Source organism: Marmota monax, unplaced genomic scaffold (genome assembly GCF_021218885.2).
Source record: "Marmota monax isolate L192 unplaced genomic scaffold, Marmota_monax_Labrador192_F-V1.1 WCK01_AAM20220418_F8-fsc00293, whole genome shotgun sequence".
Classification (NCBI taxonomy): Eukaryota; Metazoa; Chordata; class Mammalia; order Rodentia; family Sciuridae; genus Marmota; species Marmota monax.
Window position 1 is genome coordinate 487,659 of NW_026694586.1, and position 72,089 is coordinate 559,747.

Here is a 72,089-nt window from a genome sequence, read left to right on the forward strand (position 1 = left end):
AGAAGCAAAGTAGTGCAGACACATTCCTGGGTCCTTGGGGAGCCAGGGACTTTGGAAGATCAGGTTGGTGCCCAGCCCAGCACTGAGAGCAACCACAACCCAGGGCTCAGCGAGGTCAGCTGTGTGCTCCCAGGACTGGAGCCATGCCCAGACCAACAAGGTGCAAATCAGAAGGGGTAAGACCAGTGTGTGGGGCCTGGGGGTCAGAACTGGAAGACTGGTTCCCTTATAGTGCAGATCACTTAAAGGAGCCTTTACCTGCGGGGGGTGGGGGGGCGGGTACAGGAAGTCTGGTAGTATCTTTAGAAGGGGACAGCAAGAATCTGGAGGACAAGGTGGGGAAGACAGAAAAGAGACAGGAAAAGACAGACATGACACAGAAAGAGAAAAAGAGTCTCATTAACGAGGCAAGCACAGGAAAGCAGGAAGAGAAAGGTGAGGGCATATGATGTCCCTTCCTCCCAGCACCCTGGTTTCAAGGCTCATTTCCAGCCAATCTGCACTCCTTGTATGACTTGGTAAGGAACTACTACCAGGACCCCAAGGACTAATGCAGGTCACACCTGGAAATGACCTGTGCCAACACTGCAGCTAGTTTCCTTGTGGACCCAGTCATTAACTATCATGACTAGCTGATCCCTGGCCTGAATATCTTCACCAATTGCTTCAAGAGACTCCTACTCATCAGTAAAAGCACCCCCATACCTGCTGGACACAGGGGGTGCATTGAAACTCTCGGAGTGCCAGACTGGACCTGGCTGGGGGCCTTGTAAGGCACGTGGCCCACTTAATAGCAGCGGGCATGGAGGAAGGATGAGTGTAGTGGGCCCCCATAACGGAGCATAGGCCCAGCCCTTCCAGGGCAAGGTTCTTGTGGCCACTGTGCTTGTGGTGATACTTGTGGGTAATAAGGGTGGATAGGGACATCCATAGCAGAGGGTTCTGGTGCACCTCTGGACCCTCAGCAGCCTCCAGGGGCAGGCCACAGGGCTTGGTATGGGTGGCATGGGTGTGGGGGTTCTTGCTGCCAAGGAGGGGGCTGCTGCTGTCAGCTGCATACATAGGTGGTGGGCCAGGGAGCAAGTTCAAGAGTCTAATAGACCACCACACCATAATCATGGGAGACTTCAACACACCTCTCTCGCCACTGGACAGATCTTCCAAACAAAAGTTGAATAAGGAAACTATAGAACTCAATAACACTATTAATAACCTAGACCTAATTGACATATATAGAGCATACCACCCAACATCAAGCAGTTACACTTTTTTCTCAGCAGCACATGGATCCTTCTCAAAAATAGATCATATATTATGTCACAGGGCAACTCTTAGACAATATAAAGGAGTAGAGATATTACCAGGCATCTTATCTGATCATAATGGAATGAAACTGAAAATCAACGATAAAAGAAGGAAGGAAAAAGCATACATCAATTGGAGAATGAACAATAGGTTACTGAATGATCAATGGGTTATAGAAGACATCAAGGAGGAAATTAAAAAATTCTTAGAGATAAATGAAAACACAGACACAACATATCGGAATCTATGGGACACATTGAAAGCAGTTCTAAGAGGAAAATTCATTGCTTGGAGTTCATTCCTTAAAAAAAGAAAAAACCAACAAATAAATGATCTCATACTTCATCTCAAAATCCTTGAAAAAGAAGAGCAAAACAACAGCAAAAGAAGTAGAAGGCAAGAAATAATTAAAATCAGAGCTGAAATTAATGAAATCAAAACAAAAGAAACAATTGAAAAAATTGACAAAACTAAAAGTTGGTTCTTTGAAAAAATAAACAAAATCGACAGACCCTTAGCGATGCTAGTGAAGAGAAGAAGAGAGAGAACTCAAATTACTAGCACACGGGATGAAAAAGGCAATATCACAACAGACACTTCAGAAATACAGAAGATAATCAAAAACTATTTTGAATCCTTATACTCCAATAAATTAGAAGATAGTGAAGGCATAGATAAATTTCTTAAGTCATATGATCTGCCCAGATTGAGTCAGGAGGATATAGAAAACCTAAACAGACCAATATCAATTGAGGAGATAGAAGAAACCATCAAAAGACTACCAACTAAGAAAAGCCCAGGTCCCGATGGGTATACAGCAGAATTTTACAAAACCTTTAAAGAAGAACTAATACCAATACTTTTCAAGCTACTTCAGGAAATAGAAAAGGAGGGAGAACTTCCAAATTCATTCTATGAGGCCAACATCACCCTGATACCTAAACCAGACAAAGACACTTCAAAGAAAGAAAACTACAGACCAATATCTCTAATGAACCTAGATGCAAAAATCCTCAATAAAATTCTGGCGAATCGGATACAAAAACATATAAAAAAAATTGTACACCATGATCAAGTAGGATTCATCCCTGGGATGCAAGGCTGGTTCAATATACGGAAATCAATAAATGTTATTCACCACATCAATAGACTTAAAAATAAGAACCATATGATCATCTCGATAGATGCGGAAAAAGCATTTGACAAAGTACAGCATCCCTTTATGTTCAAAACTCTAGAAAAACTAGGGATAACAGGAACATACCTCAATATTGTAAAAGCAATCTATGCTAAGCCTCAGGCTAGCATTATTCTGAATGGAGAAAAACTGAAGGCATTCCCTCTAAAATCTGGAACAAGACAGGGATGCCCTCTCTCTCCACTTCTCTTCAACATAGTTCTCGAAACACTGGCCAGAGCAATTAGACAGACGAAAGAAATTAAAGGCATAAAAATAGGAAAAGAAGAAATTAAATTATCACTATTTGCAGATGATATGATTCTATATCTAGCAGACCCAAAAGGCTCTACAAAGAAACTATTAGAGCTAATAAATGAATTCAGCAAAGTGGCAGGATTTAAAATCAACACGCATAAATCAAAGGCATTCCTGTATATCAGCGACAAATCCTCTGAAATGGAAATGAGGACAACCACTCCATTCAAAATATCTTCAAAAAAAATAAAATACTTGGGAATCAACCTAACAAAAGAGGTGAAAGACTTATACAATGAAAACTACAGAACACTAAAGAGAGAAATAGAAGAAGATCTTAGAAGATGGAAAAATATACCCTGTTCATGGATAGGCAGAACTAACATCATCAAAATGGCGATATTACCAAAAGTTCTCTATAGGTTTAATGCAATGCCAATCAAAATCCCAATGGCATTTCTTGTAGAAATAGAGAAAGCAATCATGAAATTCATACGGAAAAATAAAAGACCCAGAATAGCAAAAACAATGCTAAGCAAGAAGTGTGAATCAGGCGGTATAGCGATACCAGACTTCAAACTATACTACAGAGCAATAGTAACAAAAACAGCATGGTACTGGTACCAAAACAGGCGTGTGGACCAATGGTACAGAATAGAGGACACAGAAACCAATCCACAAAACTACAACTATCTTATATTTGATAAAGGGGCTAAAAGCATGCAATGGAGGAAGGATAGCATCTTCAACAAATGGTGCTGGGAAAACTGGAAATCCATATGCAACAAAATGAAACTGAATCCCTTTCTCTCACCATGCACAAAAGTGAATTCAAAATGGATCAAGGAACTTGATATCAAATCAGAGACGCGCCGTCTGATAGAAGAAAAAGTTGGCTACGATCTACAGTCGGTGGGGTCGGGCTCCAAATTCCTCAATAGGACACCCATAGCACAAAAGTTAATAACTAGAATCAATAAATGGGACTTACTCAAACTAAGAAGTTTTTTCTCAGCAAAAGAAACAATAAGAGAGGTAAATAGGGAGCCTACATCCTGGGAACAAATCTTTACTCCTCACACTTCAGATAGAGCCCTAATATCCAGAGTATACAAAGAACTCAAAAAATTAGACAATAAGAGAACAAACAACCCAATCAACAAATGGGCCAAGGACCTGAACAGACACTTCACAGAGGAGGACATACAGTCAATCAACAAGTACATGAAAAAATGCTCAACATCTCTAGCTGTCAGAGAAATGCAAATCAAAACCACCCTAAGATACCATCTCACTCCAGTAAGATTGGCAGCCATTAGGAAGTCAAACAACAACAAGTGCTGGCGAGGATGTGGGGAAAAGGGTACACTTGTACATTGCTGGTGGGACTGCAGATTGGTGCAGCCAATTTGGAAAGCAGTATGGAGATTTCTTGGAAAGCTGGGAATGGAGCCACCATTTGACCCAGCTATTCCCCTTCTTGGTCTATTCCCTAAAGACCTAAAAAGAGCATGCTACAGGGACACTGCTACATCGATGTTCATAGCAGCACAGTTCACAATAGCAAGACTGTGGAACCAACCTAGATGCCCTTCAATAGACGAATGGATAAAAAAAATGTGGCATTTATACACAATGGAGTATTACTCTGCATTAAAAAATGACAAAATCATAGAATTTACAGGGAAATGGATGGCATTAGAGCAGATTATGCTAAGTGAAGCTAGCCAATCCCTAAAAAACAAATGCCAAATGTCTTCTTTGATATAAGGAAAGTAACTAAGAACAGAGTAGGGACGAAGAACAGGAGAAGAAGATTAACATTTAACAGGGATGAGAGGTGGGAGGGAAAGGGAGAGAGAAGGTAAATTGCACGGTAATGGAAGGAGACCCTCAGGGTTATACAGTGGAGGGGGTAGAGAGAGAGGAGGGGAGGGGAGGGGAGGGGAGAGGTGGGGAGGGGGGAGGGTGGATGATGGGAAAGGCAGCGGAGCACAACAGACACTAGTATGGCAATTTGTAAATCAATGGATGTGTAACTGATGTGAATCTGCAATCTGTGTATGGGGTGAAGGTGGGAGTTCATAACCCACTAGAATCAAAGTGTGGAATATGATATGTCAAGAAATTTGTAATGTTTTGAACAACCCACCGGGCGGGAGAGTGGTCCTGGGACCTCAGCTGCAGGTAGCAGCTACCCCCAGCCTGACCAGGCGGGCAAGCCCCGGTCAAAGGAATAGTCCAAGAGGAAGTCCCCACATACAGGTGGGAGGGGGGCTTCCACGGGAAGCAGGAGCAGCTGAGCTAGGCCTGGCGGCCTGGGGAGGGTCTGAGGGCCCCGCTGTGCGAGAGGAGAAGGCAGGGGTGGTTGGGGGCGCTCACACAGCACCTCATTGCTCTGTCAGACGGGTTTGTTTGACGAACATAGCTGCACCATTGTTTGGGGCATAAATATTTATGATTGTTATGTCTTGTTGGTGTATGGTTCCCTTAAGCAGTATGTAGTGTCCCTCTTTATCTCTTTTGATTAACTTTGGCTTGAAATCTATTTTATTTGATATGAGTATGGACACGCCTGCTTGTTTCCGAAGTCCATATGAGTGATATGATTTTTCCCAACCTTTCACCTTCAGCCTATGTATGTCTTTTCCTATCAAATGCGTCTCCTGTAGGCAGCATATTGTTGGGTCTTGTTTTGTGATCCATTCTACTAGCCTGTGTCTCTTAATTGGTGAGTTTAAGCCATTAACATTTAGGGTTATTATTGAGATATGGGTTGTTCTTCCAGCCATATTTGTTTATTTCTGTTACTAAACATTGTTTGTTTTCCTCTTTGATTATTTCCCCCCCCCCCTTTACTGTCCTACCTCCCACTGTTGGTTTTCATTGTTATTTTCCATTTCCTCTTCCTGTAATGCTTTGGCGAGGATGTTTTGAAGAGATGGTTTTCTAGCTGCGAATGGAGCCCATCTGCGAGTCCTGGCTGCTAGACCGCTGTTGAGAATGGAGGCCTTCGGGCTTGCAGAGCTGAGGGCCAGCGCCGCGAGTGGAAGGCACTCTTCGCCCCTCAAAACTTTGGAGGCTCTCCTGGGCAGGGAGCGTGTGGGGCTGATGGGGCTGGTCATAGAGTTCCTCCTGCTCTTCAGATCCCCATAAAGATCTAACGGAGGTGGTTTCCACGGGGTTCGCCGCTCAAGGCTCCCCCCAGATACTGCTTGCAGCTGGTCCCAAGCCTTTGGTGGCGAGGGGCGTTTTGCCAGAGAGAAGCAGCCCGGGGTTCCTCATTGTCATGGCTGGCCCCAGACTCTCAGAGGGAGCTGCTCTCAGAGTGCAGAACTTCATCTTCTTGGCTGAGCTGAGCTAGGCGTGTGCCCAGACAGACTCCCTGGGTGCTCTTGCAGACAGCGGCAGTGGCTGCGGAGGGAGAACTGGGAGGCCAAGGCGGGCCCGGACGCCCCCCAGCTGGTCCTCCAACACATGCAGCCTCCTCAGTGCATCCGCCTATAATTGGAGCCAGCGTGGCAGCTGTTCACCACATAGCTCAGGGGCTGGGGCCAAGCACAGGGCAGCGGCTGCGGATCTGCTGTAGCACCTACACCTCGATTCCAGCTCCTCAACAGGGCTCAGGAGTGGTGCGCTGGGTTGGGATGCAGTGGAGGGTAGGCACCGGCTGCCCGGCGGTCCGCGCACCAACTGGGGCCGTTCACCAAGTTTCAGTGGGCACTAAGGGGGCAGCTGGCCAGTAAGCTCCGCCTCCTGGAGACACACTTGTCGGAGATCCTGAAGTTTCAGGCTCAGGGCCTCTTGCAGGGCCCGCTGCTGGTCAAGCAGCGCCTCCACCTCCCGGTCAGACACTCTGAATTCACCTGGGGGGCAGCCTCCCCAAAAGGGCTGCTGGAGCAGTGAAGGTAGGAGAGCTGATCAGCTGACCTTTGACTTCCATCCTGGTGCTGTCAGGAGGCCTTGGCTGATGGTGGACAAGGCATTGGTTCTCTTCCCATTGAGTGGGAACACAGCAAGTGGGAAGCTGGGCAGACTTACAGGTGTAAGTCTGTAAGTCTACTTACTCAGAGGCCCATGGGCCACAGCCAGGAGTCTTACCTAGGGTCCTTGCACCGTGGCGTAGGCGGGGTCCGTGTAGGCCAGCAGGAATAATAGGCGCGCCCCTCCCTCGCTGAGCCCTGCTAGTCCCTAGACACCCGCCCACACCCCTTCCGCGCTCTTCTGGTGGGCCGCATTCGGCCCCGCGACTGTTAGCCGTGGAGGCAAGATGGGGGGCGTGCTGAGGATGGGAGAGGTGTACTGTCCCCTCCACGGGCTGCAGACCCCCGACCCCCACCTTTAACTCAGTGCATCCGCTCTCAGCGGCACCACCACCCCTGCCGCTGAGCACGCGACCTTTTTTAAATTTTTAATATCCCAGAACTAGTGAAGAGTGGATAGAGCTAGTTTAGTTGTTTATCAAATACTTTTCTGATAAATATAATGTTCTGCAAAAAAGTTCAATCCGTGGACATCTAATTAATTTGTTCTTGAATTATAATCCTAGAAATAATGAATATTTGATAGTCAAGATGACTTTTAGGAGCCAGATAAAATTCCAATTTATAGTATTGCACTAACACTCAAAATTAAATAGACATAACAGTGAAAGGAAGTATTCTCTTAAAAGCAATGACATGCTTAAGTCAATGTCTTCGTAAATTTTAGAATTTCAGTTATGGAAGATTCTTTACTTAAATTTTCAGCACTAAAATATTTATAAGCAAAATCAGAAAAAAATGGGAAATTAATTTTTGTATTTAGGATGTTGCAGTATTCTCTGGAAATGTTATTCTGCATTTACCAAGTTTCTTTCAATATGTGACATTTCTAGGTTAATAACATGACAGGAAAACTGACAGAAATTAACACATAAAAATGGACATTCACTTAAATGTCATTCTTGAAGACAGATCCTGAGGGATGAGTTTGTAGAAAATGATTAATAAATGTTCAACAAAATTATAGTAAATCATTAAGATGCTGCAATTAAGGGTCACACATTAGGGGCACCAAATGGTCCATCAGGTGATAGATGCATACTGCTCATCCGGGCTCAAGCCACAGTCCATATGTACCCAAACAGAAATTTACCAATGGAAATCTGTGGTAAAAACAAAGAATTAGAGCTCATGTTCCCATGCAGTGATCAACAACTGGGAAAGATAACTTTAAGAGGATTTTTTTTAAGTTATTACAAGCAACAAACACTTTCAAGGTATTAAAAAGCATTTGAGAGAAAATTATGAGATCCCACATAAAAAGCAATATTTGAGCTCAAAATACAAATCTGGAGTCCAGAAAACCTAGGACTGTGGGAGCAGCACATCTGTAAGTGAGGCAGAGAGTAAATGAAGTAGTGTGAAGCAGTACAAGTGGGTGGAAATCAAGTTAAAAGGCCTGTCATTACCGGTTAGCACATGTGTGTTAGAAAACTACCCAAGGTCAGAAAAGAACCATCTGACATGGTGAAGTGATCCCTGACCCTGACACAGGGGCAAGAACAATGTCCATTTCTTAAATCAAGAATGGAAAACAGATGGACCATGATATATAGATGGCAAAGAATCATGCTTAAAACTGAGCAGTGGGGAAAAAATTAACAGAGGATAAAATGATTTTCAAGTAATTATTGTGTCTCAATCCAAAGTTCAATATTTGCTTATTTATAGGAATACCACATTATCCAACACACACACACAAAAAAAAAAAAAGAAAAAGAAAAAAGAAAAACTAAAACTGTCAAAAAAATCATCAGGTATGCAAACAAGGAAAATAGAAACAAGAAAATAGAAGGATAATCAGTAGAAAATACAATCAGTTAAAAGTGACAAAAATTAGAAGATTATAGCATTATTGAAGAAGGCCATAAAAAAGTTACGATCAAGTCAAAGAAGATATCAAAAAATACAAGGTGAAATTTCATAGATAAAAACTAAAATAATATAAAATAATAAAAGTATATTGTGTAGGACTAAGAGCAGAATTTAAAAATTAGCAGGAATGAAATAAACATCAAAAGAATGAATGTGAAGTCACAGTGGTAAATAATATTTGTGCAAGACAAATGTGATAATAGAAGCTTACCCAAAATATGCAAAGAACTGTTCAAGCTCAACACAAACTTATACCCACAATGACAACAACCACCACCTGATTAAGTAATGAGCAAAACCATCTGAACAGACATTGTATCAGAGAAGATATATAGATGGCAAAGTAACATATGATAAGACATTCAACATTATTCATCAATGGGGAATTGCAAATTAAAATAAAATGAGGTACCACTATGCATTTATTGGAATGGCAAAAAATCCAAAACACAGATAAGATAAAATTCTGGGAGAATGTAGAGCAACAGGTACTCTCGTTCTTTACTGGTGGGATTGCAAAGTGGTACAGTCATTCATCAGTTTGTCAGTTTATTACAAAACTAAACTCCACCCATATAAATGTGACATTTTAGAGAAAATGCATAAATTTCATGAAAAATAGAAACTATTACAACTCCCCAAAAAAGGAAATAGGTAATTTTGAATGGTCCTACATCTATTGAGGAAATTTAATTCAGAATATTAAAAACATCTGAAAGAGAACATTTAGCACCAAATAGTTGCACTGAAAAATTTTACCTAATGTTTAAAGAAATAACAACAGTCTACATAGTCTCTTTAGAAAATAAGTAGGAAAGAAAACTTCTGAATTAATTTCATAAAACTAGTATTTCCATGATGTCAAAAAGAGTATCCAAAGAAATCGATAGTCCAATAACTCTCATGGACGTAGATGTAGTAATTGTTGACAAACACTGGCACTCAGAATTCAAAAAAATAATAAAAAAACTATATACCGTGTCCAAATGGGGTTTTTCTAGTAATTTCACTCCTGGGCATTAATCTCAGTGATACTAAAATTCAATCCATGCAACAATTTGCACATAGTTGTTCACAGCAATTTTATTTGTAATAGCCTCAAAAAGGCAATAACCAAAATGTTTCTGAATAAGTGAATATATAAACTAAGGTACATCAATACCATAGAATACTACTCAGTCTTAAAAAGGGATGAATTATTGATACGTGTAAATATTTTAATGGACCTCAAAGAAATTATGCTGAGTAACAACAACCTCAAAGTTGTCACAAACTATACCTTTACACGATCACGTGCCACAGGACAACTTTTTAGTCAATAATAGACTGCATATATGATGGTGGCCACCTTCTAAAACCCACCATCCATTTGGGCTAAGGAAGTGGGACAGGTTTCCAAGTGTTCAAAGAAGAAACCCCGAGGTGGGAAATGAAATATAAGGTTTGTTGAGAGATGCTTATAGGGAAGCTCCAGGGGTAACATCTGACCCTTGAGATGCTTTGCCAACTAACACCTCAGATCCTCCCTATGTAATTCCAGAAAAAAAGCACCTCTGTCCCTCTTGAGGCTTTGTTCAATGGCAGCCAGCTGACCTAGTGGACTTGCCTCTCCACAGAGCCCTCAGTTCTGCATCACTTACCACATGGAGAGGGGTTTTGTAAACCAGGCTACAGAAGCAATGAGAGTACTAGTTTGTCTTATGCAGTTGGGACAGGCATCACAAAGAGCATGGCATATACACAAGAAAGCAGCTTTCCACAGGTAACACTAAAGTGAGCACATTCTTTGGAAACCCAAGTAAAAATAAGCATCCTTTAATATAATATGTACCCATGCTCATTCCCATTGTTCCCTTAACTTGGCCAAGATTTGGGAAATAGAGAAGGGTACTTCAGGAAATTGATGTTCTACCATCCTCCTTCTCTTCAAGAATAATACAAGTTGATGAAGGACACATAAAGTTGGACACCGAAGAATTAGCAGGAAGCAAGTTAATTGGCTGCAGCTGGTCCAGAGTGGGACTTTCACATAAATCAATTCATCCCTCTGAACCCTGAGTCCAGAAATATTTAGAACTTTATACCCAGTGTGTAGGGGAATGGGGGTTCAGAGGCTCACAATTTGCAGAAGTCTACATAAAAGTAGTTTTTTGTTTATTTGTTTGTTTGTTTGTTTTCTTTTACAGTAGTGGATAACAAACCCAGTCCTCAATATAAAAATAAACCAAGGACATTCTCTGAGAAAATTAGTGCTTGGGAAAGGGAGAGTCCTGGGTTCCCCCAGCCCTGGTTTTCAAGGAACCTAATTATCACCATTCACTCTTAACTTTTGGATTGTAAAGGACTTTCCCCAGGATCTAGATCCTGGGGAAACACCCCTGTTGAGGCTTGGCCCAAGGCTAGAAGCCAATATCCCGTATCACACTCTGCTTTTGTAAACACACCTTCAGCCTGAAAACTCACACAAACAATCACATATCATTTTAGACTATAAACTTATGACATGGTATAGCCTATAAATACTTTAAAAAACTAGAAAGGGGTGCTCAGAATCTGGAGTGCTGGTCTCCTCCAGACCCACCGCCAAATTTAGTTATTGCAAGAGAGCAATAGGAAATAGGAAGCCTAACCACATTTGAATTCTTTTGCAGAAATCCTTGCTGATAGTCCAAGAACAATTATGCTGAAAGTCTCTGGAGTATCTTAATTAAGATTGTGAAGAGGAGGGGGTGCCACTACATAGCCTAACTGTGGAGTTGTCTATAGCAGGTAGGTTTGTATTCACCCTGTGATGTTTCGGCAACAAATTTACCTAACAAAGCATTTCTCAGAATGACCCATTTTATTAGGAAATACATGGCTATATTACATTCTATTAATTAATTAATTGATTAATTAAAATTCTGATTTTTATATATGATAGCAGAATGCATTACAATTCATATTACACATATAAAGCACAATTTTTCATATCTCTGGTTGTATCAAAGTATACGAAGTGAACAAATCCTAATAATATTAATGCTAATATTGCTGAGTAAATAATGAGCCAGATGACATTCATTATTACAACTTTCATAGAATCAAGAATAAACTAAATAAAATAATAAATTATATACACATATTTTTATGCATAAAAATACATTGGTTTTAATTCATGAATTCTAGGGTAACTTAACAGCATTTCATTAATTATGTTACTTTGTATTATAATATTCGTTTAATATCTGTATTTTAAATATGATAATAAAATGTTAATATTTTTGTTATAGTACTATTTGTATTATAATACTTTAGATTTTTGTAGTGCTGGGTATAAAACTCAGGTTCTCCCTCATGCCAGATAAGGGCTTTCCTACACCCCCCAATTATATATATATATATATATATATATATATATATATATATATAATTTTTTTCAAATGCCAGATTTATTTATTCTTAAAATGTGCACATTATAATTTCACTTAAATACAAAATGTCCACTTCTCTTGCAGGTAAGAAATTTCATTGATATTTCCATGTCAACTGGCTTCTTTTTGAATCAAAATCCTTCCATTAAAAATAAACAAACATTTAAATTACTGAACTGTTATATTCATTAGTCTCAATACATCTTACAATATTTAGAACTTTATAAAACCATCTCACAACTGAGCTGGCCCCTCAGGGGTGAGGCTGCTAATGACAATAGACAGCATGGGAAAGGGTAAAAGGAGGGTACTTTAAACTGCAGACCTCCTCTTTGCTCTTCTTAGCTGGCCTGCTTTCAACTGTGCCTGTGACACAAAGAATGAGAAGAATGAGTTGTTTTATCCATTTGCTGTTTCATTTTTACAGCAAACAAGACAACTGGGAATGTTTCACTGAAAAAATATTAGAAGAGCTAAATTTCCTTTGGGAATTTAAACTCAGGAAAAAAGTAGTGCTTATCAACTTGATAGGTAACAAACAGACTTGAGAGGTGGGTACACAAGGTTAAAGGGATAATTCTATAAGCAGGACCTCCTGTGTTAAACCCCACATGGTTTTTTGCAGATAAAAAGCAATTTACCTGCAGTTCTGTCTGGTTTAAGTAAATAGGACATGTTACAGTCTGGGGCAAACAACCGGTTACCTACTGGAGAAATGTAGGCCCAAAGAGAATCTTCTCCTTGCCAAAAAGGTGAACACAAGTTACCCTGGGATGGGACGGATATGAACTTCACACACACCAGATTCCACAGTTCAGGAAAATATGATAATTAGAACCAGTCAGGGTAGGTCAGAATGACCCAGATTTGCCTTGAATTGATTAGGATGTTAAATCTCCCTTCCATGCACAGGTAAAACTATGTACAGCAAGGACTTGAAAGTCTGATGTCATCCTGCGTCATTCAAAAGTTAAGAGGTAGACCTGGCAGAACTCTCTGAAAAATTCCCTGGGAACTCCAATGATACAGGAAGGTAGGAGGTACATACTGTCTGTCTCTTGTCTGAGAGGACCCACTCTCTCCTTTGAGAGTGCTGCCTTCTTTCCTTTTTCTTAGCTCTTCTAATAAACTCATGTCTGCTACTCTGACATTTCTGAAACCTTTTTGGTATGATCACAAGAACCAGTAAACTAGGACAGCCTTGGCTGCCCTGTCTCCACAGTGGGCCCTTGGTCTATAACAACCTAATATTTTTACATTTTTGAAAATTTCCATAATACTGGTATATCTAACTCAGTGCCTTCTGCAGGCTGAGAAGGCTTTCTACCCCTGAGGCACATCATGACCCTACATTTTTTTGTTGTTGTTGTTATGGTAACAAATTTATTTTCTTTTTTTTTTTTTTCAAACAATAACTTTTTATTTTATACTTCTCTATACTTTGTAGCAAATCTTTTTTTGCTGAATTTAATTTATAATAAACTTTTTAAAATTACATCTCTCTCTTTTTTTTAAAATCAAGGCTCTTTTATGTCAAAATCTTTTTTTTAACTATATTTTAGATTAACATTTAACATCCCCCCCGCCCTTGTGATCTATACCACTGGATATTCAGGTATTACTGTATGTGTAACAGCTGAAACGAGAGAGGAGGGAAAATAAAGGCAGTGGATTTGAAAGATGCATCAACAACAGCAGGTAAAACTAACCCCTCAGTGACCTTAGCAGCATTGCTTCTGAGACCTTTTACCATGATGCCAGAGTTGCCAAACCCCTTCCTCTCTCCCTCCTACCCATAAAAACCTAAAGCCAATAATCTGTCATTTTGCTTTCTGGAGGAGAAATGTGCAGTGGAAATGATCAAAACAAGATATTGTGGAAGAAAGACGTGAGCGTGAATTATTCACCATATGCTTCCCACGTGGACATCTCTCTTGAATTCATTCCCCTGGCCTTCTCCTCTCCTCGCTTTCCTATTAGGAGGAGCCCATCATTTTTCATGTGATTAACATGATTAATATAGTAGGTGGCCCAGGGCCGTTCCTGAGATTCTTTTGCCAAAAAAATTAAAAATTAAAAAAAAATGGGGGTGAGTTGCCGTTTTCATATTTTTTGTGTGAAGACGGACTAAAGCTGAGGTCCGATTTTGGCTGTGCTTGCTCGCTCACTGATTGGTAACATTTGGCAAATTAAAATGTTAAATCAACATTGCATCAGTATGTAAAACTTTTGTATTTCATATGTTGTTGAATTTTCTTTGTCAAGTTTTGCTTAGAATTTGTGCATCCAAGATCAGGGTGCACTGCTGGGGGTAGGGGGGTCATTAGGGAATTAGTGATCTTAGTTTGTACTATTCTCTTACAATGCTCTTTCCTGTTTTTTTTTTTAATTTTTTTTTAATAAGAATAATATTGGACTTATTAAATGAGTTGAAAAGCACTCCCTCTTCATCTTTCTTTATAGTTTTGTGTAAAATTGTATTACTTCTTTTATAATTGAAATTCAATATTGTTGCTGCTTGAGATTGGATTCTTATTGGTAGACGGGTTTTTAACTAAAATTTCAATTTCTTTTATAGATACAAGACTATTGCCCAAATCTATTTCTTCTTGAGTTAAGTTTTGGTTTATTCATAACTTTGAAAGAATTTATTCATTTTATCATAGTTGTCAAATTTATTGGCACAAAGTAATTCATAATATTTTCTGAGTTTTTTTTTTACTTTACTTTTTCTTTTTCTTTTCTTTTCTTTTCTTTTTTTTTTTTTTTTGAGGGGCACGGGGTTGGATGCTTGGCATTGAACCCAGAGGTGCTTAACCACTGATCCACATCCCTAGCTCTTTTCATTTTTTATTTTGAAACAGAGTCTCACTAAGTTGCTTAGGGCTTTATTAAGTTGTTGAGGCTGGCCTCAAACTTTCGATTCCCCTGTCTCAGTCTCCTGAGCCACTGGGATCACAAGAATGTGCCACCAGGACCAGTTGACTTTTCTTTTAATATTCATAGAATATTTAGTGATATGTCTTTCATTCCTAATATTGGTAACTTGTATCTATTCTTAAATTTCCTTGTCAAGCCTTCTAGAGATTTATCAAGGTTATTTTGTTTCTTCTAGGGCCAGCTTTTATTTTTATAGATTACCCCCATTTTTAGAAGTGTTTTATTTAATTGATTTCTATGTCAATACTTCTTTTTTCTCCAACTTCATTCATTTCTTGTTTGTTTTTATTTTTGCTGTGTTAAGGTGAATGTCTTATCAATACAAACTAATTGGGCAGATAATACATGCAGTGACATGTATCCACACCATACCCACCCTTCTACCTCACATACTTGCCCCTAATTTCAATTTTTTTTATAGATTCAAGACTGTTGCATTAGTGTGGTACATTTGCTGCAATTAATGACCCCAAATTGGTCCTACATTATTAGATGTACTCCATAACTTATATCATTTCACTCTGAGTTACACAGTTATGTGGGTTTTGACAAATGGTATAATGATATATATCTACCATTACAGTTTTCAGTAGAATGGATTCACCACCCTAAAAGCCCCTGTGCTTCACCTATTCATCCTTCTTCTCTTTCCTCCTAAATTCCTGGTAAACATTAGTTTTTCTAACTAACTGTACAGATTTACCTTTTCCAAAATGTCATATAGTTGGAACTTTCAAGTATATAGCCTTTTCAGACTGCCATTCATTTACCAGTATACACTTATAATCCCTTCATATCTTTTTATGGATTGATACCTCATTAAATTTTATTGCTGAATAATATTCTGTTGTATGGATGAATTACCTTGAGTTCATCTATTAACCAGGACAAAGACATCTAGATTGCTTCCCATTTTGTGTGATTATGAACAAACCTTCCAGGCTTTTGTGTGAACATAAATTTTTGACTCATTAAGACAAATACTTAGGCATAAAATTGCTGGATTGTAAAGTAAAACTATGTTTGTCTTTTCAAGAAACTTCCAAAGTGAATGTACCATTTTTCATTCTGACCAAACACACATGAAAGTTCCTTTTACTTCATATTCTCAGTTGTATTTGATATTGTCATTTAAAAAAGAATAGCCATTTTAATTGTGGCATAGTGGTATCATGTTGAAAATCCCTAATGACACATGGTATTATGCAGTTTTTCATAAGCTTTTGTTCCATGTGTAGATTTCCTTTGGTAAAATTGGTTTTCAGATTTTTTAAAGTCCATTTACTAATTGTGTTTTTTTCTTATTATTGTATTTTTGGAGTTACTTTTACATTTTGGATGCAGGTTTTAATAAGATATTTCTTGTGAAAATATATTTTCCCAGTCTATGATTTGTTTCTTTATTCTTTCAACATTTTGTTTTCAGAGAATTAGTTATTGATTGATTGATTAATTGATTGATTAATGCATTATTTGTGATGGTATCTCACTATGTTGCCCAGGCTTATCTTGAATTACTGGACTCATGCACTCCTACCACCTCAGCCTCCCAGGTTCTTAAAGTTTTTCATTTTATCAAAGTTCCAGTTTACCAGTATTTTCTTTCATGGATTATATTTTGCTATTAAATTTTAAAAACCACTGTCAAATTCAAGGTCACCTAGACACTTTCTGATGTTATTTTATAAATGTCTTATGTTTAAATTTAGGTCTTCAAGTTTAACTCATAGAAGTAGTGAGTAAACTGATTGTTACCAGATACTGGCATCAAAACAGACAAGCCCTCCAGTGAGATACCATAGAAGACACAGAGATAAATCCCCATATGTACAGTCATCTGATTCTTGACAAGATATCAGAAACATACATTGGAGAAAAGACAGCCTTTTTAACAAGTGGTTTTGAAAAAACTGGATAACATATGTAGAAGAATGAAATGAGAACCTCATTTTATATTTCAAAATAACTAAAAGTAAGTTTAAAATGTTTTACCACAAAAATATCAGATCAGTCAGTGACTAGATAGATATGTTAATAAGCTTGACCTTTTAATAATTCCATATTGTACACATATATGAAAAAATCATGTTACCCCATAAATATATATAATTATGAGTTTCCAATTTAAAACAATATTAATAATGATAATAAAATTAGATCTAATGTGCAGGTTGAGTAAATATTTATTGAAAGGAGCAAGGATTGTTTTAGTGTTATGGTTTGGATCTGAAATGTCCCTCAAAGGGCTCATGTGCTGAAAGCTTGGCCCCCAGTGCATCAAGTTGCACAGGTGGGGTTTTTAGGCAATGATTGGATCCTGAGTTCTCTGACCTCATCAGAGGATTAATCCATTGATAGCTGAATAGACTTCTGGGAGATGGGACATAGTTGGAGCTAGTAGGTCACTTGTGACCTAACTTGGAGATTATCTTCTCCATTGCCTGTTTCTCTGCCTCTCTTTCTCTGCTTCCTGGCTGCCCTGAACTGAACAGCTTTTCTTCATTAAATGCTTCTACCAAGATATTCTGCCTCACCTCAAGTTCAAGAAATGAAACCAGCCAACTAAAGACTTCAACTTCTGAAACTGTGAGCCAATGAGCCAAAATTAAATCTTTCCTTTTCTGATTTGTGTCAGGTAACAGCAATGAAAAACTGAATAACACAGATCATATCTAGATTCTTTCTTTCTTTCTTTATTTATGTATGCTGCTGATGCTGGTTCTTCTTCTCTCCTCTTCCTCTTCCTCCATTTTCAACCCATAAATATACAATGATTTTACTTGATTTGGAAAGAGTATCTTTCCTGCATTGAATTGCCTTTGGTTTTTTGTAAAAGAACAGTAACTGTGTTTATGTGCTTTCATTTCTGGATTCTCTATTTTGTTCCATGGATCCATTTGCAAATCCTATACATGTTTTCTTATTCTCTAATGTTGTTGACTATATGGGTCCTTAGCCTTTGTATACAAACTTTAGAATAAGTTTGTCAACTTCCACAAAATAAGTTTTTGGTGTCTTCACTGAATCGTATTGAATGTATAGATCATTTTAAAAAGAAGTGACCTCTTGGCAACATTGATTTTTCTGATCTATGAGCATGGAACATCTCTTCATTTATTTAAATCTTCTTTGATTTTTTTTCAATAGAGGTTTTAAATTTCCCTCATATAGACTCTGACTATATTTTAACAGATTATGTCAAAATATTCATTTTCTTGATACTAATGCAAATAGTATTTGCTAAAAGTCATAGCCAAGTAGTATGATGCATGGCATTTTTGGTTGAAAGGTGACACCAGCAAGCCATTGAGATGATATGATTATGTTAAGATCTGCATTCATATGGATATTAGACACCTGCTGTCCACCTCGGCCTGCTAAGGGACTCCTGGAGAGTTCCCATTGGTTGGGGAAGTGCCATAGGAGGGAATTCCGGAGGAGGGATTTCCTGTTGGAGTGGGTGCCTGGGAGAACGCTGCATGTGTGGGTCAGCATATTTCCTGAGAGCATACAGGGCGTTGGCAGGAGTTTCAAAATAAAGTTTGTTCCTGTTTGAGTGGCTGGTGATTTTGTGCTCAGCCAGACTGCGGCAAGTATTGTGTTTTTAATTTCATATTCCCATTGTTCTTTGAGGGTATATAGGAAAGTAGTTGACTTTGTATAGTAACTTTATATCATGCAACATTGTATAATCACTTCTTAATTATAGAAGTTTTCCGGTTGAATCTTTGAGATTTCCTACATAAAAAAAATCAAGTCATCTGTGAATAAAAGCATTTAATTTCTTTATTCCAAATTTGTATACCTTTTATTTATTTATTTTTTAATTTTGTTGTTTTACTGCATTAGATAAGAATCCAGGAACAGTAAGATGGGGCATTCATGCCATCTTCCTGATAATAGGAGCAATCATTCAGTTGTTCACATTATGTATAACATTACTGTTGGGTTCCTTGTTTTGTTTTTGATAGATTTTTAAATCAGGTTGAGGAATTTCCATGGTATTCCTAGTTTCCTGAAAGTTTTAGTCATGAATGAGCATTGAAGTCTGTCAGATGCATTTTCTGGACCTGTTTATATGATCAAATGATTTTTCTTCTTTAGTTTGATTGATGAGTTACTTACTTTAACTGTATTTTGAATGTTGAGCTAGCCTTGCACACCTGGAGCAAATATCACTTGGTCTTAGTGTAGAATTGTTATTATGTATTGCTAGATTCTGTTTGCTAATACTTTTGTTGAGAATTTTTAAAAATCGTATGTTCCTGAAAGATATTGGTCAGCACATAGTTTTTCTATTTATGACTTTATCTTGTTTTGGCATACAGCCCCATGAAATGATTTGGGAAATGTTCTATGTTCTTCTGTTTCTGAGAGAGAATATAAATCATTGTCTTCATTTTTTCCTTGAATTCTTGGTATAATTCATCAGTGAAATTTTCTGCACCTGGTGTTTTCTTTATTAGAAGGCTGTTGATTATTCACTTTTTTTTTCTTTTTAGATATAAAACAAACCTACTTAACATTATCTATTTCTGCTTTTGTGAATGCTGTAGACTGAGTTAGTATCTCTTTAAAATGTATTAGTTGAATCATTGTCTCTTATGTGATGGTATTAGGAGGTAGGACCTTTGAGAGGCAGTTAATTTCTGAAGGTAGACTCTCATGAATGGGATTAGTGCTTTAGTAAAAGAGGCCACAGGAGTCCTCACCCCTTCTGCCATGTGAGAACACATTCGTCCATATTCCAGGAGGTGGATCCTTATCAGACACTGAAACTGCTGATGGTTTGCATTGATTTTTGAACCTACTCATCCTCCAGTAAGATGAGAAATAAGTTTCTGGTCAATTCAAAATAATATCAATCTACCCAGTTTGTGCTTTTCCATTATATAACATAATGAATATATAAAGACACTGAGTTTTGATATTTTGTGTCTTTCAAGGAATCGGTGCATTTTAAAATTTATAAGCATACATAATTTTCATAATATTCTTGTTAACCTTTTAATGTCTATTACATCAGTGGTAATGAAATTCTTTTATTTCTGACATTAGTAGTTTTAAAAATCTTTTATGTCTGTTTTTTCTCCTCTTATCCTTCCTCCTCCTCTACCCCCCTTTTCTTCTCTCTTTGCTGTTTCCCTTTCTCTTTCAGTTACTTTGGCTTGAGTTTTATCAATTTTATTGATCTTTTCAAAAATTAGCTTTGAATTTTGTTGACCTTTTGATATTGTTTTTCTTTTAAAAAACTTCATTGATTCTTGTTCTATTTTTTTTCCTGCTTTATTTAGGCTCTTTTTCTATTTTTCTAAGGTGGAGGTTTAAATTATTAATGGTATATTTTTCCAGTGCTAAACTCTTACTTCTAAGTACTGTTTTCTCTACATCCCTCAAATTTTAACCAAATGTTTTAATTTTCAAAATGCTTTCTAATTTCTCTTGAGACTTTGGCTCATGTGCTATTTAGAAGTATATTGTTTGATCTTCAATATTTTAGGAATTTTGGTGTATTAATCTGTTATAGTTTTTTACTTTACTCTGTTGTTGTCCAAGGACACGTTCTGTGTGATCATTATTCTTTTAATTTGTTTAGTTATGTTTTATATCCTAGCATGTTATCTATCTTGGTTGGAGTTCTATGTGAGCTTGAAAAGAATGTGAATTGTGCTGTTGTTGGATGAAGTAGTCTTTAGATGTCAGTTATTTCCAGTTAGTGAACAAGCATCACTCATCATACTTGACCTCTTTAGACTGAAATATGTGGAAATGTTATTCTCTTGAGAGTGGGAAACATAGGATAAACTAGCCAGGAAAGTGGGTGTGTAGCTCTCCCTCCCCAGCATTGCCAGTAGCTAGCCAGGTTTAAGATTTACTGTCCCTGCCTGCACTTCCCTGTATTACCACCAGAGCAGCCTGGACCTAGGGGCTCTGCAGGTGTGTGGGGCAAGGAGTGCAAAATGGCAGATGAGTGGTTGTGTCTGCAGGTTCCACCTTCACCCCACATCAGAGGGGAGAGAAAAGGCAGGGAGGATGTGTGCCAAGAGACCTCTGCATCGAGTGAGATATTGGATGTGGGGTGGAGGAGCCTCCAAGAATGTGGACCTGAACCCTGTCCCTGGAACCTTGCTCTTCTAGGATGCTCGCTCTTTTGAATTCTCAGACCTGCAGCATAGGAGTGGCTGGAGTACTTGTGAGTACAGCAGATCTTTTTAAACTTATATTGAAAACTTAGAAATTGTGTTATTATTGTTAATAAATATTGAAAAATGTAATCGCTGGTTTGTTTCTGAAAATGAAGCTTTAAAAGTATCTCCAAATCCCACCACTAAAATAGGGTGGATTAAAATTGTTTTTCCTTTTGTCGAATCTAAAACATAAAAAGCATGTTTTGACTTTTGTGAACCTAGATGTAGGCTGCTGTTTTGCATATTCTTTGAGTAAGTGCAAATTGTAGTGAAACCTAAAATTAGCACTAGAATATTGACAGGTGAGATGAGGTGAGTGAACATAATAGGAGCTTGCAAGTGCCTTCACTTAAGGCCATTTCATTACAAATGCATTTCATAGGAACTATGTAAGGAAAAGTAATAGCCATCAAACTGGCTCTGTCCTGCATAGTGTAGATCCTTGCAGTTGGTACTCTGCAAAGTGAGGTGGACCAGAGAACTCTGGCACTGCACTGGCAGGCACAGAAGCAGGGTACAGGAATAAACCTGGATTTTTCTGGCATATTCTGGGAGACTTCCAGCTCCTCTCTTGAGAGGGCTTTTGCTTAGTAGAAAAATGGGTTGTCATTCAGGTTGTTTTAAATGTTCAGATGCTTGTGTTTTGTGATTTGTTCTGCTTCTGATTTTTGTGGGTTCAGGGTAGTCACGTTGATTGCTCTGCTCTGGATTAACGCTATGATATGCTAGCCAAATGGTTTCAGCAGTCCTCAAGGTATTTTATTCTGACAATTAAAAAAAAGTTTAAAAATCTTGATCACAGGGCTTTTCTTTTTCTTGAGGAATTTTTAAAACATCTCTCATGTCCTTCACTCCCTCCCTCCATCCCTCATTATTTATTTACTTCTTTTAATTAGTTGTGACTGGGCATGGTTGTGCACTCCTGTAATCCCAGTGGCTCAGGAGGCTGAGTCAGGAGGATCATGAATTCAAAGCCAGCTTCAGCAACAGTGAGTAAAGTGCTTAGCAACTCAGACGCTGTCTCTAAATAAAATACAAAATAGGGTTGGGGATGTGGCTCAATGGTTGAGTGTCCCTAAATTTAATCCCCAGTATCATTTCCTACCCTGCCCCCCCCCCCAAAAAAAAAGAAGGCAAGTTGTGGGCAGGAGGACAAATTAATGTGACTTTCAAGAAGTTCACTTTACTGCCATGTATCCAGATTAAGCTTTGTCGTCATGGGAAAGTTTAACCTGAAGGGAAAAGCACTGCAAAGTTACTCTTCCACCATTGATCCCTCTGTGCCAACTGCCTTAATGATTTCATTTCACTCATTTAAGGCCATAGTGTATGTGAGTCCCTGAAACAAATGAACATGCAAATACCAACCTGCATTTCAGACACAATTTTAACTTAGCTTTGTGTAACCACCTCCATGAATTAATTAAAATGAGGCGTTTACATGAAACCCAGTCATTAAGTCCTGCAAGAAAGCACTATCATTTTTCTAAGAGATTTAAAAATAACCAGACTAATTAATTTGCTTGTAGAAATGAATTTCCAGATAATTCCACACACAGTAACTGAAGTACAATTAAAAAATAAGTCACTGGAGGTCACTATGACTTGGAGGAAATGTGGCTTCAGAAACCTTTGCCATGAGAAGAGCAGAGGGCTTTGCTGCCTCTCCTGTTTCCTTAGTTTTAATTTCATGATTTTGATGTTGTAAGCAGTTTTACTCTTTGTTTTTCATTGGTATTGCATTCCCTGGAACCCAAGAGAGTGCCCCCCTCTGACACTGAGCATTTTTGCTAAGGAGTCACAGTGCAGGTGCTCTTGGGGAGGGGCAGTACACCTGCCTGCAGTGAATGTGTTTCTAAGCTCAGCTCCCTGTGGCTCTCTGGCTGACTCTGTAAATATCAACACTAGCTTTCATGTATTGCCCTTTTTATTTTGTTGTATTTAGTACTCAAATTAATGTTAAAAATAAATTTACATTGCCACAACCTTTTTAGATAATAAGGTCAATCTCCACAGGGAAGAGATGGCTATGATGGTTCTTCAAATGTCAAGATTATATTTAAATGGCTTGTGGCTTTAAAGGTTCACAGAGACTAGAAAAAATACATTTGATAATTCCTTAGGGCTCCCATTCTGATAGTATGACTTGTGGGAGTAGAAATAATGGGGAATAAATGTTATTAATCTCATTAGGAAAGATAGATAAGTTAATAGATAAGCTAATATTTCTTTGTTTTCTGTGTATTTGGGAAGTATTTGTATGTATGTGTGTACAAGTAAGGTACTTAAAATTTGTATTTGAAATGTGTTATTACCAAGTCATAAAGAGTTTATTCTCATGTCTGTGCTATCCTGTGAGAAATTAAATTAGTTAATTAATTAATTAATTTTGCTGTACTTGGATTGAACCATAGGGCACTTTACCACTGAGCTATATCCCCCGCCCTTTTATTTATTTATTTCTTAGATGGGGTCTCCCTAAGTTGATTAGTGCCTTGCTGATTTGCTGAGGTTGGCTTCAAATTTGCCATCCTCCTGCCTCAGCCTCCTGTTTGTGAGAAATTTTAAAGAGAAGTTTGCTGGCAGGGTAGAAAATTAGGTTCCAATACAAAGCCATGGACCTCAGTGTTGCTCAATGCTTTTACTGGCTAACCTTCATTTCCTTAAGAAGTGCTTTAAGAACTTAAATAGTCCTTTCCTGTAGACTTTATGACTAAACTGAAATGTTCTTGAGCACCATCATGAAAGTAATGAGAAGTACAAAGATATCTAAAAAATGCATAGATCTTCTTCCCATACAGACTGAATGCTGGTTCTCAGAAGGAAACCATTCTTCCTTATGGGTCAGCTTGCATGAGGTTTGGTCATTAGAGCAGCTCTTCCAGAACAGGACTTGCTGGAAGTTGCACTCTCAGAGATCATGCACATTTTGACATGATCTTTTCAATCAGCAGGAGATTTTGAGTCAGGAGAATTTTGCACAGAGGGTAAAATGTTTCTAGATAGCCTGTACCATTGGCTTGTGCTTTACTTTTTCCTCCTCCTTTCCTCTTCACTCCTCCCCCTTTCTCTCTCTTTTCTTTTTCTCTATACTCTCTCTGTCCCTGAGGATAAACCAAGTTGCGTGGACTGCAACTATATATAGTCTATTGACACAGGATCTATTATTTTTAAAATATGAGCAACTGCCTGGGCTACCTTCTAAAACTCTTTTAGTCAAGATGAGAGTGTTTTATGTGGGAAATTCTTGAAGGAACTCTAGGGGAAATTTGAACACAGATTCTGAGTTAGAGTTCTGTTTTCTGTATAAGCAGTTGTCATTTCCTTTACTTCCTTCTGGGAGGCACAAGTGGAGGAAGAAGGTAGCTTTCTGTTTTATCATTTTCCCTGTGAATCTGCCATTTATTAATTTCTGGGTATTTGGAGGAAAACGAGGGAGAATAATAAAATGTCCATGTTTTGATTGTTTGTCCAGTGCTTTAAATCTGTCTCATGGATTGTCACTCTGAAGTTTAGGGTTCACTCTTCTCCCATGTAGCAACTACACAGTTGGAATCTAACAGCTGCATCATTCGCTCCATGTAGGTAAAGCACAAACTCTACCTGACAGCTTCTGTGCCCCCACTACTCTAAGGAGGATTGAAGTACATATTAGCAATTTCATTCTGCCGCAGTCTGGCTGGGCACAATCAGGAGCCACTTGTCAAAAGAAACTAACTTTATTTTTAGAACCACACACGCCAAACAAAACAGCCTCTCAGGAAAAACCCTCAGAGCCTCAACTGCCACCACCGGCTTTCCACAAGCCTCTCTCTCCCCCACAAGCTTCTCCCCACCTCCCACAATCCTCCTGCTCTTGAGGCCGATTGGCTGGGTCACGTGGGCAGAGCCAAAAAAGTCCCCCAATGAGCAGCTCCGTGGTCTGAAAGGGCAGGGAAACAGCCCAATGAGCATCACCGCAGAGGAGCCAATCAGCTAGATGTTGCTGGGGCCGCTGTGAGCCAATCATCAGCCGGCAGCTGGAAGTTTGCTGGCAGCTGGAAGTTTGCTGGGGCCCCTTCGGGGCTGTGGCTCTCAACATCTCCCCCTCTCTGTTTAAACAACAAGCATGTGGCTTAGGGACCGTGCCTGCCGTAGGTTGTCCAATAGTACATATGGTCCTTAGGTTGGTACCATTGCAATTGGATCTTACCCGTCACTGACTACCGGTCCAGTATACAGCCACACCTGTGGAGAGGTCTTTGTACCAGCGGGGGGTGAGGTTCTTTGCCTCACCTCTGTTGGCCCCCAAATTTTAGCTGGACGATCATGACAAGCAGAAGGGAGGAAGATACACCAAGCCAATTGACGGCTCCTTTTGGAAAAATTGTACCACCAATGACATCATCAGCAAAAATACCCCAACACTACCACAAGTCGCTGCACCAACAGATAGTTCACAATGCATACAGGTGAGCTCACAATGCGTCCAGGCAAGTTCTGCAAGCAGTTCAGTGATGGCTATTGTAGAAGCTGTAGATTGGTTTTATCTTTGACTTCACCAGCACTGGGATGAAGATAGGAATTCTGGCAATAATGGCTAAAGAAAAAATTATGTAACATTACAGAAGGTACTAAAAGAAAACAATTTTCTTAACAATTTACATTGTCTTTAAGAGAATTATTAAATATAATGAAAAGGAAAGGTGAAAGTAAACAAACAGATCTGTTAACCTTCTTTTTTGTTTACATATTAAAACAATCCTCAACAGTTGTTTACCCAATTTAAATTAAACCATATAAATCACGTGAAAAAAAAAATATTTGGATCCATTTTATCATGAGTGCTCATCATATATGATATATGGACATACATACATTCAAACATATAACACAAAACACAAGTGTGCACACATAATATAATACATACAACACATAACATTATAGTAAAGGCCTTATAACTTTTTACAGGTGAAATCTCCATTGCAATGTTTAAAAACTCTATAGTCAAAAAATAGAACTGATCAGCAAAACATTAACCTAGGTCTGTATGAGCTCAAAAAACAAAATAGAACTTCATGATATGGCAAAGGGCAATAATAAAATAGATATTGAAAAAAGCATCCTGGTTCTGTTGCAGATGTAAGAATAGCCAAACTGGAGTTTTGGATATCAGTTGTTATGGATTTGAGCCAAATCATCTTCTTTTTGGTCTGTAGAAATCGCTTTAGTTAATCTTTCTGGAATCCAAATAGGCTGCTGTTCTCCCTGTGGAAACATATAAACAGACCCCCGACTCCAGACAATCACTGGGTCAGGACCTTGGTTAATCTCTCTGGAATCCAAATCGGCTGCTGTTCTCCCTGTGGAAACACACAAACAGACCCCCGACTCCAGACAATTACTGGGTCAGGACCTTTCCATTGTCCTGTTAGAATATCCTTCCAAAGTACCTTGGGCTTATGTACATTTTTTGGACACATATGCCTTTCCGCAGCACTAAGTCCTGATGAATCCAAATTTAAAAAGTTTAGAGTAAAAAGGGTTATTTTAAGTTTATCTTTGGGGAATATATACCCCTTCCCAATTCCTTCTTTTTGCTTTAATAAGTACATTTTAATAGTTTGATGAGCTCTTTCAACTATGCCTTGTCCCTGTGGATTGTATGGGATTCCTGTTATATGAGTAATGCCAAATGTTGAGCAAAATTGTTTAAAAGAGGTAGAAGTATAACCAGGGGCATTATCTGTTTTTAACTGTTTTGGAACACCCACAGTGGCAAAATATTGTAAGCAATGAGCTATAACATCTTTAGTTTTTTCTCCGGCATGAAGGGAGCCCATCAAAAATCCAGAAGAAGTATCAACTGTAACATGCAAATATTTTAATTTTCCAAATTCTGGCAAGTGTGTGACGTCCATCTGCCAAATATGGTTAGGTATCAATCCTCTAGGATTGACTCCAAGATTAACGTGTGGTAAAAAGGTCATACAATTTTGACATTGTTTTATTATTTGTCTAGCTTGTTCCTTAGTTATTTTAAAACACTTTTGTAAAGTGTTAGCATTGACATGGAACTTTTTATGAAAATTTATAGCTTCTTCTAGTGTAGAGAAAATATGTATGTCATGTGTACTTTTATCTGCTAAATCATTGCCCAAACTAAGGGCTCCAGGCAATCCTGTATGTGCCCTGATATGTCCTATAAAGAATGGATCTTTTCTGTCCCAGATTAGACTTTGTATAGTGGAAAGCAAAGAGAAAACAGTAGAAGAAGGGGAAATCCTACCAGCATCTTCAAGAGATACTATAGCATTAACTACATACTGACTATCAGAAAATAAATTAAATACAGAATCTTTAAACATCACAAAAGCTTGTAAAACTGCGTTAAGCTCTACCTTTTGAGCTGATTGTTTGGGTACTAAAAATGTAAAAGTTTGATCAGGGGTAACTACTGCTGCTGTACCATTATTTGACCCATCAGTGAATATATTTGGAGCATTCATGATAGGAGTTTTTCTTGTCATTTTTGGAAAAATTACAGGATGCAATGACCAAAAAGACAATAAAGGATTAGATGGTAAGTGATTATCAAATGAAACATTAGATTTACACATGATTATTGCCCAAGTATTTAACTCATTAGCTAACTCATCAATTTGATTCATAGTATATGGAGTAATAATTTTATTGGGAGAAATTCCAAACACTCCCTTTGCTGCTTTTATTCCTTTGAGTATTAATTGTCCTACAGCCTCAGGATACCTAGTAAGAATAGTGTTAGGAGAATAAGATAAATGTATCCATAATAATGGACCTTCTTGCCAAAATACTCCTGTAGGAATATTTTTTGTTGGTAGTACAATAAATAATAAAGGCAAACTTATATCAATTCTATCCAAATGCATATTTTCCATATATGTTTCAATGATTTTTAATGCCTTTCTTGCTTCAGGCGTTAACATTCGGGGTGAATTTGGATCTGATGGACCTTTTAGGATATCAAATAAAGGTCCCAACTCTCCTGTTGGTATACCTAAATAAGGCCTTATCCAATTTATGTCTCCTAATAACTCTTGAAAGTCATTAAGTGATTTGAGTTGATCTACTCGTATTTGAATTTTTGGTGGACGGATCATGGTTGAGGATAATAGAACTCCTAAATAATTAATTGGAAAATTTAATTGTACTTTATCTATTGCTATCTCTAGATTATAATTTTTTAATAAGTTTGTAAGTGTGGCATAACATTCTAGCAATGTGTTTTTATCTTTGTGTGCTAATAATACATCATCCATATAGTGAAATATTTGTAGTTCAGGATTTTGATTTCTAAGTGGCTGGATTACTTTGTTAACATAAATTTGACACATAGTTGGGCTTTTAGCCATCCCTTGAGGGAGTACTTTCCATTCATATCTCTGATCAGGACCTTCATGATTCAGTGCAGGGATAGTAAATGCAAAACGTGGACTATCCTCAGGATGAATTGGAATTGAAAAAAAACAATCTTTAATATCTATAACTAAAACATACCAGGTTTTTGGCAAAGCAGACAACTGAGGAATCCCTGATTGAGCAGGTCCCATAATAACCATCTCATTATTAATGGCTCTTAAATCTTGCAATAATCTCCATTTACCAGATTTCTTTTTGATGACAAAAATGGGATTATTATGGGGAGATACAGAAGGTTGTATATGTCCTTCTGCTAATTGTTGTTTGACCAGGTCATGGGCTGCTTGTATCTTTTCTTTAGTCAGGGGCCACTGAGGAACCCATACTGGTCTTTCTGATTTCCAAGTAATTTTTATTGTCTCAGTGGCCCTTTCTGAAAATCCAACCCATGTCTGTCTGTTCCTTGATCTATTTGTATTGGTGCTGCTATACCTTGTTCTTGTTTTTCTAATCTTTTTCCTTTCCTAAAACCTTGTCTAGTCATAATAGTGGGTGCATTTTGGTTGATGTTATTTGTTAATGTCAAACCTAATTGATCTAGGACATCTCGTCCCCATAAATTTACGGGAAGATGATCCAATACATATGGCTGTATAGTTCCTTCACATCCTTCAGGATCCTTCCAATCTAATACCATTGCACTTCTATGGGGATTAGTCGCCACTCCTAGGCCTCGAAGCGTTTGAGTGGCTTGTTGTAATGGCCAATGTTTTGGCCATTCTTGACGAGAGATGATGCTAAGGTCTGCACCTGTATCCAGTAGCCCATTAAATTCATGTCCTTGAATATTTAGTTTTAGCATGGGGCGAGAATCTAAATTTAAAGACAGCATAGCCCAATCTACACCTGTGGAGCCTAATCCCTTGGAACCTCTTTCTACAGTACGACTGGAAAATTTATCATGTAGGCTGGGTATTATTAGTAACTGTGCTATTCTATCTCCTGGTGAAATTACTGATATACCCTTTGGAGAACTGGCTATAATTTTTATTTCACCTTCATAATCGGGATCAATTACCCCAGGACTTATCATAAGTCCTTTTAGAGTAGAAGAGCTGCGTCCCAATAATAAGCCTACTGTTCCTTTGGGAAGAGGTCCTTTCACCCCTGTGGGAATGATTTGAACTCCCATCTCTGGAGTTAGTACTGCTCTGGCGGAGGCACAGATGTCCAACCCTGCGCTCCCTCTGGTTTGTCTGATGAGGGATCTGATGGACAATGTGTCCTGGGCACTACCCTGGTGGGGTTGCTTGGTTCCTCCAGTGCTCTGTATATTTGTGGTTTTGGGCCCCAGAGCATTGGGCCCCCTTGTCCATTTTTTGGCAATGGAGCCCGATGCCTTTCTCCAAGATATCATGGATAAACACCTGGTCCTTGTTCGTTTTTTGATAATGGAGTACCCTCTATGGTGGTTTGAGAACGACATTCATTAGCCCAATGTCTCCCTCTATGGCATCGTGGGCAAATACCTGGTATTCTACTCCTTTGATACCTAGTTTTGTTAAACCCTCTTCCAATGGGGCAATTCCTTTTAAAATGTCCTGTTTGTTCACAATTGTACCATGTTCTTGGCCTGGCATCTAAAGCCTGTTTTACTGCAGCTGCCACAATTTGCCCTTGTTCATTAATGTCTCTGGCATCTAAAGCCTGTTTTACTGCAGCTGCCATGACTTGCTCTTGTTCATTAATGTCTCTACATAATTTAATATATGTGTTTAAATCTTCATGTTTCCATGGTCTAATGATATCTCTGCACCAACGATTCGCTTGCTCATAAGCCAGGTGTTTTAGTAATGGCATTGCTTGTTCTGTATTCCCAAAAACTCTGGTAGCTGTTTGAATAAGCCTATCTACAAATTCAGCATAAGGTTCATTAGCTCCTTGTATTACCTTAGATAATTGACCTTGTAAACCTCCATGTCCTTGTAAAGTCTTCCATGCCTTAATTGCATCTACAGCAATTTGTGCATATACACCAGGATCATATGCAATTTGTTGCTGCTGATCCTCATAAGGTCCCTTTCCTAACAACATATCTAGATTTCTCTGAGGATAACCAGCTGCTGCATTTCGCCTAGCCGTCTCCTTGCAAAATTCATCATTGGCAACCTTCCATAACAGGTATTGTCCTCCATTTAGCACAGCTTTACACATATTAGCCCAATCTGCTGGCGTCATGTTCAAGTTGTTAATGGATGCGACCATTCTTACAGTGAAGGGTGCTTGAGGACCATAGGTTGTTACAGCCTCTTTTAGCTGCTTCACTGTTTTGAAGTTTAAAACTTGGTAAAATCGCTGCCCTCCTGCCTCAAATACAGGGCATGTTAATATTTGAGATCTTGTCTCAGGATCCCAACTATCAACTGCGCGGGTTGGGGACCTCCCAGCATATGGAGGTGGCCTTGTTAGTTGGACACTTACGTCCTCTGGTCATAGAAAGGTGTTAGTAGCCATCTCCTGTAGAGGTGGTGCTGTTGGTTGGACACTTACACCCTCTGGTGATAGAAAGGTGTTAGTAGCAGTCTCCTGTTGTAACTTTCCCCCTGATGGCTTTTTCTGTTTTACACTTTCTTTCTCTGTCTGACTAACTTGAGAGGCCTTCTCTTCTACTTGAATCTTTTCCTCTGTCTGACTAACTTGAGAGACCTTCTCTTTTACTTGAATCATTATATCTTCTCCTTCCTCTACCATTGTCTGAACTGAAGGCTTTGGACTAAGCAAACAAGATATGAACATCCACAATGGCAATGTGCCAACTGGCAGAGTCCCTGGGCTTTTCTTTTCTATTCTTTTTAAATCTTCACCATGATGGTTCCATTGTGATATATTTAACAACTCCTCCTTAAAAAGCCATGGGCTACATTTTTGTATTGTATCAACGTATGCCCTGACTGCTCTTGATTTTACTGAGATGCCTCCTTCCTCTAACAATTTACTTAACACTCTTTCAGTTTGTTTTTTACTAATTTCTGATCCCATATTTCTACTATAATACAACCCAACAAGATGACGCCAAACAAAGCCGAGACAGAATGAAATAAAAAGGGAACAACAAAAAGTCATTATAGCCTTTCTATCCTCCTGACATGGGCATCCGTCCTTTCTCCCTATCTGTGCCTTAGACATAAATAGTTTTTCCTCAGTTGTGAGCGGTTTTTCTTCTGTCTCACTCATCTCCAGGGACAGGCAACTTAAAACAAAAGTGAAGCAAAATAAAAGAGGAATCTTAAAATGGCTACCCATCCTCTCGCCCTGCCCTCAGGGGCGAGCAGTTTACCTTATCACTTACCCTCAGTCGCTCCCCATGCGAGCCACCAAATGCCGCAGTCTGGCTGGGCACAATCAGGAGCCACTTGTCAAAAGAAACTAACTTTATTTTTAGAACCACACACACCAAACAAAAACAGCCTCTCAGGAAAAACCCTCAGAGCCTCAACTGCCACCACAGGCTTTCCACAAGCCTCTCTCTCCCCCACAAGCTTCTCCCCACCTCCCACAATCCTCCTGCTCTTGAGGCCGATTGGCTGCGTCATGTGGGTGGAGCCAAAAAAGTTCCCCAATGAGCAGCTCCGTGGTCTGAAAGGGCAGGGAAACAGCCCAATGAGCATCACCGCAGAGGAGCCAATCAGCTAGATGTTGTTGGGGCCGCTGTGAGCCAATCATCAGCCGGCAGCTGGAAGTTTGCTGGCAGCTGGAAGTTTGCTGGGGCCCCTTCAGCTGTGGCTCTCAATATCATTCCTTCATGGTGATATCTGAGGAGTGACCACACTTATAGATCCAGGGACTCAATTCAGCAAGTAGGTCTGACTTGGAATCTCCGCACCTGTAATTTTTCTCCAGAATCTTCCTTTTGCTTTATTCCCCAGTCAAAATTGCCCTTCATATTCCAAGAAAAAAAAATTCTGGGTCACTATAGGTAGGACATACACTTTGAATCACTCTTCTAAGAGTGATAATGTTTATTTTCATTCATTGATGTCTTCCTTCCTCTCCATTAAGTTCAAAAAATCACTCATGGAAATTCCCCTGCCCATGACTGGAGGTGCAGACCAAGTCTATTTTTTTGGCCTACATGGGAAGCAAACCCATGATGTTCAAGTAATATGCTTGACCTGAGGAATCTCCATATTGATACCTTGATTTGAAGATTTGTACACTGTCTTCATTGAAGCCTCGTGGAAAGCATTACTTTATATCATATTTGGTGATAGTGTATTAATCCTGCAAGTTCCTGCAAGGTATTACCAGTTTCAAGTATAAATATCCACAGTGTCATCTAATAGCAACACAACTGTAGTGTATAAGTTATGCTTATCTGAGAACACTGATCAACCTTAAATACTTGGTATAAATCACGGGCATGTAGAATGGAGGCTCTGAACAGTCTCCCATATAACATCATGAGCATTTATTAAAAAATTGTTCAGTTGTGTCTTTGTCAAACTCTCTTAAGAGTTTTCTTTCAATAGTCAAGTCATTTAGTGGACATGGATTGTTTGTCCTTATTTGATAAATGCTGTCTATACTCTTTATTGCTAAAGGAACATGTTCAATCTCAAGTAGCGCTATGAGTGCTAAGAGGATCAATATAGTCTATAAAGCCTTGGATAAGAGGGACTAAACTCCTGCTGATATTTTAACTAAGTCAGGCTCTTCCTTCCTCAGTAACATGTTTGTGTTTGCCTGTAGTGAGTCGGATCTGCATCAACCTGGTATGTGTAGGAAGGCACCCTGTGAATGGGAAACCATGCTGCAGTCTGGCTGGGCACAAAATAACTGAGCCGCCACACAGCCTTGTAGGTCAAAACAAGAACTCCTTTATTCTCTGCACTCCCGTGAACACCACACACGCGGCCTTCTCTCGGGACACACCACACACCAACCGGAAATCCCTCCTCCGGTACTTCCTCAACCAATGGGAACTCTCCGGGAATCCCCCGCGAGAACTCTAAAGTAGTGTGAGAACTCCAAAGTAGCAGGCCAAGGTGGACAGCAGGGGTCTAATATACACAGCTTAACATAACCATTATCATCTCAATGGCTTGCTGGGGTCACCTCTCAACCACTCCGTTCTGGCAAAAATGCCATTCGTAATTCGTACTCAGCTATGGCTCTCAGCAAAACCATGCATTGATGTAGGCATCGGGGAAATAGCCTTGGAAATAGGAATCGGTATCTTTATGGGCATTTGAACTTGGAGTTTTTTAAAAAGAACTTTTGACAAACTAGTAAGAAGACCGGTATTCAAGTATGTGAACACATTTCCCAGAAACATGAAGACTAGGATGTGTTTGCATACTTACAGAAAACAATAGTATTTTCTTTCATAAAAGTTCATGTGACTGCTAAGCCCAGAGTGCCAAGTGAGGAGAGATCCAGGTTTGGTGGGGTCTGTAGCTTGTGGAATGGTAGGAGATTCTTTAAGCAAAAGCAAACTAAATGACCATAAGGACCCATTCTCAATGCCCCTGCCAGGCCTGTTAGGGTATTATGAGGAGAACTCAGGCCTCATGGGTCTCAAGGAAAATCTTCTTCTCTGTGTGAGTTGTTTGACAGAGGGGTGGGAGGGAAGGGGGGGTAGCAAGGATGGTGTAATGTGATGGGCATCATTATCAAAAGTACATGTATGAAGACACAAATTGGGTGTCAACCTACTTTATATACAGAGATATGAAAAATTGTGGTATATATGTGTAATAAAAATTGTAATGCATTCTGCTGCCGTGTATTTAAAAAAATAAAATCAATAAAAGATAAGTAAATGTTATGGTGAATTTTCCCTTTAAATCAAAAAGGGAATATAAACTATAACATTCCTAGGTAATTGTGACTCGAAGTGTATGTCCTACCTATAGTGATTCAGAATTTTTTTTCTTGAAATATGAAGGGCACTTTTGACTGGGGAAGAAAGCAATATAATATATACACTTTTGAATATAAAAGTGTAAAATAGCTTAAATGATTTGAAAGTATTGATCTAGGGTTTAGCTGTAGCCTCAGGTTTCTAAATAACAACGATGAATTGAACTTTAGGATATTTCCCTCACTTATTCTTTTTAGAACTTTTGAAGGGTTATTTCAACACACAAAGTTCTTTAGTGTGTCTTGTAAATTTTATACGTTTCTACCTGCCTCTGGGACCCACTGATAATCCAGTTGCCTTAGGCCTGTGCTGTTAGTATTGAATAGCTTCTTAAAAACTGCATTATACATTTCTGTATATTTCTGAAAGGCATAAAACCAAATATAAAATGTTTCTCCAAAATATAGATATGTGTTTTTTCTAGTTTCAATTCTAAAGCATAAAATTATGTGCTTTGAATGTTTTTTCAAATCACTACTTAAGAAAATTCTGTACCACTTTTAAATACTGCCAAAGAGTGTGATAGTGTGACCTCTCAGTCTTCTACAAAGGCATTGTTTAACAGGTGTTACCGCTATTTACCGCTTGCTTCCCCGAATGCTGAGGTATAACACCAGAGAAGCATGCCGAGGCAAGTGTAGAGTGGAAAGTAGAAGCTTTATTAAAGGACAGCAGAAAAGACTTCTCCCTGGAGGAAGAAGGGGACCCAAGAGGTGGAATCCATGGAAGGTGCTTTTTTATATAGTGCTAAGGTCTTCTTTCAGCTTTCCCACATTCATGTCTTTTGTTTCCCTTTATCTTTCAGTGATAGAATGCAGGTGGGAAGGCCCAAAAGGTGGGGGATAGGTGGGCTGGAGGAGTAATCTGGGCAGGAAGGGCCTGGGGCAGCTTTTGATTAGGATTTCCCTGTTTGCTGGGAGCTGTTTCATTAACTGTTCCTTAGAATGGGTTCCCGGCCTTGGGGACATTAACATTTCAATTTCCCCAAGTGTTGCTCTGGTTTCCTGGACTGCATTCTCAATAATGGCCTCCGTTTTATTTATCTTACTCGATATTAGATCCAATTCACCTAACTACACTAACAGGTAAATCTGTAAATCTGGCTTCACTGGTACCCATTATTTCTTAATTATCTAGGATAATACTCCCATAGCTCTCTTACTAGTTTACTATTTCATTATAATTGAAACACTGAAATGTTATCTGCTAAATTGATGAGTGCAGTTTTTCAGATAGGAAAGATAAAGATGTTAGTGTCCTCTAGGACATTAATTAGTTTTTATGTAATCTAGCCATCTCTTTCTCATGTCCTCTCAAAAATGCCTGTAAATTTCTACTTCCTCAAAAATGTACTTTCCCTGGATCATTTGTTGATGAGCTTACAAAACTTTCTGTATTTGCTTAAGAGTCAAACACTTTAATTCTTTTTAAGTGTTTGAAAATGGTGCTATGACATAGGCATTGAACATATCATTGTGTGATCATAAGGCTGCTTAGTTCAGTTGTCCCTTTATACTGTCTGTATATCCTTTCTTGTCCATTAGAAACTTTAATCTTCAATAATGGAATAGGGAGCTAGCTTGGAAAAGAGGTAAAAATATCATTAGATTCAAAATATTGGGTATTTTCAATATATTATAGTGAAAACTAATAGAAGCATAAAACATTTGACTTTCAAAAATTGTTATTATTTGTATTAGTGTATTATAATTATAATAGTGGAATTTATTATGCCATATTCATATATGCATATATCATAATTTGATTAGTCTCATTCATTCCCCAATACCTTTCCTTCTATTCCTTCCCTTCCTCTCCCATCCACATACTCTATTCTACTGATCTCTCTTCTATTATTATTATTTTTTGTTAGTGCATTATAATTGTACATGTCAGTGAGATTCACTTTGATTTATTTATGGAGGGACATAACTAATTTGATAGATTTCATTACCCATGACTTCCCCATGCCCTTGTCTCCTCTCTTCCTGTCTATCCCTTTCTTCTACTCTATTGGTTCCTGTCTGTTTTCATGAGATTTCTTTTTTATTCTTTTTTTCCCCCTCTCTTGCTTCACATAGGAGAGAGAACATTTTACCCTTGGACTGTGTGAATCTGGCTTCACATATTTTATTTAGCATGGTGTGAAAGACCTAAGCAATTTCATTCTGCTTGGGATCTTATTTTGCTCTGAAACTTAACCTCTGACTTATTGTAATCCTAAAGTCAAGAAAAAATCTACAGAAAAGCTCTGTGGAAACAGTTCAGTTCTCGGAAAAGCCGGAAAAGCCGAAGATAGGCCAAGATAACCACATATCTGAAATTCCAGATGGCTTCCACCTAGGTGTGGTGACCAGTATCTAAACTAGAAACCCTACAGTTTGGCACATACTCCCCTTGCGACATCCTCACGGTTTAAACCAATCAGTTTAAATGAATCCCCCTCTTGTAGTGACCAATCCCTCCTACCCAACTTGTTCCCGCCAGTGAATGTGCTAATCATGTTTTAGAATTGTTATTTGATTTTCCCCGAGGTGTGTGATGATTTGCTAGGAGATGCTATGATGTATGTGGGGGTCCCTGCCTTCTCCAAAGAATGTATAAAACTGCTGCAAAACCTGGGCTCGGGACCTCTTAGCATCACCTGTTGCTGTGCGTGCGCGCGGAGGACCGAGCTAGCTTGCAATAAACACATCTTTGCTGCTTATATCGATCTTGGGTCTCTGGTGGTCTTTTGGGGGTCCCGAATTCGAGCATAACAGGTGTTCTTTAGTTCCATCCATTTAACTAACAAATGACATGATTTCATTCTTCTTTATGGCTGAGTAAAAGTCCGTTGTATTCATTTATTCATCAGTTAAGCACTTGGGCTGATTCCACAACTTGAACTAAATCAGTATACTATAGTGATACATGAATACCAATGATTATAGCAGTGCAATTCACAAAACACTTAGCATTTTAATTAGATTAAAATTAGAAATTGCATTCTTATTATATGCTCATTAATATCACAGCAATAAAAAATTTCTTCCAAGATTATAAATCGCAAAGTGGGGGAAAATATATACTATTTCTTATCTGTGCTGTAGCATTCATTAAATTTTTCCTGTATACACTTTAGGATAAGGTATACTTGCACATGTAAGATGTGCATGGAGGCAGGGTCAATTATATCTAACCCATGAAAAAAAAACTTGGATAAAGTTTGGTTTTTGACTAACAAACATAACATTTTTTTTATTTCCTTGGGAGGTTATTATGAATGTGTCTGATATTTAAAATTATGAAACTTTCTAAATATTTTTAGGATGTGGCTTTCAGAAACTGTATTGCTGATTTAGTGGTTTTATTCTCTGGAGAAGGAATTGTAATGCCTCGTGATTTTTGGGACTGGTGGACATTGGACTTTGTTTCCATAGCCCTGGGTGGTTCCCGGAACTTTGGCTGAAGCTTCAGTCTTCTTTGTAATGTCCTATTATTTGGGATATTCAAGACCCAGCAGAAAATTTCTCTAATATGTGAGCAAGCAGTGGAACCACTGATTGGAGTCCTGCAGGTTCAATTTCTTGCCAGAAGACTTAGAGCAGGTGCTGCCTGAAGGACTCAGACTCTGTAAGTCCTTCATTATGTTACCATCTAAATCCTTGGTTTGCCTGAGTGGTTGGTAAAGTTAAATTGAATACAGTGTTTCTAGGATTAGTGAACTGTTGGGCAAAGTGGTGAAATTATCACTGCTGTCAACAGAAATTCAGTAAGGGAGAATTCAAGATAAAAAGGAAGGCTCATAGCTTATTGGTTAGTCCAAGCAGCAAAAACAAAACACCCATGTCAGAGAGAGGGAGGAGCAGAGATTTATTCAGGAAAGCAAGGAATCCATATTCAGGAAGAATGAGGCTGTCAAGGGAGTGAGATGCACCTTTTGGGAACTCAGGCTCTTAGAAAAAAAGCTGGCTTGGGAAGTGACAGCCATTGGAGAAAAACTGACCAGAGAGTGAAGGTATGAGGAAATTTATCACAAGGCTTTGAGTTTAAAGTAGTCTCCCTTTTCTTCCTTTGTCTCCTTTCTACCTATCTTTTATTTATTCTATCTCAATATTATATTATTCAGAGATGCTACCTACTCACTAATCTATAAACTTAATGGAAAAGAAAAGGAAGGATGTACTTCACAAAGAAGAGAGAATGAATCCAAAGAAAATGAAGTGAAAAAAAAAAAAAAACTCTTATCAATAGTATGCAAAACAAATTAATAAAACAGTAAAATTTGATAAGATCTAAATTAGTAGATATTGAACAGCTATCTGAAAATTTCAATTGTTATAAAAATAGGGACTGAGATCACCAGGTGGGGAAGATAAGGAAGGAGAATGTTCTTATTTATGTTCTTCAGGAACACAGTGGATTTTAACCTTAAACATTTATTTAAAAAAAATTGAGATTTGGTTTTGTGTCAAAGAGAAGAATGCTCAGTAGAAAATAAATTGTGCATGCTGTCAATTGTGAGACTTGTTTCCTACTTAGGAAAAAAAGTCATGTTTTGTTTCAATGAGTGCTTGTTAGTTCATTCACTGTTTTATATAAGAATATCTTCCCCTAAACCTGGAAATTGTGTTCATGGTGTAGAATGGGTGGATGAGATCATTCAAGCATGTGATTTTCCTCAGTCTACTTTTTTCCTTTCATTTCTTAGTTGGGTGTGGGTAACTACAGATTGAACCCAGGGATGCTTAACCACTGAGGGATATCCCCAGCCATTTTTATTTTTATTTTTTAGTTTTGAGGCAGAGTTGTTGAGGCCCAGCCTCCCAGAGCTGCTGGGATTACAGCCCTGCACCACCATGCCTGGCCCATAATCCACTTTCTATGGGGCCTGCTGTAGCCAAGGAGGCTCACCTGTGGTGGCTAGGTGACCCCTGAATGTATCCATGGGGTGTATTTAATTCATGCTTCTACAGTCCTACCAGTGTATTTAAGAAGTTTTTACAATCACTATTGCTGGTAAATTATAGAACACACACTCACTTTTTTCTGTGAGCAATTTAAATACTTAGTTAATTCTTATATTTTAAGTTTTCTTGCTTTAGTAATGCTTATAGGGTGTAGATTTAGATTTGGATTTATAAAAGAAAAGTCACTATCCACACATGGTGTTGCTCAGACAAAGGGACATTTCTGTTGGGCCCTCTCAAGGTTCACTGGTACACCCTGATGGAGATTAAATTGGAGACGAGCTATACAAATTTATTAAGGTGGAAAAAGGGAAAACCCAGCAGGGGTGGGGGTGGGGAGAGATCATAGGAGGATTGGATATGCACAGCCAGCAAGGGTGTCTTGTGATGCAGAAGGGGTCTTCCAGGCAACAACCACCTGTGGCCAACTATCTGGGTCAGGTGTTAGAATTCCAATCTCTATTTGCTGTGTTTACAGCCCTCCTAGGCAGAAAAGAGGTGGGGGATATAAAATGGACCCCCCACCCCAATGCACAGCTGCTATTTACTAATGTAGATAGATAATTTTCTTTTGGAAAAGAACCACCTTTCAGAACCACTCCTGTGTTCACAGAGCCTGAAGTTTCTCTGAATTGTCCAATTTAAAATATGACAAAGAAATGTGTCTGGGGTAGGATATTTTACTCTCCTACAGGGTCACTAAATAAAGTTTCTCTAAATTCTTCTCAACTGCGAATGTTCAAATTATCAGATTGTGTGTGTGTGTGTGTGTGTTTTCTAAGACAGTGAAAAAAATTCTCCTGCAGCCTAAGTCTTATCCTGAAAACCCAACACGTTATTATATTTATGGATCCAATGTGACAGTACACTTGTTAAATTTTTGTAAGTTTTTAAAGTCTGTGGTATTTTCAGAAGAAACATTTCTCTAAGTAGAAATGACCATATGAACTTTTTCATATTATTTCTAGGGCTTAAAAAATTGTGCAGCAATTTTCAATTATTCCACAACAATATAACCCCACACCCACCTGGAAAATTTAGACACTCTGGTTCTTATTATGATTTTTTTTTCTTTTTGTTACCAGAGATTGAATCCATAAGAATGAGTGTGTCTTAAGTTTTAAAATCAGAAGCTGAAATATTATTTTATTATTTCAGTCTAAGGTTGTTATTATGGCATGACAAACAACAGGCTATTGATTAAAATGGCTTTTCAATATGGTTTAAATGTTTTATAAATATGAATTTGTTGCATCAGACAGCCTAGGAGGATAGCCCTAGCAATCTGACCTGAATCAGTGTCAATTGTGTATATTTGTGATGTGTTTAGTTTTTCTATAAAACATATCACAACTAAAAATTTTTATTTTGTGGTGCTAGAGATGGAATTCATCCATCACCTTGCTCAGGCTGGATAAGCACTCTACCACTGACCTATGCCCCCAGCCCAATTCTAAAGCTTCTTTTAGACACAACCTTGATTATGTTCATACCTATGAACGAATAAGTGCATTCAAAAGTTGAGATAATTTTGCAGAATCATCCTCATGTATATGAGTGGCTATTATACAGAAAAATAAATTTGCTTTGGCCTAACTACAGTATTTCCTTTTCTCTTATGTTCATTCTTATAAGCTTATTCAAAGAAATTTTTTTAACAGGTGAGATGATAAAGCAATTGTAAAGAACTATAACTTAGGAGAAAAGAAAGCTGAGTACAAATAATAAGCTTTGAAGCATTTCAAGATTTATCTATTTCTTATGGACATTATTTATCAGATTATTTATAAGAATAATATTCAGTTAAGGAAACAGCATATTTTATAATGATGTCATAGAATAAAAATGACATCTGATCCTACCAACTTTTGCTCCAGGCATCATAGTATAAAAGAAAGAACAGTTCATATTGAAAACATCAAGGAGTGAAGATTTCTGAGGGTACCTGAGACTTCACCTTGTGTGTATGTCAATTAGCTGGAAGATACAGAAGTGCAGTACACAGGTAGAGAGATCCTCCTGTGCCAGGGCCTCACAGGAGGTGGGCACTGTGGAAGGTCACTCTGAATGATTCGTGTTCTGAGTCCCTGAGCGGAGAGGCTTTGACCATCACTACATCTCATAGTGACCTGGACGTTGTCCCATCCTGGAAGTTGAGGACTTGTCTTCAGACATAGGTGTGTCACCCTGCAGCCCCTTGGGTCGAATTACACTCACCTGTCCTTTGTAACCCTGCCCCTCTGACCTTTTTTTGGATGGAACTTTCTAAGAATGAAGGTCCCCCCAATAAAAGCCCACTTCCAAACGTGCTCCCTCTCTCTGGCCAGCCTCTCCTGACTTTTCCTCACTCTCCCATTTGGGGAGCTTGAGGCTGAGAGTGGTGGAGCCATCCTGTAGCTTGTTTAAAGGTAAAGTGTATGTCTGTGTTTTATTTGGTGTCCCTGGAAATTCACATGAGCGACCTGAAGTTCAGCTGCCCGCATGGGTCAGGGCAGCAGGGCACTTTGTTTTGATCATATGATTTCACAGGTGACCTCAGGAATCAATTGGAATAGCTGATTCTAAGGCCTTCCAGTTAGGGTTATAAAGAAAATCATTTTTTTAAAAAGTATAGAATTGTTTTTCCCAAGGAAAGATTATACTATAAAAGTTGTTTCTTTTTAAAAATATTATTGTTATTATTATTATTGGTACCATGGATTGAACCCAGGGGCACTTAACCACTGAACCACATCCCCAGCCCTTTTTAAATTTTTTTATTTAGAGACAGGGTTTTCCTTAGTTGCTTAAGGGCTTGTTAAGTTGCTGAAGCTGGCTTTGAACTCATGATCCTCCTGCCTCAGCCTGCTGAGCTGCTGGCATGCACTACTGTGACCAGTCTTTTTTTTTTTCTTTTTCTTTTTAATACTAAGCTTTGGGGAATGAATGAATGTGTTGTTTGGCACTGTGAATGCCTCCCCCTACACTTGTATTTTAAACTGGATGTGGAGGTTACAACTGTCCTCCACAGGATTATTTGTAGGGTCTTAATGTGTGATAACTGACCTCACAGGATTATTTGTAGGGTCTTAATATGTGATAACTCATTTCACTGTAAAGAAAATAATGCAAATGCTTTTCATCCTAACAGCAACCCTGTTGGTTGTGTGATCTCCATTGTATAGATGAGAAGTCTGAGGCTGAGGAACATCCCAAGATTAGTCAACTGGTTCATTCTCCCTGACTTATACCCTGCATACTCTGCTTCTCAAATCTGTGCTTAGTTCTCACCAAACTAAGAGGTGTGGGTGGGTGTGTTTGGGGGCGGGGGAGACACCATAGTGGTGAGAAAAAAAAATATGAGCAGAAGTGACTACAGGGGAGCCATGGGCCATGACTGTCAATGGACATTCATAAAGGAAGGCCTGCTGGGGCTCAGGCTGGGAAGGGGAGCAGGCCCTCATGTTAAACAGTTCATGGGTTAATTCTCACTTGCCCCCACCAATGGGGGAACCCCTTTGCCTACAATACGAATGACTCTGACTGGAGTTTTGTTGCATTGGAGAAATTGCCATGGTAACACTCCAGGTAACAAAGTCTGAACAGAATTCATTGAAATGCCCATAATGCCCCAGTAACATAATGTTCCAGTAACATCCCAACCACTTTGGGGCTTCTTAACCATTTGTGTGTGTGTATGTGTGTGTGTGTGTGTGTGCACGCGCCAAGAACAAATCCATTCTGCAGTTTGCTGAAGCCAATGAGCACCTTCTCAGAGTAATGCTAGTAGATGCAGAACATTTGCAACTGGAATTACAGAGAAAAGCAATTATTAAAGAGCAGTAATGAGGGTACTAGAAATGTTAATATGATAGGCATCCTTGGCTATTAATTAGCATGTAAAAGAACAAAATCTGGCGATGAACTTAATAACTACTGTTATTTTGAAGAAATGAGAGACACAAACAGTATTTCTAACCATGCAGTGATTGCTATAAAAATATCTAATTTATATTGGTTAACCAAATGCACAGGGCATGCTGAACCTGTGTGGCCTGTCATGTTGAGTTTAGTTAGAGGTTAGTGAAAATAAAGATGTAATTGTCTTCTACTCAGGTTTACATAGCCCCTTCCCTTCATTCCCCTGGATTAAGAACCCTGAGCCATGTGAGGCACTCCTTCAAGTCTTATGAACAACCTCCTGGGCTTTCTTTATTTCTTTCTTTTTGAGAGAATTTTTTTAATATTTATTTTTTATTTTATTTTATTTTTTTTTTTTTTAGTTTTCGGTGGACACAACATCTTTTATTTTATTTTTATGTGGTGCTGAGGATCAAACCCAGCACCCCGCTCATGCCAGGCAAGTGTGCTACCACTTGAGCCACATCCCCAGCCCCACCTCCTGGTCTTTCAATTGGGCTTTTAGTGAACCTTTAGCTCAAGTTAGGGAAAATGATACCTTAAAAATATGGAGTCTTCCTGCTTGTAGTTCTTGCAGACTGCATTTAGGTAGTCCCCCTCTTCCCATTTCCCAACAGTTTTTATAATGATCCCCATAAACACTTGCATCATTTTGTAGGATGCATTCTTAGGAGCCAGTATATTTTGTTACCATTTGATATTCTCTCCTACTTTGTATGTATAGCTAGTGTTCCAATATAGCATTAGTTTTTGAATATTGAGCTAATAGCTAAGCGATCATTTAAAAAAAAAAATTCTATCTATACAGTCACATCATCTGCAAGTTCTAACAGTTGCTTTTTCTTCTTTCCAGTTTATATGCTCTTCATTTTAAATTTTCTTGTGTTTACTGATAGGACTTTTGGTACAATGATAAAAGAAGCAGTCGTCTTCCTGATTTTAAAGAAAATCCTTCTAATATGTCCCCATTGAGTCATGTGCTAATACCAATTTTCAGCTGCTATCAAGAGACAACCATGAACTTTTCATGAATTTTACAAGTCAGTGTCAAAATATAGCCATTATTTAAAATTAAATTATGACTCCAACATTTGTAGGCTGATGAGCGAGCAGGGTCTGCACGGTGTTTGCCTCAAGCGGACTTACCCCTGGAGCGCAAGCTCTGACTTATCTGGCTGGGGACCTGAGGTCCTGAGTTGGTGCTTCAGAGCGCCCCGTGGGAACCAAGCGCCCAGACCTTCGCTGCAGGGCTTGTAGCCACGGGAATCCACGCATCCCCCACCTAACCTCCGTTGGGCAGCATCTTTAAAGTTCCGCACTGCTGCTGTCCCACACTGGAGTCCCTTAATACTAGCCGCCACCCTACTTTCCACCCCCCTACCAGCATCTGGTTTACACTCAGTCGGGGGATCCCTATTTGCATGTGAGCGAAGCCTATGCTGCGGCCATCAATCCCCTGCACCAGCCTGTGGCTGCCAGCAATCAGTAGCAGTCCTGGCCTGGCCGCCAGAGCCAGGAGGGGGCCAGCCTGCGTTTGCACCTAGGGTGCCTGGCGGGCCTGCTCCCCCATCTCTCCGGGCTGGAGGGAGGCGCCATGGGCTATAGCCGCTTAGACCTGCTGTTCCCCAGTGCGCACGCCCTGGATGCCACCGGCCTGGCAGAGAACCTGAGGCTCCAGGACATGGCTCACCAGATGGAAAAGGGCAGAACGTCAACTCACACCAGCTTGGGCCTGATCAGACTGTAATCCGCAAAGGTCCCATTTTTCCATGATTAAGAACCCCCTAGGTCTCCCCTGTCAGAAGGAGCTGGTGGGAGCCATGCAGAATCCCATGAAGTCTTCTGCTTGTCTCTCCTCAGCTCCACATCCAAATATAAAGTGACTGTGGCTGAAGTGCAGAGGCGATTGTCACCGCCTGAATGCTTAAATGCCTCTTGCTGGGAGGTGTTTTCAGAAAAGCCAAGTCCAAAAATGGAGGCCAATCGTTGTGGAGAAAAGTTGGACAAGACTGGGCTGAATCTTCTGGCTGGGAGACTTGGAAAGCTGCTCTTGAGACAATCCTGACATCCTTGGAGGAAGGAAAAGCTGTTCACTTGGCTTGGGACTTTGTCTATGTCTGTGAAGTATAGTTTCCTAGTAAGCCAGTGGCCGAATATTTAACCAGGCCTCACCCAGGAGGGTAAACCGAGATTGCAAGGAAGAAGAATAAATACACTGGGGGCAGCTCAGCAAGTGTGGAAAGAATTAATGGACCTCCTCAATCAAGACGGAACACCCAACTGCAGCAACAGGCCCTCCCTGATCTTGGAAAGGTACCTACAGAACCGCCTGTCTCGTTTCAGCCTGATTATCCACCCATGGGTTTGGCAGCCAGGCCATCTGCACTGCTGAGTCTGTGGTGCAGAAGTAGGTCAAAAAAGCCCTGATTGTCATAGACAAATCCTATATGAACCCCGGAGACCAGAGTCCAGCAGATTCTAATAAGACCCTGGAGAAAATGGAGAAGCACAAGAAGTAAAATGGGGGTGAGCAGAGGGCAGGAAGGGAAAAGACTGAGGAATCCGTCTCCACTGGGACAGACTGGGACATGCTCTTGCTAGGGAAGGAGCTTCCAACCTCCCTACCCACCTATCCAAAGGCCTCTGTCACTTCAGGCTTGCAGGATCTTGACCTGCCCTCATGGATCCCTGTGGCTTCTCTAGCTCTGCAGTATCTGTCCTTGAACACAGGATCCAAGGTGACAAGTACTGGTTTTTGTTTTGTTTTTACTTGCTCAGTGTTATTTTTTGGAACCCCATCCCTCCTTCCTCTGACTTCCGGGGCTGACAAGAAGCCATGCTGTTGAAACTTCAGATTGATGATATTTAGGTTAACGATAATTTATTTCCTTCGGTGTTAAGATATGGCTGGTTTTTATGTTCACTAAATTTTTTTTTCAAAAATTAGTCTTTATCTACCTACTTTAGCAATGGTTCCCTCCAGGAGGAGGCAAAGGTACCACGTGCTCTGCAGCCAGGGAGCAGGTGCTGCGTGGGTGCAAACCCCATGCTCAGAGGGGCCTTCTGGTTGTAGGAAACTTGTAGAAACAATGTCTGCTGACGTTTCATTTTTCTTCTCTCTCTCTCTCTCTCTCTCTCTCTCTCTCTCTCTCTCTCTCTCTCTTTTAACTTTGAAAGTTAACTCTTTAAGTGGGTGACTCCTTGGAACGACAGGTTCCTGTAAGGAACTGAAGTTTTATTTGCATATTTATTTCAGATCTTGATTTTTCGAGTAAACTTGAAAAGGGTGACACTAAGCTCTCCTGCTGCCTGTCACCCCCAAGCCCCTGTGGAGGCTCTGTATTTTGAGAAACAGTGTGTTGAGTGTACAGAATATATTTATGCATAATTTAATGGGATCTGTAAATACTGATGCACTTCTTAAAAGTTTTTGAGAAATATGATTTGATTTTAATGTTAAGTTTTAATGGTGGTGGGGTAATTTATAACATGTCTTTAGATTTTATTCATCTGTACACAGGGTATGAAGAATTAAGAGGATACGGGGCTTTGTTCTTGGTTTCGAAGATTCTATTTAATCGGAGCTCTCTGTTCAGAAAGCAATAACTTGGTATCTCATTCCTGTGAGGCTCATTCACTGTAAGGTAAATGTGCGTTACAGTTTGTGTGGGTGAAATGGAGGTTTAGAATTGAACTCTGCCTGTAAATGTTCCCCAATGTGCATGGTACTTGTATAATAAAAGTATTCTGGATAGAATCTGTGGAAAAATAAAAAAGTAAAATTAAATTAGGTAAATGAAACTAAGCCAATCATATTGAAAATATAGGTATCAATTAACAAAACTCACCTCTTTTGCTTCTTTTGTGGTGTCTTGCTATGACCCCTGCTCTTCAGGCTGTTTATGTGTCTTCTATGTGTGTGCGAGATGGAAGTGCTCCATGGTGTGTGATTGCGTGCCTTCCAGTCGTGTCACACTGAGGGCTTTGACTTGGCCATGAGGGGAATAGTTACAATAGGATAATGACAAAGACTGGAAACTAGGGCTTTTATTTTCCTTATTAGCCTGTTGTTAGGCATAGACTAATATGCTTATGACCAAGATGGTGCAAATTCTAACCTCTTAACTAAAAAAGAAAGGAGAGAAGGAAGGAAGAGGAGAAAGGAGAGATTCTCCCAGTGTGCTTACCTGAACGTGTTGCTTTTCTCTGCAGACATTTGTGATGCTCTGCTGGCCTCTGCCTTGCCCCAGGTGTCCTTCAGCAGCTCCTCAGAGCTGTCCAGTAGCCATGGCCTTGGCTTTGCAAGTCCTGATCAGAGAGATGTTGAGTCAGCTGTTGTTAAGAGCCACAAGTCAGAATGATGCCTGGCATATTGCCAGAGGGAATGGTTGAAAGGTGACGCCAGCGAACCATTGAGATGATGATTTGAGTTAAGCTGTATATAATTGCTGTGATGCTGGATTGATGGAGTTGTATACTGACCCTGCGGGAATCTGCCTGGGCACCCGCTACTTTCTCGTGGGGATTCAGGGAGATTGGGCACGCAGAGCTGGTGGAAGGGGTGTGTTCCCGAGTAGTGTGTGTGCAGTGCCAGTGAGAGTTGGGGAATAAAGAATTGCTGTTTGAACCTACAAGGCTTTGTGGTGGCTGGGTTATTTGTGCCCAGCCAGACTGTGGCAAGCTGTTGCTTCTGCTCCTTCCTCAGAGAGAGCTTGCATCTTTATTTCCATTCCTATAGCTCAAAAATTAATTATTTGCATTTTATGAAATTGAAGAAATTGGACTTTTCATGTTATCTTTATTTTTATTATAAATTTATTTTTAGTTTCTTTGTATAAATTTCTTCCTTATTGGTTGCCAGTAAATACTCATAAAGGAAATTAAGTCAGAATGGAATTATTGGGAGCTATTCGTTCTTTCCAGTTATACCAAATCTTTTTAGTTTGACAATAGACTACGAAAAGGTTATTATTCCAGTGAGCTGATCATGAAAAACTGAAATATATAAATAAGTAAATGAGCCAATGTCAGAGCCACTGGGGTTAGTCAGCAGACCGCCACATAGTATCTCTGTGATGGAAAGAGTCCAGGGCTGCCTGATGGGCAGTGAGCACCATCTTGGGACATCATATGAGAGGAGGCAGGAGAAGGCTGTGCTGATAGTGGGATTCCCTTCCCAGGTAGTGTGAAGGAAGCTGTGGACTTGTTTTTTGGAGATGTATTATTCCATCACAGGACTCCAGTGTCATTGAGTATATTACTTTTTCTGTTGCACAAATAGTATTTTAGAGGATTAAATCAGTTAATACAATTAAAAATAAAACTCTATAAAATTCTAAAGAGGTAGACTGATTTTTCTGTGAAAGTTGAGCTAATTCATTCAGGAAGTAAAGTTTAAAATGAGCTCTGCCCCTTCTAAGTACATCCTTATAAATATTGGAGATGTAGCCTTGGAGTTGAGTATTTGCTCCCTTTATGTATATTCCAAAGATCTGGGTTTAAGTATAGCTTGAGTTTCTTTATCCCTTTAAAATCAAGCATGTTACTTAGTTATCAGACACATTGATAGGAAAGAGTCAATACAAGAGGAAAACCCAGAAAGTGATATTTAAATATAAAGTATTTAAATTGCCCATTATTGTCCACTCTCATTTTTTTTTTTTAAATGTGCAGGAGCATTCTGTGGCCTGAGAGTTAGACTTCAAATCTCATTCAAATATTTCCAGCATGACAGTAAAAATATATTGTCATTGGAACCAGAGTTCATCTATTATTTAGATTATCAAATTAACATTTTTTGTCTGGTGATTAACCTAATATCATGTTAACATCTAAACTTTTCAGTGGTTGCAAAGATTATAATAACTAAGTAAACACTTAATTATTTTATTTTATTTAAAAAAAATTTTTAAATTTATTTTTTTAAAAAATAAATGATAGCGGAATGCATTACAATTTTTATTGCACATATACAGCACAATTTTTCAAATCTCAGGTTGTATATAAAGTATGTTCACATCAATTTGTGTCTTCATACATGTACTTTGGATAATGATGTCCATCACATTCCACAATCCTTGCTAACCCCCTGTTCCCTCTCTTCTCCTCCTACCCGTACCCTGTCCTATCTAAAGTTTGTCTATTCCTCCCATGCTCCCCCTCCCTACCCCACTGTGAATCAGCCTCCTTATATCAGAGAAAACACTCGGCATTTGTTTTTTGGGGATTGGCTAACTTCGCTTAGCATTATCTTCTCCAACACCATCCATTTACCTGCTAATGCTATGATTTTATTCTCTTATTGCTGAGTAATAGTCCATTGTGTATATATGCCACATTTTTTTTTTGTCCATTCATTTACTGAAGGGTCAATTCAACTATTTTAAAGAAGCCCAGTGGGCTTGCATGTTGTGTTTTTGATCTGCAAAGACACAAACCTGTTATGATTCACGCTTCCCTGTAGCAGGTACTTTGGAGGTTATAAACATATAGAGGAAAAATTCTCCTAGTTTCAAATCGACGTATTTCCATTATATTTAATTTAAAAAGTTAACAGCTCAGAATATGATAAGCAGTCATTATGAAATGATGGTACTAAATTTACCACATATATTCAGATTACTTTCACTGCATATTTAAGTTATTTTTCCTAAGAGAGTAGCATTCAACTAATGAAGTTTAGTGTTTATGATTGCAACTCTGATTGCATGTAATGTGTGTTTCAATAAATATTCCTTGATATTGCTACCAAACTTCATGCTCGTTCCTGAAGTATGATTTACAAAGCTCAATGTATCAATACCTTTTATGAAGGATTATTTATGTTTTCTGTTTTATGTGTATGATTTTCCTTTTATACTCATGCATTTTATTTATTTCTGTATTTTTGTTGTTTTCTATTGATTTATGAAAAGTAATAAAATATTTCTTAGCAACACTTTTGTGACAAAAAAAGGAAACGGGTCTTATGAACTGTACTGGGAAGAATGAGTAGAGAAGTCTGGGCAGGTTCAGGTGTTTCCAGTGACCAAAGACAGAGAGGCAGTTCCCAAGGGGCTGAGTACGATGGCAAGTGATCTTGTGGCCACATTTGAGTCAGTGATTTTTTTGAGTTTCCCACTGGAAGAGAAAAAATATTGTAGTGATAGTAATGGATTTGTATTGTCATTTAACATAGAATTAAATGCTCTTAGACTTCATTTTTTTTTTATTTATACATGACAGTAGAATATATTTTGACATATTATAAACACGGAGTACAGCTTCCCATTCTTTTGGTTGTACATGATGTGGAATTACATTGGTCGTGTATTCATCTTTGAACATAGGAAAGTGATGTCAGATTCATTCTACTATCTTTCCTATTCCCATTCCCCCTCCCTTCCCTTCATTCCCCTTTATTTAATCCAAAGTACTTCTTTTCTCCCCCTACCCTATTGTGAGTTATCATCCACATATCAGAGAGAACGTTTGGCCTTTAGTTTTTTGGGACTGGCTTATTTCACTTAGCATGATAGTCTCCAGTTCCATCCATATACTGGCAAATGCCATAATTTCATTTCTCTTTATGGCTGAGTAATATTCCATTGTGTATATATACCACGTTTTAAGAGTTTATTTTTAAAAGCTCTGCTTGTGGTGGTTCTTCTGGAATTCCCATTTAAAGCCTGAGGGTAGGTTCCAGGTATACATTTAACAGAGTGGCCCTGACATGATATGCCTTACCTTTTCATTTCAAGAAACATAAACTGTTTAAAAGTTAACATCTCAAAATGCCTCCACTAAATTTTTTTTAAATTGATAGATTTTTAAAATATCTTTATTTTGTTTATTTATTTTATGTGGTGCTGAGGATTGAACCCAGTGCCTCACACATGTGAGGCAAGCGCTGTACTTCTGAGCCACAACCCCAGCCCCTAAATTGATAGATTTTAAGTAAAACTTATTCCCAATTAAGAAAATTCATGTCATTAGATACAGGTAAAATTTCTAACAAAATTGGATTTGACTGTTTATTTTGTTGCCATCAAAATTAAATTTTTATTTTCTGAAATTAAGAGTTAGTATGTCTCATATAAAAGCAGATTGTTGAATATGCATTCTAAATAAGAACATGCTATAAATATTAATTTTCACTTTTTCTTCTCAAAAACTTCCTTAAGAAACTTGTACTCCACATTTATCCAGATAAATGTTAAAAAATAAAAAAAATAAACAACAACACCCAAAAAACTATCTCCAAGTGAATTTTCACTCCACATTTTGCTTGTTCATGGAGTCTAGGGACCATAGATAAAGCTGACTCATAGCATCAGATGCTACTGCCTTCCAGCCTCATTGACAACCTTCTCATCCTGTCAGTCATGGGGGCTGTAGGTGCAGGCTTGGAGACCAGAGCCATGATCTTGGCAGAGGTGGTTGAAATTGAGTAGGAAATCATATCAGTTTTTTTTTTCTTTTCTGCTTCCCCAAGTGCTTGCATAAATACTCCTTTCCAGGAAAGGATTGCTCTGTTCATAACTCAGATGCTGAAATTGTGAGCTCTAAAGCTGAAAGTGGCCACCTACATGGGTGATCCCATTGGAGACAGTGGAAATTATAAACTGCTTTGATTGCAACTGTATCAAAAGTGGCAGTGAGCATGCAGTATCATTTTTTTTTTGCATAACAAAAGTAGATGGAGACAAATGGAACTGATTTGATTGTTCCTTTTTTTCTTGTAATTCTCAGCCTTACCAATGCCATTGAATATGTTTCCATAGAACATGGATTGCACTCATCTGCCTTCATTCCCCTTTATCTAATCCAAAGTACTTCTATTCTCCCCCTACCCCAATGTGAGTTAGCATGAGCTAACCTGTGATATGTATTCTGTAGAAACTGTACTTTGAATTTTGTATTTTAACATTTTTACCTCATCTGTTTGTGGAGCAGGAAAATACTTGCCTAATACTTCCAATACTAGTCATTGCTGAACATTTTAGAAACTCTTGTTAACATTAAGATACTTATTTCTCACTTCCATATAGTTAGTAGTATGTACATTTATGTTATGGGCATCAGGAAGATAAATAAGAAAATAAAAATGATTAGATCAGGGAAAATATTTAAATTTGTCCTTAAGATACTAAATAGCTTCTTACAACATGAGGGTTGACTATTTGCATTCTGAAATTTCCCAAATAGCATATGATATAAAATTTATTGGCTTTTAATCCATAAAATGTTTTTTAAAAACTTGAAAGAGTAAATAATCATTTAAAATACCTTAAAGTATATCAACCCCTGATACAAATCAGAATATTCCTAAATATTCAATGCGAATCTTACCCTCACATTTTTTCCATTGAACCTAGGTTTGTTTTTTGTTTTGCTTTGTTTTGTTTTTATATTTTCATCATTATGCACAGGCAGGTGCCTAATGGAATTGGCCTGTGTTCCATCAAGTAGGTCAATTCAAATCACAGCAAAGGGACTTGCAAACTAGATTTCTTTAAAGGTGAATGAAATACAGGGATGATTTTGCCTTTGCACATCAGATACTTAATTCTGTTTATTCTTTCTAAAAATTTTAGACCTATGAGGGCCAAGAGATATTCTGTTTTTAAGCTACCATTATTTTTTTCCTGATAATTTTTTTTTTAAATTTTAAACCCTGCAAGATGCACTATGGGTGTGAAGTGCTGTGGCCAGGCCAAAGGTAAAAATGTGTCCATGTGCTAGTGCACAGCACTGTCTTGGCAACTACATAGCTTTATTTCATCAGCTTTTATGAACTGCAAAAAGGTAGCACCGGGAAGTACCTTGAAACAACAAGGTTTGGAGAGAATCTGCCCTGGAGTCATCATATGGAAGGTAAACACCTGCTCCGTTTTTTTCCTTCTCCTCTCTAGTTTCAGAGCCTTCATATTTTCCATAAAGCTGAAGTTACCAGATGAGACAAACAGAATAAACTGGCCAGAGAGGCAGTGTTAGGTGTGATTTTTGTCTCCAACTATGTCAAATTATAGAATTACCCTCAGAATCTGGGATCTGCTGGACTTAGTTGCCTGTTTTGGGTGGTTGAGCACTTTCCAGGAATGCTTAGATTTATTAGTGCTGTTTCTTCCTTGCAAGATGGTATTTGGATGCACAGGATAGTCTCCTGCCCTTGTGGAACTGTGTGATAGGAGGAGACATCCTGGTATACATCAGCTCCTCATGCTGGTCCTTGGCTCTTGCTGTGTGCTGAGGGAGTTTGTCTGGCCTTAACCCTGAAGACTAGTTACATCTTCTCTTGAAGCCTGTGGTGGACTTCCTAAGTGTTCCCAGGGAGCAGTCATCATCCTGTGCTGAATGTGTCCCATGTCACTTGGCTTCTTACTGATGGTGTGGCCTCCCTGAGGTCTGTGAGTCTCATTTATGGCCTGAGCAGCAAGTCAGGGCCTTGATTATGTTTACTTTGCTCCTGTCAAGTTGACCTTCTGTTTAGATTCTGTTAGACTCAGCTTACTTCTTTGCCTCCTTTTGATGGGAATTCTGAGTCACTATGAGGAAGTGAAAAAAAGTATTGATGGGTTTTGTCCTGGCAGGTTAGGCTCAGAACTGACCTATCAGCTCAGCTGCAACAACTAGTCACTTTGCCCTATGAAACCACAGAGGACATGGAAGATGAAGCTTTATGTGGCCAAGGAGTATAAAACCAGGAACTGCAGACTGTCTCTGACTTGGCATGGTCCAATATGTGATTTTTCAATTTTACCATGGTGTGATAGTGATAAGCATTCTGTAGAAACTGTACTTCGAATTTTGTATTTTAACATTCCTTTGGCCACATGATCTAATATTAAGGTGGAACAACCTATACTCTATAGCATATTGTGATATTTGATAGGTTAGGTGTATTTAATGCATTTTTCCATTTACAATATTTTAAAATGATGGGTTTATTAATTTGTAATGCCATGTTAAGTCAAATAATATTAGTATTTGGCTGTTAGAGTCTGTAAACAAGTCAAAATAACACCTGGCATTTTGCCAGGGGAATGTTAGAGTTCGTAAACAATTCTGGATGGTGCCTGGCAAAATGCCAGAGGGAGTGGTTTGAGAAGTAACAAAAGCAAGCCATTAAGTGTGGAGATTCCTGATTGGTTGACTGATGTATCTAGTTTATGCTAATTAGATAAGCTCTGTGGAATGTATAAATACTGCTCCTGTCCTGCAATAAACGGCTCCCTCTCTTGCTGTATCAACGTGCACAAGTTGTTCGTCACCCCCCGGTTATTTTGCTGCAGCCGGACAGTGGCATTTGGCGAAGGGTGGTAATGGCTGGTGACTACTTTGCCCCTACAAGGTCATATCCCTAAATTCCACAGGGAAAGAGAGCAAAAGCCTGCCTGTTCTTTTCACATATTACTCTGACTCTTCTGATCCTCTGGGTCTTTGTTCCTGAGCAAGGATTGTGGATTACTAACCTACCACATATTAGGTAGTTCCTTTTCCTATGTAGCAGGAAGTTATCACATCCTACTTTCCTCTTTTCTGAATTGTTCTTACTCTCCCTGGTTTCTCTGGGACTCAAAAGTATAATGATCCCTGGCAAACAGCAATAACTAAAGGTGAGGGATGACAACTAGAGCAGCTTATTTCAAAATTATTTCTGGGTATATGATCTGTGTGGTCAATATATCATGGTGACCACAATTTTGCCATGAAAGTTTTCCAATTATCTGAGAGTAAGTAGTACCTAAGGCTCACTTGGTACCTTACCAAATGGTGTTGGGAGGCCTTCTTGGGACCAACCAAATTCTAACCTAGTTGGGTAGCAAATTCTATTTCTTTTCCCTTTCAGAATAACTATTCTTATTTTTTAGCTTCTTATGTTATTCATGATACACTGCAGTACATTGAGAATATTAGTGTGTGCTCTTTACCAAGATGTCTTTGTTTACTTAACCTGTTTATGAATGAAATGCTTGTCCCTATGGAGGTGGATTTTGCCCAGGGCTTGCCATGCTTTCCATGGCTTCCCACCCATGCACAAACAACTGCATTGCCTCTTCTGGGGAATGAGAGATTCCCCTTTTCCCCATTCAGGGATTCTGGTAAAAGGCCTACCAACAAAGGGGGCCTTCATTCCTGGCCAAAGGGTGTGGTTGAATTAGTGACCTTTCATGAGGCAGTTGGGATCACTAAGGTGCATGGATCCTTTTTAAATCAAAGCACATGGGATTCATAAACAGCAGGTCTAATTTGTAGCCCAGCAATTGCTCCAGACTAATGGAATGTCTCATTTTGCTGAATGTTAGTGGAGATCTTCCTGAGTAGGGGTTGACTATAAGACCATTTCTGGGACTCATCTCTCTTCCCCATAATCCTTGAAGTTTGACTCCCATGATGTTGCGCCATGGAAATAATGTCAAATGTCACACTACAGGGACACATGCCCCCACTTGGAATGTTCTTTATCAGTGGAATTCACCATTTGTGAAGCTTGGACCACTTCCATTTTGCATGTGTACTAGAGCAATATATATCCTATGACAGGGAATCTACTTGTGCCTCTTCTCTCCCAAGGCCCTCCCAGAACATTTACAAATCGAAGTGAATTAACCTATCATAGTATCCTTAGGGAAAATGTTTTTCCATTGATGGGATTTCTTTCCCAGAATCATTTGGCAGACTGTACCAATAAATAGAGGATTTACTTCTCATGGCATTATTTCTGAGGGCCTCACCCTTGAATTTCCTGCCATGGTTGTATACTACATTTAATTTTTGAAAAAATAGTGACTAACTAACTTCCTTAGGAACAGTAACAGAAAGCTCTCAGCATTTGGGGTACCTGGCCTCCTGCTTTGCTGGGAAGACTCCCAATTTTTATGAGGACATCAAAGGGACATGCTACTGTTCTGACCTCCTGTGTGGCAATCTGAAATCTTATGTATTGAAGTAACTCAGGGGACCTCTGGAAGATGCACACAGATGCTTTCATTGAGCCTCATCAGATCTCTGAACAACACCTCCTAAATGTGAGATCTTTACCTGATAAAATCAGCTTTGTGGCATACCTTATTCATGCATAAATGAGATACTGTATATATTCAGATTATCTATAGGCTTGCTAGGCAATTCTAGTTTTATTTTTTATGTGAGAAGTTAGCAGAACTGTTTTAGAATTTGTCAGTAAAGAACTTCCAACAACTAAGACCTGAAAGCACCAGGTCATCACAGATCTTTAAGATGTCATGGTGCCTCTCTGGCCTCTTCCTTTTCAACGTGTTCAGGAGACTGTGCACATGAAAAAACAGAGTAACACATAATAGTGGTAGACTTTTGTTTATGTAGGAAGAGCTACAGAAGTGTATATCAAATGCCAAAATGCACTGAAAGTTGTCCCTGGGGATGGTACGCACAAAACTTCAGGAAGCTAGTGGTGACCTCTCATGATGTGTTCCCAAACCAGGCTCCTTTTGCCCACCAAACAGCTTGCCAGTCACTGAGATGAATTTTGTAAAGGAGCAAGAGTTTATCCACAAGGTAGCCAAGCATGAAGATGGGAGGCCTAAGTCTCATATTGACCTCCTGAGAATAGGGTTTAGGGACATTTATGGGATACGGAAACAGGGTATTTAAGGTGTGGGCATGATTGGAGGTGAGGTAATCAGTGGTTTTTAATAGGTGTAATCAATCTTTGTGGATCTTCCTGGGTTGTGTGTTCAGAAAATGTCAGCATTAGCATGATATGAGGGTGGAGGTTTGGCCTCTTGACATCAGTAGGACACCCATTGCATACCCGAACAGGCCCATGGGAAGAGAGTCCTTTTTTAAAAACAAACAAACAAAACAAAACAAAATGAAAAAAACAGCCTTCTCATGCCTGAAAAGTAACCTAGGTAACCATTATCATTATAACACCTGTGTCAGAGATGCTGGCTACAGCAAGGCTAGTAGAAGACTAATAGTATCTTGCTAAACTGAGTGACCTTCAGATTTAGTGATTTTTAAAAGGAACTAAAAGAAGTAACTAATCGGGGAGCATAGGGTCTCAGAATCAGAGAGGTACAAAGGCTTGATTAGTATAAGTTGCTGTTGGCTAGTAATTGTCAAAATTAGGATTCTTTCTTCCTTTGGAGTCTTGGGAGAAAAATTCTTCCCATGGTTAAACTCTTGAGAATGACCTGAATGGGGAATAGGAGGTTGACCTTGATGGAGCCTTTGTGCTTCAGAAGATACATATTTACCACTGTAGGTCCTTCTTTTACTACATGCCCAAGGGATGATTGTGGCCCATCTAGCAAGGGCTTGGTTTTAAATGTACTTTCTTTGCCTCAGTATTACTTACTTTTAATGAACATCTCAGATTGACCAATATAAACTTATTTTCAACTTATTTTTGAGTTGCTTATTTGTAGAGCCACTGTAGAGTATGTATGCACTTCATTAGAAACTGTTTTACCATTAGGTTTCTGAGTGTGATCTTTTAAATTATGAATGCACTTTTTGGGAAATTGCACATCAGCTCAGGCTTCTAGAAAATTGCAAGAAGCACGGGGAAGGGAGTCAGAGCACACCTAGATGGCTCTAGAGACAAGATCTTGCATTTTCTATACCCTGGTAGCCAGAAAGCCTGCATGTAAATAACTGGAATTGTTCACTAAGGAATCAAAGCTAAAGCAAATGCTTTTGTAAATTCCAGGGTCATGTGCAAAAACCTCAGGTGTAAAGCCCAGAGATCTCTGAGAGAGTGAGCAAGTAGCATGCATCCAGCTGCCTGATCTTCTTGGGAACACTGCCTATTCTCTGCCCTCCAACTCACCCTGGTTATCTAGAAACCTGAATGAGACACCTGTGAATTCAGATGCAGTTAAGTGAGGAAAGAAACAGAGCTGGTTCCTATGCCATTAGGAACAATGTTAACAATGACCTGGGGGGAAACTTACCTTGGCTACAATTCCAATTTAGTATTTATTTGAGTGACCTGTGGATGCCCTGAAGTTGGGCAGATCTTTTAATTTATCTGTGCTCTCATGCTTGTTAGTTAGTGCTTGCTTTGCAGGCACAAGGTCCTGGGTTCAATTCCCAGCACCACACACACACACACACAAAACAACAACAAAAAAAATTGAGGAAGGCATGCACTTATTTTCACCTTTCATCTCTGAGTAATTTCCCTCTCTTGAAAAAGCTGACACTCTGACATTCTTTAGGGCCAGTGTATTACCAGGGGCCACCAAAGCAATGGTCAGTATAATCATCTTTGGCCCCAGTAATGAAGGCAGGGCAAGTCCTGAGCTTTTCACATGCTTGTGGCTAGTTTTGTTTTCTTCATTTTCTCATCTTCTCTCCAAATTATTCAGTATTTTTGAGTTACCTCCTGAGGAACCTGTAGTAAAACTGGCAGATGACTGATGACTAAGTCTTGGAATTGCTGCAGATGCAATTGCAGCACTTGGTGTGACATGTTGCTGTAATTGCCATGAGGGCAGCAATACCTGCTGCAGGCAGCCTGACTGTCTTCCATCAGGTGATGGTACCTGGAGGGGAATTACTAGGCACTTCACACATCTTATTGGATCTTTACACAATCCTAAAATAAGCTTATCCTACTTTTCTTATAGGGGGAAAAATGTTTCTGTGGCAGATGGCTTTGCAGACTTTAGGACCTTGTTCTGTGCAGTTGGGGCCCTATGGACATATTTTTATTTCTATAGATAGGTTTTTGTTGTTTCTGCTTTTGTTTTGTTTATTCAGCCAAGCTTTCTGTGAAGAGGCTGAAGCTGGTGAAGAGGAGGCAATGGACAAGTAGCCTATGCTGTGGGCAGCGGGAAAGCTGTGGCGAGGGGCACCTTTCTTGTGGGTTCAGGATTAGTCACTATGAAAGGATAACTAAAAACTGCTGGGCTCCATTTCAGGGGCTCCTTTGTGGTCTTCAATGAAGACTTGCAGTGTTTAATGCAGGCTGATCAGTTAAGAACTATTGATGCTACATCCCTAGTCCTCTTTATTTTTTATTTTGAGATGGGGTCATGCTAAATTGCTGAGGCTGGCTTGAACCTGTGATCCTCATTCCTTAGCCTCCCCTGCCCCCAAACAATCTATTGATGCTAGTTAGTAGGGGGCTGTCCTCCAGCCCAGCCCTTAATATGTTTCAGTTTTTTATTGTTGTTGGGAAAGAGTGTGTAGAACCATGACACAAAGAAAAGACCACTGACTCCATTTTAAACCAAATTAAAGTAAGCTTATATTGTGTACACAAAGAGAGCTGGCCAGCAGTTGTCTCACCTGGAAAAACAGGGCCAGAGAACAACAACTGGTCTGATTACAGGGAAGCTTTTTTTAAAAAAAATATTTATTTTTTGTTTGTAGTTAGACACAATACCTTTATTTTATTTATTTATTTTTTTATGTGGTGCTGAGGATCGAATCCAGGGTCTTACATGAGCTAGGTGAGCACTCTACTGCTGAGCCACAAAACCCAGCCACCAGGGAAGCTTTTATAACGTAAAAAATTACAAAGAGTTAGGGTGTCTTGGGAACTTACAGCTGACAGGGTTCAGGCAAGTATAATACAAGGGCAGACAGCAAGTTTGTGGTCTACATTGTTTAACATCTCAAGGTAGGGAGCAAACATCAAAGTTAATGAGGAGCAGCTGGTATTTCAGGGAGGGTGGTTATCTGGTCAAGGGGAGCTGGGCACAGGTAAGTTCAAAGCACAGTCAAGAATCCCAAACAAATTTATTTATTTATTTTTTAAAAAACATCAAACTATGGTCAGGCCAAATAGAAATCTTAGTATTTTACAGTAAAACAGAAATGAACTTTTCATGACTTTGTGAAGAGGCAGTTCCCAATCTTTTCAAAATTCTTTTTTTTTTTAAGAGAGAGAGAGAGAGAGAGAGAGAGAATTTTAATATTTATTTTTTAGTTTTTGGCGGACACAACATTTTTGTTTGTATGTGGTGCTGAGGATCGAACCTGGGCCGCATGCATGCCAGGTGAGCATGCTACCACTTGAGCCACATCCCCAGCCCAGTTCCCACTCTTAAGATGGAATTAGGCTGGGTTCATCAAGTGATCTCCCATACTGCCTCAAGCTCCCTGATATTCCTCAGGTCAGAATTTGTATATTTCCTCACTCTCTCTCTTCAACACTTTATTAAATTATAGAAAAGCACCATCCAAGTACTGTGGACAGCAGGCATGCACAGAGGTCCAGCAACTCAGCATCAGCACCCACAGGAATCTGGGGTTTACCTGTGACTGTTTCCCTGCTGACATGATTGCCTTATGGCAGGGGGTGTTTTAAAGTTTCATTACTTTATCAGGGAACCAGGTGATTCAGTAACTTAATTTGCATAGCCATAGCACCTTCTCCCCACAGGTAAAAGATGTGAAATGTTCAAGGTTGATTCAGTGCAGATGTTGAAAGCTGGCCTGCAGAGATGGGTTGCCCTTAAGGGAGAGGCTGGACCCAGAGTTACAAGCTGGGAACAAGCTGATATTTTTCATTCAACTGTGCTTCTCTACTTGAGTTCTTTTTTTAATTATATTTCCTGGCTTCCAGAGGGAATGAAAAGGACAAAGAGATGGTGAAATGAAAAAAAATAACTGTATTATTAATATGTTTTTGAGAACTTCAGTACTAACTGGTGTGAAAAAGAACACAAGATACTTTTTTTTTTACATAATCATTTCACTTTAATAAATTCCATACTCACAGAACATCGCCAATAAAAACACGACTAAATGTCCAACATTATAATGTTTGCTTATCAGGTTGACTATGATTAAAAATACAAAATCAAAGAGGGTGTGGTTAAATTGGAACTGTTAGAAAGAATGTGGATTGGCACAGACTGCCTCCAATGAATTTTGACAATGTATGTCAAGAGTTTTAAAAAAGATTTATATCCTTTTTTTTATTGGTTGTTCAAAACATTATAAAGCTCTTGACATATCATATTTCATACATTAGATTCAAGTTGGTTATGAACTCCCAATTTTACCCCAAATACAGATTGCAGAATCACATCGGTTACACATCCACATTTTTACATAATGCCCTATTAGTAACTGTTGTATTCTGCTACCTTTCCTATCCTCTACCATCCCCCCTCCCTCCCCTCCCATCTTCTCTCTCTACCCCATCCACTGTAATTCATATCTCTCCTACACAAGATACTTAATAGTTTTTCAGTGGTTTAGGCTGAGTCATCTAAAATTTCAAATATAGAAATTTTTAACATAAAAGAATCAACAATACCTAATTTCTGACATTTAAAAAATAGTTATAGTGCTGGGGATGTGGCTCAAGCGGTAGTGTGCTCGCCTGGCATGCCTGAGGCCAGGGTTCAATCCTCAGCATCATGTACAAAGATGTTGTGTCTGCTGAAAACTAAAAAATAAACATTAAAATTAAAAAATAAATAAATAAAATAAAAAATAGTTATAAAATCAGGAGCTGTTGCAACAGGAATGTTACTCAGGATTGTCAGTTAACTCTCAGCTAGAACCCGACAGACTCAAGTTTACCAGATATTAGAATGGAAGCTGGGACAGACAGTGGACTAGACAGGAAGGCACTGAGTGATCAACACCTTGTCATGAAAAGCAAATGCTGAGAACCCATCACATACTGGAGGACTCTAAGGGGACTGGATGATGGCATTTAATATAGGATCCTGGGGTAGGCCCTGGAATAGAAAAAGGGAGTGAGTGGAAAACTCAAGCAATCATAATAATTTGAGCTCTTGTTAATACTATTGTCCTGATGATCTCCTGAATGTAATTATCCCATCATCTGACTGTTGCTGAGAGTAGATTTTACAAACTTCTTACCACCAAAAAAATTAGTATTGTGGTAATATGTATGCTAATTGTATAATGTAGCCACTCCACCATGTATGAATATGTCAAAATGTGTGGTACACCATAAATATATGCAATTTTTATTTGTCATTAAAAAATAATAATATTGCCCCAATGTTAGTATCTTAGTTTTGATCATAGTGTCCTGGGGAAGCTAGTTTAAAAGGATATGGAAGTTGCCTATATAATATTTGTAATTCTTCTGTAAATCTGAAATTATTTCAAAATGAAAATATTGAAAATGCACTACAAAACAACTCTAATCACAGATGATTTAAGATTCAGGATCAAAAAAAAGACACTGTGCTTAGGAAAACTTTGAATATTAAATTTTTTTTTAGTTATATATGGACATAATATCTTTATTTTTTAAATTTATTTTTATGTGGTGCTGAGGATCAAACCCAGTGTTCCTCAGGTGTGTGAGGCAAGTGCTCTGCCACTGAGCCATAACACCTAGCCCAAAACTTTGAATATTTAAGCAAAGATTTATTGCAAATGAGGAAGTTTTAGAAGGAACTTGGGTTTAATGATTGGTGAGCTTTATATTTTCCTGGAGGAAACAACAAATGCATGTAGCACTGTGCACGAAGGATACAGCCAGAGGCAGTGGTCTGCATGTTCCCACCTGCACCTCTAGGAGTCCTGATGCAGGTGCCAGATCATTTCAGCTTGCTGCCTCCTAACCACATTGTCAGCTTACAAGCCTGGCCTGGGTGTCAGTGCTAGCAGTTAATGATCTGACATATCTAAAGAAACAAATTAGCACTGAATACAATCTAAAACTGTCAGAGCCTTGACTTAGGTAGGAGTATTGGAAGAAAAATTAGAAAAAAAAGCAGCTTTTCTCTATTAGGGATCATTGACAAGATATTGCCATTTTCTACACGTTATTAGAAAAAAATAATGATTTTCAAGCTTATTTCCAAATTTTTAATTTGAAAATCAGAAAATTCAATAAGAAAAATATAAATCTAAATTCATGGGTTCCTCAACTGTAGATTCAAGCTGCTTCCAATTAAAAAATGAAAAAGAAAATTCTGGGCTGGGGTTGTGGCTCAGTGGTAGAGCGCTTGCCTAGCACATGTAAGACCCTGGGTTCGATCCTTAGTACCACATATAAATAAATAAATAAAGGTATTGTGTCCATCTACAACTAAAATATATTAAAAAAAATAGTCCTGACTATGTACAGACATTTTTTTCTTGTCATTTCCCCTCAACAATACTGTATAATAGCTGTGTAAATAGCATTGTATTGTATTATACCTACAATACCTATTGTATTAGGTATTGCAAGTGATGTAGAGATAATTTAAAGGATATAGAGGATTTAAAGGATATAGAGATAAGTTTATATGAAAATATTATATCATTTTATATAATGTAATTGAGCATCCTTGGAATTTGGTATCCAAGGGGGTCCTGGATCAAGTCCCTGGGGATATTGATGGATGGTTGTGCACAACTCATATTTGTGTTAAACTGGAAGAATAAAATACATCAACAATATACCCTCAGGCACCCCTAATTCTTCTGTTTCCACAGGCACTGAACACAACAAAGCACAGTCATTTCTGTTCTGCTCTGTTGTCTTGAATGCCTGGGAAACTCTTTGTCCTTCCAGACAGTAAAGGTACCATTGCCATATGGGGCTCTCTCTAACCCTCCTGACTCTCAGAACTCTTCCTCTTCTGCACAGAAATCTCCTCTACTCCTGCAGCCTTCACTGTACTTTATTTCAAATTGTTTTTGAGATGTCTATTTGTCCTATGAGCCTGCAAGCACCTGTGTGCTCTACACTGTCGCGACCCCTTGCCCGCAAGGAAGACACAACTCGAGAATCTTCTTTCAACAGTTTATTCAGGCCCTGTATATTTCTTCTTCTCCCTCTCGGATGCCCCTCCCAGCCTTAATAAAGCATCCCAAGCCCCAATGCAAAGCTGCCGCGTGGAGCTTTCTCATAGGGTGGTGAAAAATCATGTGCCAACTCTCCCAGATAAGGAGTTGTTTGTCACAGACCACAGCGGAGCCAGCGTCATCTTGTAATGGCGACCATAATCTGCAGAAACGGCAGAAGCGGCTCACCACAGTTCCCCCTTTTCTGTTTTCTTAAAACAATACAGGCGAGAGTAGAGGTCCTATCCCACTGTGCAGAAGTGGCTGCGTAGTATGACTTAGTCCTAAGGAGGCGCCTTCCCCAGATCTGAAGCCATATCAGCCGACGCCTTTTTTCGTGGGGCGGGGCGTGGACGCGTCTAACCCGCATGCAATAGGACATGCTCTCCTTGAGGTCCACGTCAAGGATCACTCAAGTGCAGTGCCTTGCCTCGCATCCTGTATCGTGACGATGGTGGACAAAGGGGGATAGCTGAGGCTGAACTGTGGCTGCTTATAAGGACAAACAAGTTGACAGCACCCTGAAAGAAAGGCACAGACTTCAAGGCGATAGAAAAGTACTAGTGTGGAAACCCATCTGCGTGCAATGGCAGTAAGACCGGCAGAGTGCAAGGGCTTTCCAACACTAAGAGAATAACAAGGAAAGTCATGTCGATCCCAGTGCAATGTTATAATAACTTGGGGTGTAACGACCATGACAAAGGTTTACTGTTTAAGATGCGCAAGCCAGACTTGAGGTGAGTTGCCATTTTCTAAAGCTGCAAGAGCTTGTATGATCATAGCCTTTTCTTGTGCATGGCGAGTTTTAAGGCGACAGAGAAGCCACAAACAGAGTACAACACTGAAGCAACACATTGCACCAAAAATGCCTACTCCCACCCACTCTTTGAATAAGGAAAAAGCAGAAGATATCCAATTGGTGAATTGACCCAAAGTCACGGGATCGACACGGGTACTGTTCAAGACAGCTATCTGGGTTAGTTGAGACTGGATCATGTTTTCTGCTTCCATGGACCAGGTTCCGGATAAATATTCCCCGATGATGCCGGAGGCATTTCTGGAATCATAAAATCTGACAGAGGTTATACATAAATGTGCACGTTGATCAATACAACCCAAATGTACTAGGTCAGACAATTCCTCAACTTGAGCTTGAAGCAGATCTATCCTTTGATTAGCAGCTAGAATCCCAGATAAAGTGTGTTGATTAATTCTACTTTGAGATTCAAGTATGGTGGATGTTTGTTGAATAACCTGATTAATAGTGGCAGCAGTTTGAATTTGGCTGGCTATGGCTACTCCAGCTATAACTGCTGCAGCAGCAGATACCGCCACAGCTGTCACTATGGCTGCTGTAATTCCAAAATCTCTACGGGCTCTAATCAGTTCAACAATAGGAAATGACTCTGGATCTGCAGTAACCGGGATCGGGACAAAGGTTGGAAATTTCATAACCATTGCCGTAGTCCAGGAGCCATTCCAACACTCAGACAAATAACAGGTAATATTAGAACAATTAAGCATCCCCTGTAATGTAACATTAGCCAAAAGAAACAGGAACGGAGATTGGAGACGGACTGCTGCGGAGGGTAATGTAGCATTAGATAATTGTGAATTATTTGCAGAAATTTTAAGCCTCCCACCTCGCTCCGAGTCTTGGGTACTGCCAGAAACATTAAACAGCCAACTTTGGACTCCTAATATTTCCCTGGGGAAACACAAGCGCGGACTAGACTAGCCCAATCTGAGGGAGTCATGCAAAATCTAGTAAGTCCCTCCACCTGAGTGAGAGTGAAAGCGGCATCTATGCCATAAGTGCGGACAGATTCTGCCAAGGTTTTAATTATCTTAAAGTCTAAAGGCTCATGATATCTTCCCCTGTTATTGTCCTGAAATACAGGGTATGCAAGTCCCATATCTGTATTAACTGTCCTCCAAACTTGTGCATGAAAAGATCTCCCGGAACCTTGGCTCCCCCCCACATACAGAGGTGGGGCAATCGGCACCATATCTTCTTCTAGATATTCTACCTCCTCCTCCTCAGAGTTTTGTTGACCGATGTTAACTCCCTTCCCCTTCTTACAGTAGGCCTGCGTGCCCTGTGTCTCCTTTTTCTTCTTTTTCATTTTTATCTTATGTAGTTGTTGTAACAATATATCAAGGTCCTCAGAACTCTCTGAGTCGCTTGTGTTCTCAGGCGTTTTTAATTCGGTCAAGTCTGGGTAGAGCCTTCTCCTATTTTTATCTTCAGGCTCTTTTGCCTTCTCACTACTGTTACTTTTAATACTCTCTGCCACTTCACTACATGATCCTTCAGATTTTTCCTCATGCAATTGCTCAAGAATAGCTTGACCCTCACTCACAGCTTCCTGGCATTTACCATCTGTAAGGCAACCACGGACCATTTTCCAAAGGGGTATCACCCCACCCTGTAATATGCCCTGCTTAGAAGCAAAGTCAAGATCTTTGCCTAATTTATCCCAACTAGGCACAGTAAGGCTGCCCGAAAATGCAAACCACAGTGCAGCGATATCTATCTTCTGTAAAAATCTCTGTAAAGTACTATGTTTCACTTCCAGTCCCTTGGAACGTAACAGGCCATCTAGGGCCAGGAGAAGCAGACTTGAAGATGCGGCACCCATGACACAACAACAAAGGAAGCACAAAAAAAGAAAGCGAAAGTACACAGTGCAGCTGCAATAAAATGTAAGGCTCTCTCTTTCATTACAGAGGAGCTGCCCCGCTTTGGTCGCGGATCCCACTTACTAGGGACTAACCCCGCTTTGATCGCGGATCCCACTTATTGGGACTAACCCCGCTTTGGTCGCGGATCCCACTTACCTGGGACTAACCGGTGCACCACCCCTGACTGTTGAAAGTTCTGGTTCCCGGGTCTCGGCACCACTTGTCGCGACCCCTTGCCCGCAAGGAAGACGCAACTCGAGAATCTTCTTTCAACAGTTTATTCAGGCCCTGGATATTTCTTCTTCTCCCTCTCGGATGCCCCTCCCAGCCTTAATAAAGCATCCCAAGCCCCAATGCAAAGCTGCCGCGTGGAGCTTTCTCATAGGGTGGTGAAAAATCATGTGCCAACTCTCCCAGATAAGGAGTTGTTTGTCACAGACCACAGCGGAGCCAGCGTCATCTTGTAATGGCGACCATAATCTGCAGAAACGGCAGAAGCGGCTCACCACACTACACCATAACCACCTTACTATCCTGGCCATCAGCATTGTGCTTCCTAACACTGGGGATCCAGGATTAAGGTTTTTTAGCTGTACTATGGTCTGGATATTTTTCTTCATGACCAATAAAGGGGAAATCATGCATAAAGGCCAATAAAGGCAAGAGATCTAGGGAACCTTGATGTGCTATTCAACCCTGTTTTGAGTTGACTCTTTCAGCTTCTACACAGATTAGCAACGAATTAGCAAACACCAGAGAGCCAGGGGTTTATGAACTGTAGATCAGAACAGTTAATGTAGCCTTCATCAATTTACCCTTCCTGTGTTCTTTATTGTGTGTGTGTGTGTGTAATTATGAGAAAGTATACATTCTATTTTTATGTTTCATTGATATTCACATTCTTTTTTTAAAAAAAAATTAGTTATTGATAAACCTTTATTTTATTTATTTATATGTGGTGCTGAGAATCGAACCCAATGCCTCACACATGCCAGGCACATGTGCTACCGCTGAGCCACAGCCACAGCCCGATGTTGATGTTCTTTTTTCAATATTTATTTTTTAGTTGTAGTTGGATACAATACCTGTATTTTATTTATTTTCAAGTGGTGCTGAGGATCGAACCCGGGGCCTCACGCTTGCTAGGTGAGTGCTCTACTGCTGAGCCACAACCCCATCCTGATGTTCACATTCTTAATAAGCTATTTTGAAGCTTTTTAACTTTTTTATTTGATGTACAAAGAGCTAGTATGTTTTCTTTCACTGGGTGAATATCCTGGAACAATCCATTCAAGGAAGTTCACTTTGTTCAACCTAATGTGTACTGATGGAAACAGTGGTACCACACATTGAAGCCATTATTTCCTGATCAGAGTGAGAACCCTGGTTGAATTTTCCTAGTGCTTCTAGTAGAGCTGCTAGGGACCCATCTTGCTTTCAGAGGTGCAATGAGGGAAAATGTGGGATTTTAAATATACCATTTTTCTTATTTTCATTTCCACAAAATGGAAGTGGTAGCTGGACTCCACTTGTATCAAATAAATACCAGTGGCTGCAGATTGACCTTGGAGAGAGAATGAATGGCTGTGGCCACCCATGGAGAAATGGGAGCTCAGACTGGGTGACCAGCTACCTCCTGATTTTCAGTGACAGCAGGAGGAACTGGAAATAGTATTGATGAGAAGAAAGCTTCTGGGTATGTTCCTCTGTTGGGAAACATGGTCTATAAGAGTATAAATTTTGCCAGTTCCTATGGGTCACTGCAATCTATAAGACCAGCTATAGAAACAGAGCCTCCAAAAGACACAAGTAGCTTTAAAAGACACATTGCCAATGTTTAATTAATGAAATAAGTAAAAGCAGAACAGTTTTGTAATCCAGTGAAATACTGAGAATGTTCTCTCATTATTTTTTTATGAGGCCTAGGGATCCAGAAGTCAATCCATTTTATTTTTGTTCAGTTACTCAGTGGTTTGCATTGCCTTGGCATTGTTTAATCCAATAAATTTATTCCTCTGTGACCTCTGATTAACTGAGATTTTCAAGAGACACTGAACACTTAAAAACACATGTAATGGAGAATCTTTCTATGGAGGATGTATGTGTTCATGGACCTAGGTGGCCCTTGCCATTCATGGCCTTTGAGATTCCTAAAAATTATAACTATTTTTATTTATTTCAAATGATATGATAAGTGACATAGTTTCCACTTCTGAGTACATATTGATGCTTCTTTTGGAAAATTTAAATTTTGTTTGCTTAACCTGTTAATATTCTAATAACTCTGGTTTATTATAGACTTAGTACTTAATATGTCAATCATTCTGTGCTCTGAAAGACAGGTTGTAAAGAGAGAGTGTTGGAGCCCTCTGCACAGTACCGGTACCAGTCTGGTGAGCACCTGGTGGGGGTGTGGACTGAGGAAGTTTTGTCAGAGGGAGAAGAAATTGCTTTTTCTAATTGAAAATATAGTTTAGGTGGTTGCCAGGGGCTGGGTGAGGGGAGAACGGGCAGCTATTGTTAAGCAGATAAGCTTCAGTTTGGGAAGATGAAAAAGTTCTAGAGATGGGTGGAGGAGACCAGGATGAATGGACTCAATGCTGCAGAATTGGAGGCCTGAAAACAGCTAAAGTGTTAAGGTTTATGCTAATATATAATTTACCACAATAATAAGATACATAGTTTAGCTTCATTTAATTCAGGCTAAGAATGTTGGATAACTTTTTCTTTTTTCTCAATTTCCGTGGTAAGAGGAAGGATGTTAGCTTAAAAGCACTACTTCTTAGCACATGGTTTATCAATAAGAGTATAAGGCCACAGAATGATCATAATCCTTGGGTAACAAATTGCCCTCATTAGAATTTTGTTAAAACTCTGTTATTATAAGTAAAGAGATCGTGGTCTGTTTTTACCTTTGAAACTCATTAGCTTGGCAATAAATATTGGTATTAATTGAATGAAGAACTAGGTAATAGTAGGCAAAAGATAACAATAGATAAATATGGAATTTGAAAGAATGTTTAGTGTTGGCCTTAAGGAAACAGATGCCAGAAATACAATCAGAAGTACATATAAATGTTGCGCTAATGCAAAGAAAACCATGTCCATGCCAAGATTAAGATAAATGCAAATTAAATGAACAATATGGTTGGGGGCATAATTTAGTGGTAGAACATTTGCGTACTATGTTCAGGGCCCTGGGTTCAATTGTTGCCAGCATTGAAAAAAAAGAAAAAAGAAGTGAGTAAGAGTTAAAACTTAATGAGGCATCTATGAATATAAAGAACTTTGGTTCAAAGCTAAATAGAGGGCTGGGGCTCTAGCTCAGTGGTAGAGCGCTTGCCTCGCATGTGGGGGGCACTGGGTTCCATCCTTAGCACCACATTAAAAATAAATAAATAAAGATATTAAAAAGAAAAACTAAATAGAGCTTTTTAAAATCAGGTAAGTAATAGCTATTGCATACTTATTCTTAGTTACATTAAATCAAGTTTGCATTTTTAACCCTTCCTCCAATTAAATGAATGGGAAATGGTGAAAATTGTTTATTTTTGCTTAAGCTGGAAGGAAGCCACATCTAAGTGTCAGTCTGCCATTTTGATCTAAGGGAAGTGCCCCGGTAGAAATAGTGTCAAGAATAGTGACGTTCATGGTGGTTGCTATGTAAATGCTTCTTAAGTCAATGGATTAACTTGTATCATCAATTGGTAGTTAAATTGGCTGTGGAGGATTCATATTTCAGAATCCATTGATAATTGGGATTGATTTTGAAAGTTGATTTTTTAAAAAAAAATATGTGAAATTCAATTACCAGATATAATGCAAAGAATAAATCTGAAAATATAAATAATTTTAGGTGATGATATATTGACCAAGTACCCTGCATTTGTTTTCCTTTTCTAATGTATGTTCTTAAAATTATGAAAAGTTGATATTGAGGTGGCAAGCACATGAAAATATTTTAATTTTCAAATACTTACTATTAAATTATTTAAAAAAATAAATATGGGGGCTTACTAACCCTTGATGATGTGGTGAGGACAGTGATGTCCCCCTGTATCCTTGGCCAGGACTGTGTGTTTAGGCTGTGCTGCAGAGTGGAGTCAGGAGCTGGCTGTGCTCAGTGCATCCCTAGCACTGCATGATGCTTGGTAATGTAATGTTAGCATAATTAACAGATGAGTGAAATCTATCATTCTTGATCCCCAAACCCAATTAGGTAGGGACTTTAGGTGATTAAGTCACGATGGCTTCACCCTCAGGTGGGATCAGTGCCTTATAAATGAGCTGGAGGGATCTCCCTGGGCACTTTCCCTTTCAACTCTGCAGGACAACACATTGTACTGAAGAATAGGGTTTTACCAGGCATTGAGTCTGCTGGTGCTCTGATCTTGGGCTAGAAAATAAACATAGTACTTGTAATAGTCACACTTTGATTAGTAACAGCAATAAGCATGTATTGACTTTGTCATTGTATTGGTTGCTGTTGTTTAAATGACTTAAAATTAGTGGCTTAATACAAGATACAATTATTAGCTTATAGTCTACACAGGTCTAATGCCTGGGTCGATATGGATGAATTCTGTGTAGGTGTTAGCAGGGCTGGTTGTTTTGTTTGTTTGTTTGTTTGTTTTTAGTATTGAGCCCTGGAGTGCTTAACTACTGAGCCACAACCCGGCCCCTTTTTATTTTTTCATGAGACAGAGTCTCATTAAGTTGCTCAGGGCCTTATTAAGTTACTGAGGCTGACTTTGAACTCTTGATCCTCCTGCCTCATCTTCCTGAACTGCTGAGATTATAGGCATGTGCCATTGTGCCTGGCTTATTTATTTGTTTTGCTGGAAGCACTGGAGAAGAGTTATTTCCCAAGCTGTTTCATGAATGCCCTAGAACCTTCCGCAGGTTCACTGGTTCACTGGAAGGGATTACAGGGCTCAACATATAGTCACCCCCATGGCTGTGTTTTATTGCAGCTCAGGGTGAAAAGCAAAGTTAGTAAAGGGGCAGGGGCCTAAGACCAGCACAAGTCTGATACTTCTCTTGTAGTCAGTCACTCTGGAGGTACTTCATTCTTCCAGAATTGGTGATGAAATGTGACCCTCCAGGGAAGCTCATTTTTTTTTAATATTTATTTTTTAGGACATAATACCTTTATTTTATTTTATATGTGGTGCTGAGGATTGAACTCAGGGCTTTGCACGTGGTAGGAGAGCGCTCTACCACTGAGCCACAATCCCAGCCCCTCATCAGTATTTTTATTGAGGGTGATGAGTCTCTTTGGCCGCCTCTGCCTCACACTTTC

At 39.2% G+C, this 72,089-nt stretch overlaps 2 pseudogenes; one reads left to right on the forward strand and one right to left on the reverse strand.

The window, feature by feature from the left end:
• Window positions 1-115: 115 nt before the first annotated feature.
• LOC124077223 (coiled-coil domain-containing protein 120-like) lies at window positions 116-6,707 on the reverse strand (annotated as a pseudogene).
• Window positions 6,708-33,308: 26,601 nt separating this feature from the next.
• Window positions 33,309-45,873, forward strand: LOC124077226 (transcription factor AP-2 gamma-like; annotated as a pseudogene).
• The last annotated feature ends 26,216 nt before the right edge of the window (window positions 45,874-72,089 follow it).